At 47.1% G+C, this 72089-nt stretch overlaps 1 pseudogene across 1 annotated transcript; it reads right to left on the minus strand.

Moving 5' to 3' along the window:
* Positions 1-9431: 9431 nt before the first annotated feature.
* Positions 9432-42993, minus strand: LOC147738112 (uncharacterized; annotated as a pseudogene). The gene is made up of 2 exons (XR_015307459.1): positions 42953-42993; positions 9432-11281 (listed from the first exon to the last, which is right to left on the minus strand). The product of XR_015307459.1 is annotated as an uncharacterized LOC147738112 (transcript).
* Between the last annotated feature and the right edge of the window lie 29096 nt (positions 42994-72089).

A 72089-nucleotide genomic window follows, 5' to 3' on the forward strand; every position in this document is an offset into this window, starting at 1 on the left:
TCAGATCTTCCCTAACTAGCCAAAAGCCTTCGTGAACCTCTTCACAGTCCTTCTTCTCACACCAGCCACCTGTGACCATGGTTAGGACTTTCTGCAAGTCTAAATCGATCATGTGCTGTTCCCTCCACTCTCTCTCGGAAATCAACCCTCCAATAATCACACACACAATTTCTTCCTCCAGTTCTTCACCTCTAAACCAGTCAACATCATCTGTTGTTTCACACTCCACACCCCTGAGCTTTGACAGACAGTCTGCCAGAACTGTGGAGCCACAACCCACTTCCGTATCCCACGGGAGACAAAGTCAATGCCTTTCTTGGAGAAGACCTCCCTAAGAGGTTTGTAGTCAGTAGGAATTCTGAATCTTTTCCCCCACAAAACCTTTCTCAGCTTGGCACCGCCCAGAAAACTCCCAGCACTTCTTTTTCCACAACAGAATAGTTGCATTCAGCATCCCTCAAGGGCCTAGAGACAAAAAGAATCATTTTATTCTCCATAACATCCTTCTGCAAAAGAACTGCCCCTAACTCCTTTGAGCCGGCATCAATCATGAGATAAGATACCTTTGTGGGGTCAAAACTTCCTAGACAAGGTGTTTCATTCAGATGTTTCTTACTGCACTCAAACTCTTCCTCACAGCCCTTGGACCAAACAAAGGTGCTTTCCTTCTGGAGGAGAGACCTCAAACAAGAGGTTTCCCTGCAAAGTTCAGAACAAATTTGTGATAAAATTCAGCCAGCGCAGAAACTTTACAAACTCTTCTTTGTTTACAGGGGTGCACAAATTACAAAGGGTATTTACCAATGAGTCATTGGATTTGATGCCTGCAGCGGACACAAAATGCCCTAGGTACTTTAATTCTTTGACATCAAATTTGCACTGGTCAGCCCTAAGGGTGAGGTCAGCATCACGTAACTTCTTCAATACTGACCTCAGCCTCCCATCATGCTCCTCAAGATCCACCCCAAAGATGAGCACATCAGCTTGGTACACCTTGACACCCTGAAGGTTTCCAAGAATGCCCTCTATCGCCCTCCGCAAAAATAAAGCTGCAGTCCAAAAGGCATTCTTAGAAATCTAAAGGTACCAAAGGATGTTACACAAGAGGTACAGTACTGGGAAAAGGAGTGAATGTTCTGGTTGTTCTGAAGAGGAATGAAGGCATCCACGACATGTTCGACGCCATCACCACCCCGGCAACAGCCCACACCCCCGCTCCCATGACCACCGCCCGTATCAACTGCCTGCGCGCCTAGACAACATCAATGACAATTACACCATCAAGATCATGAACACCGTCCAGTCCGGATCCCCGGAAGGCCCCTGCTCACACCACATCTACAACAAATCCAGCAGCACCATCGCAATCCACCTCTGGAAAACCATCAACATCTCCTTCGAGACAGCGACCTTTCCGGAGAGCTGGAAGCACGCAGAGATCAACGCCTTGCTAAAGAAACCCAAGGCGGACCACAAGGACCTCAAAAACCTCCGGCCCATCTTCCTGCTCCCGTTCCTGGAGAAGGTCATTGGAAAGGCTGTCAACATACAACTGACCAGCTTCCTTGAAGAGAACAACATCCTGGACCTATCCCAGTCAGGGTTCTGCAGCAACCACAACACCGAAACTGCCCTCATCGCCGCCACCGACGACATCAGGAACATGCTCGACAACTGAGAAACCGCGGCCCTCATCCCCCTGGACCTGTCAGCCGCTTTCAACACAGTCTGCCACCGCACACTAAGAGCACACCTCCACAATGCCAGAATCCAAGAGAAGGGGTTGGACTGGACCACCTCCTTCCTCTCCGGGAGAACCCAGAGCGTCAGCCTCCCCCTTCCGCTCCGAAGCCACCAAGATCATCTGCAGCGTACCCCAAGGCACATCTCCCAGCCCAACGTTGTTCAACGTCTACATGGCATCACTCGCCCACGCCGCCTAACAGCATGACCTAAACATCATCTCCTATGCCGACGACAACCAGCTGATCCTCTCGCTCACCAAGGACCCCCACACCGCCAAAACCAACCTCCACAAAGGCCATCGCCGACTAGATGAGGAACAGCCAACTGATGCTGAACTCGGACAAGACGGGAGTCCTCATCCTCGGCTCTACCCCCTCAGCCTGGAACAACTCCTAGTGGCCGACGACAGTAGGAGCACCCCCTACACCCACCAACCACGCACGAAACCTAGGGGTCATCCTCTACTCCACACTCTCCGTGAGAAAGCAGGTGAACGCCGTCTCCTCCTCCTGCTTCAACGCTCTGCGCATGCTTCGCAAGATCTTAAAGTGGTTCCCCACCGAAACTAGAAGGACGGTCACCCAGGCCCTCGTCAGCAGCAGACTGGACTACGGCAATGCACTCTACGCAGGAGCTCCAGCCAAACTCCTGAAATGACTCCAATGCATCCAGAACGCCTCAGCATGCCTGATCCTTGACATCTCCCGCCGCAGCCACATCACACCCCACCTGAAAGACCTGCACTGGCTCCCCATCAACAAGAGGATACCCTTTAAGCTCCTCACCCACGCACACAAGACACTCCACGACACCGGACCAGCGTACCTCAACAGGCGACTCAGCCTCTACAATCCCGCCCGCCAGTTCTGTTCCGCAGACCACGCTCTCGCCACCGTCCCCTGTATTCGAAGAATGACCGCCGGTGGGAGATCATTCCCCCACTTCGTCGCCAAGATGTGGAACACCCTCCCCATCTGCCTATGGCAGACCGACGACCTTCTAAACTTCAGGAGACTCCTCAAGACCTGGCTCTTCGAACAGTAGCAGCATTCCCCACCCTAGCGCCGTGAGACCATCACGGGTATGTAGTGCGCTTTACAAATGCTATGATTGATTGATTGATTGAGTGATTGAAGCCCGGCCTGGTGATAGGCAGAGGTCAAGTCCAAGGATGAAAAATGCCTTGCCCCCTCAAGAGAATCCAGCATTTTAGTTATGTTGGGTAAAGGGTAATGATCAACAATAACTGCTTTGTTGAGCTCCCTCGAGCCGACACAGAGCCTGACCTCCCCATTGGCGTGCGGGCCATAACAACAGGAGAGACCCACTCCGTTGCTTCAACTTCTTGAATGATGCACTTGGCTAAGAGATTGTCTAATTCAACTTTCATGCTCTCCCTTACTAACAGAGGTGCATTCCTAGCCTTAGCTGTTTTTGGAACAGCATTAGATTTGACCTTTTTCCGATGTACATAGTTTTTGAGACACACCCAGCTCACCAGCAAAGACCTCAGCGAATTCCTTGATCCAGTCTCGATTAGCATTACTAACAACCCTAACTGGTGGTAATTCTTTTACGCAGACAGATCTCATTGTGATCATGGCAGATATGTAGATCATGCTGATGGAATCAACTTATGAGCGAATCCCCTTTCATCATGACATAGATTTTACCAGGCTCGACTCTCCCTTTGAAGTCAATTGTGCCCCAGAAGTAACCCAGCAACTCAATAGTCACCCCACCTTAACCTATTGGTCTAATGTCTGGCTTCAACAGGGTGACTTTGCCCAGCAAATTATGCTCATAAAATGTTTTTGGGACTAGAGTTATCTTGGCCCCAGAGTCGAAGAGCATGCTCATTGGAGCATCATTGATCAAAACTAGCTCCTGAGGGCCATCACTAGCATTCCCTGTGACTAGGAGAATATTGATCCCTTCCTGTTCTTCTTCATAAAGTTCAACTTCCATGACTTTTTTATGCTGGTTGCCGGTTCTGCAGCTTTTTGAGACGTGACCTTTTCTCTCACAAGTTTTTCACAGGGCCTTCCAGCCTGGGCGGTCTTTAAAGTTGGCCATATGGCCAGGGTTGCCACACCTGAAGCACTTCACCTGAAAATTCTTTGTGTTAAAGGGCTTTGAAGTGGTGCTCAATTTGGGTTCAACGAATCTATCCACCAGCACCTTGACATCAATGTTCTCCTTTTTTTTTCACCTGAACTGTCTTTGCATATAATATCAACACACGCTCTTGAATGCTAGTGACTTTTGGCTATGGTCAGCACTTCTTGAAGCGATGGCTTTTCTTTTTGCCACAGGGCCTCTCTCGTTTTGTCGAGGGCGCATCCCAACATGAACTGATCACTTAATCGCTCCTCTTAGCTGCACCAAAATTGCACGTGGAAGCCAATTTGTGCAAGGTAGTCATGTACTGTTTGACCGACTCATCCTGCCTTTGCATCCTTCTCCCAAAAAGAAAACGTTCAAGGACAGTACTCACTTTGGGGAGGTAGTACAAGTCCAACTTTTTGATGCAGATCTCATATTCATTAAGAGTGGCAAAGTCACTATCAGAGAGTTCAGGAAGGTGTTCGAAGAATTCTTGTCCCTCAGAGCCCAAACAATTCATTAACAATGAGGCATCCCTCTCTGCGCTTAAGGAAATGCCATAGACACGAGCATTATGTGTAAAAACCTTCTTTCACTTCAGCCACGAGAGAGAAGGAACTGCTGGAGATGTCAACAAGAAGGGGGGGCAGTGACATTATGTATGATGTACTTACTATGTTTAGACCTAGTTACTACTTAAGGGTGAACTTCAGTGATCTGCTTACAGTGCGCAATATCCACAAGCCATATAAACTGTGCGCATCAGCGAAACTGCGTGACACTTCAGCAATTAAAATTTAGGCCAATGCGCACAATCACAGAAACTCTATTTGCTGTGCGCATCAGCGGAACCATCACCCGATTACTGATGGCACATATTTATATAGAGAGGAGTCACTTTAGTCTGGTGCTCAATTACAAGTGTAAATGTGAGTCTGGTGGTGCCTGATAACTGAAAGGCACACATTTGTTTACATACAATTTCATATATGTCTGATTTATTATTCCTATTACAGCGCCTTCTACCTTGAGAAGGCCCATCCTAGACCAGTGTGAGGACAAAACCCACGCCGACAAATGAGCGACCTGAAGTGTAATACTGAGAAAAAGTAACCTGGAGGATTGCTGCAAATTAAAGTAAATGAAAAAAAATTAATAAAGAACTACATAACAACAGCTGTGTGACCTGGAAGCCAATTGATTCTCAATATAGTCCTAGTTTGTGATTACCTTACAGTGCTCACATTATCATCCACGCTAGAAGAGATGGGAGCCTGGGTTGTCTGGTCACAGAAGCTCATTTACATACAAAGGGGGTGACAGCCTGTTCAGAACGCACAGCACAACTTGTTTACGTAAAGTGCTAGTACACAGAACAGGTTAAAGTCTTGTGTCTCTTTTTTTCATTTTCTTTATTATATCCTACACCTTGCTCTGTTCTTCTCTTTCTCTCATTTCAATTCATCATAAATTACTCAAATTCACTATTGCTTTATCAGCACGGCACAAGTCAGAGGGTAGCCACTGTTTGAAGGGGTCCCCCTACTATTATCTATAAATGGGACTCAGTTCCACCTAGCTCCTTAGCCTGCAACTGGTAATTGTTACTTTGTGCCCCAGCACTGCAGACACAGGCCTCTGAGTGTTTGTTTGTGTGAGTGGCACAAGAGAGGAACAGAGATCTTGACAAAATTAGTCCTTCTATTGCTTAATACATTATAAATGTGAAACACTTTGGGGTTTAGGGGCTGGATAAAGAATAACGTCAGGAAACGAGCGCAAATTAAAAGCACATTTTATTTATTTGCTGAAAACTGTTTAAAATGTAATTTCCAAGTTCCACTTATCTGTTTAAAAATATTTACACTTTCAGTCATTTCTGAGTTTAGTTACAAACTAATAGTGGGCAAAACACATGATGTATAAAAACTAAAACCAAAAACCTATTTTTACATTATTTTATGTTTCTTGTTTCTTATTTTTAAAACAGGCCTTTCACGTGAAAATTATTATAAGGGCCTGACATCACTTCTTGTGATGCCACTACATGTGACGTCACTGTGATTTGCATATGATAATGGGCTCCTTCACTGTTTTCCTTACTTGTGCCCTGTTTATTGGCAGGACATGGGTCTATAGGTATTAAAAATAAACATATAAATTCACAGGTGTTCAGACCATTTCTCTGGTGATGTCACACATTGACATGTATTCGGCTGCTTCTTCTATTTTTAGGTGAGTACAAATAACGTGCCGTTCCCCCTCCTTCCATTTCTCTCTTTTTCTCCCCCTTTCTTTGTCTCTCTCGCTCTCTGGATCTCTCTCCCTCTCTATCTCCCACACACTCCTGTTAGCGTTAGCTTCATGAATGTCACTGCCACTTCTGGCATTCATACGACAAATCCTTCAGAACATTTGAGGACAAGGGACAATCAAGTGTGGAAGACGAGTTGCTGGGAGTGCAACTGATTGTCCTGGCACATATATGCTTTTGATGTGGGATTTCGCTATTTCACCACATTCTTCAAACAGAGTCTACTGCTTACAATGGCTCAATTCTGGTAAAAAGTAGAGTTTGGCAAGTCACACAATGAATAGGGAGAGCCAAGTCAGAGAGGAGCCACGGGTCGCACTTAGTAATAAGGGGCGAGGCACGAGCTGACCCATCAACTGAAACAGTTTGTATAAGATGCAGCAAACGTTACCTAAAAACAAGGTATATGCTCTTTTATATCTAAAAATTAGGTTATTTCTTGAACACCTGTGCTTATTTCATTACATATACTGCAGTGGCATTTGTTAATAGTAATACATGCATTTTACCAATGAAGCTTCCATCTCCAGAGCCCTGACAACATGTCCACTCTGGGTGTGTTGGGTTTATAGGTTCTATCACTAATCTGACAAGTTAGCTGGAAAGACCGTTGTTAGTCCCAGTGTTGTTCAGTGTTGCTTTTACAGGTAGTGTGGTCAGGTGCGATTGAATGTTTTTCTTTGTATCTCTTCTTCACCAAATAAAAATCAACTATGTTTCTTTTCTTTTAATCCACACTGTGCTTGTCTCCCACTGTGCATCCTGGTACATAATGTCACTTTGCTATGTGTACGGAAGTGAACAATCACTGGAAACAAACACTTTTATAACTCTGCAAATACTGTTATCTGTTTTTCTTCTTTACTGCTATTTGGGTCTTCTATCACCTGGTATTTCAATGTCCTACATAATTTGAATTTTATCTTTTTCCGTAATTCATTCCTCTCACAATAAATGCACTGTTCAGCTCTTGTCTATGTCCTCAGATGGGTCAATATTATTTTTGATGTTCTTAACTTCTTTCCGGAATCTCTGCATCTCTAGAATTATTTCCATGTGAGTTAAATGAAGGAGTGTATTCACTGAGGGCTGTGTGGGATCGAACATTGACAAAAGCCCTTCTCACTTTCAGTGCCCTTCTATGTTTTCCCCCTGTGTGTTCGCTGATGATTTTGTAGCTCAAATCGTCGACTAAAGCTCTTCCCACATGCATTGCACTTGAGTGGCTTTGTAAATGTAAATTTATCTGAGCTTGTAAAGCGCACTGCTACCCGTAGGTTTCCTGGCGCTGTATAAAGCGCTGGGGAACCCGTCCTGGCTTTCCCTGTGGGATGTATTGTATTGTATTGTAACTAAATTTGTAATGCGCACAGCTACCCACATGAGGTCTCCCGGAGCCAGCAAAAAGGTAGTAGTGGTAGGGTCAGGCAATCATCACTGAGGGAAAAGCAACGTTTTAAGCTTTTTACGAAATTTCGTAAGGGAAGGCTCGAGTTTTAGCGGGGCAGGAAGAGAATTCCAAAGTTTAGGGGCAAGACAGGAGAAAGAACGACCGCCCATTCTTGCCAGTTTGTAACGTGGATGGTCCCTGCTGGAAGTCCCTAAGGTGGAGCCAGGCATCCCCGGCGTTGATGGGGCTGTTGTGGAGATTAGGCAAGCTAATGCCCAGAGTTGCCGAGTGGGACCCCTGATTAGAGTAGGCACCGAAGCGAGAATTATCGAGTCCGCTGACCCTAGTCCACGACCCCCGAGTGTGTTTGTTGATGTTTTCGTAGGGTTGATAACTGACTAAAGCTCTTCAAACATTCACAGCAATAATATAGTTTTCCCCTGTGTGTATTCGCTGATGTGTTTGTAGGTCTGATAATTGACTAAAGCTCTTCCCACATTCATTGCACTTGAATGGTTTTTCTCCTGTGTGAGTTCGCTGATGATACCTTAATACTGAAGAGAAGCGAAAACTACTGTCACAAGCACCGCAATGATAGGGTTTTTCGCCTCTGTGTGTTTGGTGATGTGTTTGGAGGTTTGATAATCGACTAAAGCTCTTCCCACATTCATTGCACTTGAGTGGCTTTCCCCCTGTGTGTGTTTGTTGATGTTTTCGTAGGATTGATAACTGACTAAAGCTCTTCAAACATTCACAGCATTCATATAGTTTTTCCCCTGTGTGTGTTCGCTGATGTCTTTGTAGTTCTGATAATTGACTAATGCTCTTCCCATAATCATTGCTCTTAAATGGTTTTTCTACTGTGTGTGTTCGCTGATGATACCTTAATGCTGAAGAGCTGCAAAAACTACTCTCACATTCACTACAATGATAGGGTTTTTCCTCCGTGTGTGTTCGCTGCTGACTTTTCAGGTCTGATAACTGACTAAAGCACTTTGCACATTCACTGCACTTGAATAGTTTTTCACCTGTGCGTGTTCGCTGGTGTCTTTGAAGGTGTGATAACCGACTAAAGCACTTTGCACATTCACTGCACTTGAATGGTTTTCCCCCAGTGTGTGTTCGATTATGACGTTGAAGGTTTGATAACTGACTAAAGAACTTTGCACATTTACTGCACTTGAATTGTTTTTCCCCTGTGTGTGTTTGTTGATGTCTTTGAAGGTGTGATAACCGACTAAAGCACTTTGCACATTCAGTGCACTTGAATGGTTTTTCCCCTGTGTGTGTTCCCTGATGTTTTTGGAGGTTTGATAAGTGACTAAAGCACTTTGCACATTCACTGCACTTGAATGGTTTTTCCCCTGTGTGTGTTCGCTGATGTCTTTCAAGGTGTGATAACCGACTAAAGCACTTTACACACTCTTTGCACTTGAATGGTTTTCCCCTGTGTGTGTTTGCTGATGATACCTTAATGCTGAAGAGTTGCGAAAACTACTGTCACATTCACTACATTGATAAGGTTTTTCCCCCGTGTGTGTTCGCTGATGATTTTTTAGGTCTGATAGCTGGCTAAAGCTCTTCCCACATTCACTGCACTTGAATGGTTTTTCCCCCGTGTGTGTTAGATGATGACTTTTTAGGTCTGATAACTGAATAAAGCTCTTTACACATTCATTGCACTTGAATGGCTTTTCCCCTGTGTGTGTTCGCTGATGTCTTTGAAGGTGTGATAACCGACTAAAGCACTTTGCACTTTCACTGCACTTGAATGTTTTTTCTCTTGTGTGAGTTCGCTGATAAACCCTTAATGCTGAAGAGTCACGAAAACTACTGTCACATTCACAATGATAAGGTTTTTCCCTGTGTGTGTTTTTAGGACTGATAACTGACTAAATCTCTTCCTACATTCATTTCACTTGAATGGTTTTTCCCCTGTGTGTAGTCGCTGATGTTTTTGGAGGTTTGATAATTGACTAAAGCACTTTGCACATTCACTGCACTTGAATGGTTTTTCCCCTGTGTGTGTTCGCTGATGTATTTGAAGGTGTGATAACCGACTAAAGCACTTTGCACATTCAGTGCACTTGAATGGTTTTTCCCCTGTGTGTGTTACCTGATGTTTTCGGAGATTTGATAAGTGACTAAAGCACTTTGCACATTCACTGCACTTGAATGGTTTTTCCCCCGTGTGTGTTCGCTGATGTCTTTGAAGGTGTGATAACCGACTAAAGCACTTTGCACATTCACTGCACTTGAATGGTTTTTCCCCTGTGTGTGTTCGCTGATGTCTTTGAAGGTGTGATAACAGACTAAAGAACTTTTCACATTCAGTGCACTTGAATGGTTTTTCTCCTGTGTGTGTTCCTTGATGTTTTTGGAGGCTTGATAAGTGACTAAAGCACTTTGCACATTCACTGCACTTGAATGGTTTTTCCCCTGTGTGTGTTCGCTGATGTCTTTCAAGGTCTGATAACTGACTAAAGCTCTTTACACATTCACTGCACTTGAATGGTTTTTCCCCTGTGTGTGTTCGCTGATGTATTTGAAGGTGCGATAACCGACTAAAGCACTTTGCACATTCACTGCACTTGAATGGTTTTTCTCCTGTGTGAGTTCGCTGATGAACCCTTAATGCTGAAGAGTCACGAAAACTACAGTCACATTCACCACAATGATAAGGTTTTTCCCCCGTGTGTATTAGCTGATGACGTTTTAGGACTGATAACTGACTAAATCTCTTCCCACATTCAATGCACTTGAATGGCTTTTCCCCTGTGTGTGTTCGCTGGTGTATTTGTAGTTCCCATAACCTAATAAAGCTCTTGACACATTCACTGCACTTGAATGTCTTTTCCCCTGAGTATGTGTGCTGATGAAGCTTGAGTAGTGATGTCAAACTAAAGCTCTTGCTGTATGTGTATGATTCTTCTTTCTTAGTTAGTGTCTGTGGGTCGGGTATATATTTGTCTACATCCCATGACTGCATTTCCTGATGGGCCGACATGGCTGATAAAGCACTTGTGTTTTTCTCACACACTTTATATGTGTGCAGTATTTTGCACGTTTGATTTCTGTTTTAACAATAAAATGCGCTAGCCACCAAATAATTGCCACACTCCTAATATGTAGAAGGTGTCCTTGTAGGCGATTGTGCCTTTAGATTGGATTATGGCTATGCACGATTGCGGGTAAAGTTGTATCTTCCTTTTGGCCGGTGCAAATTGGAACAGTCTGTTGTATTGTAGATACAAGAACTCCTCTTTCCTTTACCCGTCAGTTGTCCAGCTCCGCTCTCTTGTGCTCTTCTCTGGTTACTGTGGTTTGGCCAGAAAGAGTTTACAATTCTCCTAGAGCACGGAGTGATGGTTTGTCATCATTTTATAAAACAGAGCACTGTGGTAATCACATCATACCAATCCCATGATCAAAGCTAGTATTAGGTACTTGTTTATACAGGAGGTGGTTTGTTATTGTTGTTGCCTTAATTTTCCTAAGGTCATTTATTCGTCTTTTGGCATGGAGGTGCACAGCTCAGCATCTTACAATCACTGAACTGCCCTTGATGCTTCATCCGGGATCTGTCAGTTTGTGTGCAGGTTCCTCTGTCGCCGACTGCACTGACGCTGTCCTCAGTACTGTAACTCATTATTTCTGCTACTATTGAAGATTTACAGCATTCGCTTCATTATTGATGGTCAATTCATACATTCAAGGCTTGTTTTCTGTTGGATGTAAAGATATTTAAAATTACTAAATTGAAACAAAATGGAATGAGAATTCACAATGTTTAACTGGTTGTAAAAGACATTTCTGGGGAGATTTACCAAATCTCCACGCAATGCAGCGCAGGCCTCCCCCTGCGAGGCTGCGCTGCGTGACAGGGAGGGAGCAGGAGAGCCCCATATTTTCAAAGATATGGCTCTCTCCTTCCCTTTCCCTTGCGCCAGCACTGATTACAGCAGCCCTGCGCCATGCACATACCTTAGCACCAGAGCGCTAGGGTGTTTGTGTGTGTGTGAGTCCAGCATAGGTTTTGTACAGGAAGGACACCCTTCCTGTACAAAATACTATGACTAGACATGAGGGAAACCTTTTCCAACATTGTATGATTGTTACACAGTGCAGGGGAACAAAGGGAAGGCTTGGGTCCTGTCACTGACCGGCCTGGACCACTGCAATGAAGTAAACAGAAACAAATGGCCAGAAAGGTTCGATTACTCGTACTACCCCCCCAAGTCAGTAAATTACTAGGTTGGACAACAATTTGATTAAATTGATTTTTGTATTATGAAAAACTGTTTTCAAAGAAATTCATCATATGTCATCAAAAAAACACATTCATTGACAATTACATACATTGAAAATAATACATAAATATGGAAAAGATATATATACAACCAATTACTGTACAAAATCGCAAGACAACTCTACAATGCCTCAAATTGCTTGATTGTGAGGCACCAGTCATTTATATAAACATAAAGACAAGCGGACATTCAATTTATTGTAACAGCCTTCTTGTCTAAACCAGCCTGAGATTTATAGTTTTTGCAAGGGGGTCTAGTTCAGGGGGAATGAGCAGGATGAATTATGCAGTTGTAGTACATTCTTTTGCCCCTGATTGGCCCCTTCCTTTATTCTATCTCAGGCGGAAAGTAGTACGAGTAATCAAACCTTTCTGGCCATTTGTTTCTGTTTACTTTGTTACACAGTGCAGCACACAAGCAAAGTCAGAAAAGGAAGGAGAAATGAAAGCATTTCTCCTTCCAAGCGCCTAGTTTAAAAGGGCGCAGTTCTCTCACGCTAAACCTAATCTACTATATTTGGTAAATTGAGTTTAGCGTGAGAAACAATGGGTGGTTGCACGGGAACGCCCATGCCCCACCATTGGCAGGCCCCAAGGTGCAAAATAACGCGAAGCAGTGCAATGCAATGCTTCACATTACTTTTACGCTATTTGCTGGGAAGAAAATTAGGAAAAAAAGATTTTGCACTCTTTTGTGCCACTTTTGTGACGCAAACACGACGCAAAATCTTAGTAAATCGCCCCCTTCTTCTTTACTGCCTTTGAAACTTAGTAGGGAATATTTCATCATACACAAATATTTAACTAAAAGTTCTGATGATCAGGTGACATCTTATTAATGTCTGAAAACTAGGTGATTTAACAGTGTTCACTGAGTAACTTAGCAAAGTAAGGGTGCTCGGAGCTCCCAAGTGCTTAAGGTTTTGCTTAAGATAGATGCATACGGTCAAGATTTCATTCAAACAACAATAGAGTTTAGAAAAAGAGATGGACCAGGCGGGGCTGCAAAATTTCCAGTAACTCTTTACGAAGTATACAACGAAAGTAACTCCATTCACACACTTCTCATTTCTTTCCTATTCACTTAAGACCATCGCAAATACCAACTCCTGTCTTTACCTTGCTGTTCATAGGTCACCTTTGACACTTTCAACAGCTCCATTGGTTCAAGCATTTTTGGTTTCGTCTAACCTGGAAGATTGGAACATTATTGTGGTTTGTCAGGGTTTCCTATCGCCATAACATCGGTCCATCTCCCTGAAACTAGTGCAGCTTACAGCACCCGGTTCTGGCCCGAAAGACAACTTTAAAAAGCTAGTCATTAGTTTTTTCTAAAGTTCTGTAAGATGCAGCTCCTTCGGGGGGTTTTGTGTAAAACAGAGCGAGGGGTTTACTGTAAGGCCTGCACTTTACATTGTAAGCGCAGATAAGGCAAACAAACATTGATTCATATTATTTAATATTCAACGTTATCAGTCATTTAGAGAATCCATCATAACCACTTCAGATGTGTGCATATTACTCTTTTTCCCCCTTTTCCACCATTGCATGGCATCTGGCATGATGTTGTCCGTTTGGGGTTCATGATGCCACTTTGTGACCGGATGGGCATTTGGCAGAGCGGGAAGAGGTGTCAGTTATCCACAGGTGATGCGACATTTCTACCTTTCCATATTTCTCATATTCAAATTGACTAATTTCTTGTCCTGCGACCCCCCTACTGCCCTCTGACTGTGCACTCACTCTGTGGGGTTCATAAGAAGTCAGATAACGGCCTGATAGTCACAAGGCCATGGATCTCACTTCTTCTACAACACTTATTGCCGACTTAGGGCCTAGTTTAGAGTTTTTCCAACAGATTATTGCCTCAAAACTAGGAGTTGGTGAAGAATTCCACTCTGCCGCCATAGCTCGTGATGCAGAACTGAGTTTTTTTTTCAAGTGGTTCGCCAATGGTAAGGTGGCGAGCGCTTGTGAGTAAATATAACGCGCTAGACCTCCTGCTGGTTATAGTTCTCATTGCGGGATGTCACGGCAGGTCGCGACCACTCGAGGGTAGAACTCTGCCATTCTCGTTGATGAAGCTGCCACTCGATTAGAATGTCAATTAGAGATAGAGGCAGCAGCGCCCTCTGGCACAAAGGGAAGTGCTGTTCGTGCTGATTTTACAGTGCGGGACAAACTCCTGGTAGTAAAAATCAGTGAGAGCAGCGGAGCTTAACAAACTCTGCCACTAGCAGAAGTCAGCGGAGTACGGCAGAGTTTTCCTGGTGCTTCGTGGAGTTCTGCGGAGTAAAACTCTGCGAACTACACAAAGGCTAATCAAAACGTGACACATATCCTGTCTGCCTTATTATAATTGCCACAGGATGTAATGCATTTTTAATGGGGCGGGCAAGATTCCTGTCACATTTGTGATGGAATAAAGCATCTGCTGAAATCTAAATCAGGCATTTGGTGTACATGGTGTCCAGTGTGGCTAGCTGGGCTTGAAGGATTTTGTGGATTGTGGGTCTCTCACTGCTTTGAGGTCACAGCCAGGCAGAACTTCTGTCAGCCGTGCCTTGTGCAGATCTTCCTTTCTAGGCAGTACTTCTGTCAGGTGTGCCCTGTGCAGATCTTCCTTCCAGGCGGGACTTCTGCCAGCGGTGCCTTGTGCGGATCTTCCTTCCAAGCGGGACTTCTGTCAGCTGCGCCTTGTGTGGATCTTCCTTCCAAGCCCGACTTCTGTCAGTTGCGCCTTGTGCAGATCTTCCTTCCAGGCAGGACTTCTGTCAGCTGTGCCTTGTGCAGCTCTTCCTTTAAGGCGGGACTTCTGCCAGCGGTGCCTTGTGCGGATCTTCCTTCCAGGCAGTGCTTCTGTCAGCTGTGCCTTGTGCAGATCTTCCTTCCAGCCAAGGGCTTCTTTCCTCAATGATTAGTTCAAAGGTCGGGAGAGGTAAAACTGGTCTAGATCATCTTCTTTATTGGAGTTCAACTGGTCAAGCCACAGAGCTCGAGCTCTGAGATGAAGGAGAGTCTGGATTTTCTGAGCTCTGTAGAAGATTAAGACAGTTCTTCCGCATTTAACACATACTACAAGACTCCAGGAGTCCACGCTACAAGTGCTGCTGCAAGGTTTAATTAACCCACTGTATCTGAACATCCCCTGGCAAATGCCAACTAGAGAATAAACATCCTGCCTGCACCAGCAGAGTGCAGAAAGCTTTTCAAGCTCCTCGAGGTACATGGACTTTCTCTATCTGTCGTAACTGAAGATGTTAATTCTTGGTAACATCTATCGCCTTTGGACAAGGTCCTCCATTTTACTATCAGAATGTAACTCATCCTGCGCAGACACAAACCCTCAAGTCTGTATTGCATGAAGCTGGGTGGTTCTCACGCAAAAGAGGGCCCTCCACAAATTGCTGACATTTTCTTACACCCCCTGGACAGCTGTGGCAACACACAGACTAACTACACCTCCTCAGGGATCACCAGTCCATCTGCCAGGATCAAGACTCAGATCTTTCAACCTTCTCTGTTACCGTCTTTGGAACGGCCCATCTCTGAGATTCGTGGAAGCTCCACACTCAGTGAGCTCAGAGTTGTCTTGCAAAACCATCTCATGAGAGTGCAAGAAAAGAACATTAAGTGACACGCACTGCACAGAAGTGTAAATGTATCTACCATTATTGTTCCATATATCATTGTCCTAATGCTGATGTTTTGACATGAATTTTTTGCCGTCTATCACAGTAGCTTCTTCGTTTAAAATCGTACCCAATAGTTTGTTTTCCATCATACCTACTTACCTATGTACTGTTTCTGACCTTACAACATCTCTGGCAGACATGTTGTGCTGTCTGTTGCCACATAAATAGGAAGTAGATTGTTACTGCAGGAAGTGTCCTTGCAGTCAGATGCACTTGATCGGGATAAAAGGTACCATGTTTCTTAGAAAAGCTGCAACTATTGGAATAATAGCATACCAAAAGCCACGCATACAGTGCAATAACACAGACCAGGTACTAGAAAAATGTGATGCAAACAATGCAATAACACAGGCCAGGCACAAGGAGAATCTGATGCAAACAATACAATAACACAGGCCAGGCACAAGGAGAATCTGATGCAAACAATGTAATAACACAGGCCAGGCACTAGGGGAGCAAGCTATCTTATCACCAGCAAGGGACACCACAAGCTCCCAGGGTCCATGTAGGAAACGCCGCTAGCGCCATCAGCCCATCCAGGCGCTCAACCTCAGTGTGAGAACTGCCTGCAGCAGCATCCCTTGCTTTCACCGCAGGCGCAGCGGTGAGGGGAGGTGCTTGTTGTCACCACGCTTATAGTGCTGCCTCTCCCCCCGGGACACGCGCGGGAGAAGCCCGGGCCAAGGGCTGTCCCGTCCTTGGCCTCATTGCCAGGAAGAGGCAGGGCAGGGCTACCCCCCTTTCCACTGGCATTAGGCATCTTGCCTACTCAGATTCGCTGGACATTCAAGAACTGTCGTGGACTACTCGAGGTACCGTTACCGCGGTTATCTCCCAGCATTGCCCAAACTACTCTCTTTGATTTTAAATAATTACGCTCTCTCTCCTGAGGGGTTTGTGGGGCCGGTATAAGGGTGGCCTGAGGGTTCTCATTGTCCACTGGCCCAGAGGCCTGTTCATTACTGATTGTGTAGACAGCTTGCTTTAGACTTAACTTGCACTATAGAGGTAGCATGGGGAAAAGGAAAACTATGGAGGGCAGTGGGGGAGGGGCGGGGAGGGATAGTAAAGGGAAAAAGGCTGGGAAGATACAGAAACATGGAGGGAGTAATTGTGTACTGGATAGGATAGACACCTGTATTAGCAAGTGCGAGGACATATTAGTGACAGATACAACCACCTAGGTAGCAAATACTAAATCCCCACAACGCTCTACCCAACCAGCTAGTTTAAACAACCCTACTACGACCCGCCAATTAGCTATTCGAGCTATGTTTCATAACCCACTAAAACATGCGTTGGCATAGCCAATGGGTCTCGCTTTTGGGACCTTATGTGTTTAGCCATAGATTTTGGCTATGTTGTAGAGCATTGTGGCTGCTGTGAATTTTGTTGAAAACTTATAATAAAAAGTGTTAAGCATTTTTGTTACGTTTATACAAACAAAGACAACATTATATACAACTGAAAAACCTGATAAAAAAAGATTTTAACATAACTTTTTTTGTAATTGCACTGCTGGCAACTTTTTCCTGCCTGTTCTCATTCTTGTTGGTTATAAAAAAAAAATTATGAGAAAGCGGGACATAAATAACGGGGGAGTGTAGGTTGGAAAACAGTAATTTAATTAGAACATGAGCAGTGGACGGACACCAGGGGAGAATCAACAGATGCCAGATTCCAAGGGAGACTGATGTGATGATTAGGTGGTGCGCTGATACAAAATGGTGGTGGTGAATGATGATTAGTGCTCAGGTGGTGACAATATATGGTGTGGATTGGAGGTACATTGTGGATTGTGGAGTTGAAACATGGTTTTTGGTGAGTAATTATGCAGTGTGTTTTGGAAATGTGGAGTTGAAATGTGTGGCCTGGAACTGTGGTGTTGAGTGAAATTATGCTTAGTAAAATTGTGTCATGGTGTGAAGTGCATTTATGTTGGTTGGTGGTATGTGGTATAGAGTGCATTTATGTGGAGTGTATTTATGATGCATTGAGTACAGTGCAATTAAACGGTGTGTAATTATCTGGCACTGAGTGGTATTATATGGAGTGTATTTATGTTGCATTGAGTAGAGTGTTATTATGTCGTGTAATTATGTGGCACTGAGTGGTATTATATGGAGTGTATTTATGTTGCATTGAGTAGAGTGTTATTATGTGGCGTGTAATTATGTGGCACTGAGTGGTAATATGTGGAGTGTATTTATGTTGCATTGAGTAGAGTGCAATTAAGTGGCTTGCAATTATGTGGTACTGAGTGGTATGTGGAGTGTATTTATGTTACATTGAGTAGTGTAATTATGGGCGTGCAATTATGTGGCACTGAGTGGTATTATGGGGAGTGTACGTTGTATTCAGTGGAGTGTAATTTTGTGGCATTAATTGGAGTGTATGTTGCATTGAGTGTAGTGTAATTATGTGGCATATAATTATGTGGCACTGAGTGGTATTGTTTGGAGTGCATGTTGCATTCAGTTGTGTAATTATGTGGTGTGTAATTATGTGGCACTGAGTGGTATTATTTGAAGCCCATGTTGCATTGAGTGCAATTTAATTTTGTAGCATATAAGTATGTGGCACTGTGTGGTATTATGTGGAGTGTATTAATGTTGCATTGAGAAGAGTATAAGTATGAGGCGTGTAATTATGGCACTGAGTGGTATTATGTGGAGTGTATTTATGTTGCATAGAGTAGAGTGTAATTATGTGGCGTGTAATTATGTGGCACTGAGTGGTATTATGGAGAGTGTATGTTTTATTCAGTAGAGTGTAATTATGTGGCGTGTCATTATGTGGCACCGAGTGGTATTATTTGGAGTGTATGTTGCATTGAGTGCAGTGTAGTTTTGTAGAAAATACTTATGTGGCACTGAGTGGTATTGTGTGAAGTGTATGTTGCATTCAGTAATGTGTAATTATGTGGCGTGTAATTATGTGGCACTGAGTGGTATTTGGAGTGTATGTTGCATTGAGTGCAGTGTAATTATGTATCAAATAATTATGTGGCACTGTGTGGTATTATGTGGAGTGTATGTATGTTGCATTGAGTGGAGTGTAAGTATGTGGTGTGTAATTATATGGCACTGAGTGGAATTATGTGGCGTGTATGTTGTATTCAGTAGAGTAAATATGTGGCGTGTAATTATGTGGCATTGAGTGGTAATATTTGGAGTGTATGTTGCATTAAGTGCAGTGTATCTATGTAGCATATAATTATGTGGCACTGAGTGGTATTGTATGGAGTGTATGTTGCATTCAGTAGAGTGTAATTATGTGGCACTGAGTGGTATTATTTGGAGTGTGTGTTGCATTGAGTACAGTGTAATTATGTAGCAAATCGTTATGCGGCACTGAGTTGTATTGTGTGGGGTCTATGTTGCATTTAGTAGAGTGTAATTATGTGGTGTGTAATTATGTGGCACTGAGTGGTATTGTGTGGAGTGTATGTTGAATTCAGTAGAGTGTGATTATGTGGTGTGTAATTATGTGGCACTGAGTGGTATTTGGAGTGTATGTTGCATTGAGTGCAGTGTAATTTTGTAGCATATAATTATGTGGCACTGAGTGGTATTGTGTGGAGTGTATGTTCTATTCAGTAGAGTGTAATTATGTGGCGTGTAATTATGTGGCATGTAATCATGTGGCACTAAGTGCTATTATTTGGAGTGTATGTTGCATTTAGTGCAGTGTAATTATGTAGAATATAATTATGTGGTAATTATCGTGATACCCCAAAGCGGACTCCATTTATCCATGCACCCGGGATCTGGGGACAACACCCTTAATTCTGCTCGAGTTTAGCATAGTGCAGAACACAAGTCACCTTAAAAAATAACACTACATCACGATGCAGTAACAATAGACTTCTGTTCCCTGAACCCTGACACCCCTCCGATCACTCATGGACTTTCCTTTACCTTTGCCCGTGTATAGTGCTCAGCTGCCTTTAGGGTAGGTTTGCGCTCTACAGATACCACATATGTACATAAATATTGTACCAAAGCCAATCAGGGAGGTTCAGTGCTAAATATGTCAGCAATTAATGCATTTCACTTGCACGAGCATTGTGCGCAGCCTCTCGTCGGGTGGATGGGGTGACCAATTCTCATTCATTTACTGAACTGACTGTGTTCTTACAGAATACAAACTCTGGTGTGTGACTCCTTCTGCGGCACAGTGACTGAATCAAATCATTTGACTCGATTTACAGTGAATTCAAACCAAATGCGTCTAATTACTAAACGTGTGAACTAGAGAGAGAGGGGGCTTAGTTCGAATAAAGGACAAGAGATGGGAAGAGATAATAGAACATTATAAGGAACACAGAAGAGCAGGTTTAAGGAACAGGGTGGAAGAAAGGGTGAAACTGGGGTAAGAATGATCGCCCCTTAAGCATCAGTTTCAGGAACAAACTCAGAACTTTTAAAAGCTGCAGCGTCCCGCGAGTGGTGCACGCGTTTGTGTGAAATCTGACACAAAACAGATGGCATACTGCCTCCGCTGCTCGTAACCGCAAGCCGTAGGCCTTTTCACATGCTTCCAGAGCAATTCCATGAGGTCGTTTTCCTAGAGCAGCGCATGCACACATGGTTTCAAAGGTCATGGTTGACAGGGTACCAGTGGATAGTTTAAAAACCAACAGCGTCAGTCCCAAAACCGGGAGTGATCCAGTAAGATATCTCCTACATTTATTCCCCTTTGCACATCACTGTTTGATACTTTAATTTAAGTAGGGAACAACATGAGATATCCCTGAACATAATGGTGCGTATTACTCGGATGATCAAACGAGCTGTGAAGGTGTGCTTGAAGCAACTTTTTCTATCACACTCTACTGACTTTGAAAATAGTGAATAAGAAACACCTTAAGTCAAACTCTAGAAAGAAAACAAAGGATGTGACTGGCACCAGAATTTTAGATAAAAAGAGAATGGAATGAAGCACATTGGCTGCACCAGGGCCTGATCTCATGCCATGCTCTTGGCTTATGGGCAACATCAGAGGAAGAAGCTCCGAAATACTTGATGGCCTAATGATGCCCGGACAATCACTTCCAAGTTTGTCAATCCAGCAAGCAGAACAGGAGGAAAGGGCAAGCAAAAATCCCCCTCCACCAGCCAAAGGGATAATCCCCATGTAGGTAAGGGCAAATTAGTAAACAAATTATTGGCCACCAGAGGATGAACCCCCACTCACTGTCCTGCCCCATTTCCATTCACAGAAGGCTGTGGATAGCCTCTTCCACATCAGCACTTCAGGCACTATCCTGTTGTGTTTGTTTTCTTCCGAGACTCTGGCTCAGGTTGCCCTTTTAGTGAATTACATTTCAAAAGGTTCAGCTATTTATTTAGTACGCTATAAAAAACCACTAATAAAGTAAAAATCGTTATCAACCAAATACTCCCTTACAATGTATCCCTACACTTCAAATATACAATTTTAATGGATTTAAAGTACAGAAAAGTGAAAGTTGTAGATGTTTGAAGGGGGCACTTTCCATTTTAGGTCTCACTTACCAGACATTGCTGTTGCGAGTCTATTGCAAGTGCGCTGTGTGAAATCAGACACAAAAGAGATGGCACACTGCGCGCCACTGCAAGCCGTAGGCCTTTTCTCCCGCACAAGCATGTGAAAAGTCCACAGCAATTCCAAAAGGTCGTTTTCCTAGAGCAGCACATGCGCTGCTCTAGGCTTGACCTAAAAAGGGGGCCCAAACATAGGTGGTGAGGGAAACCTAGATGCTGGAAGCGATAGCCAATCCTCAAATAAGTCATCTGGGAGTGACATAAAGAAGACAGGGTCGGAAATCCCGTACACTAATAGGTTTCTACCACTGGTGGAGTTGCTGGAGGAGGACACCGAAACGGGGGCTAGGTGTCACCCCCCTCATCAAACACAGCATCCCGAGACATGAAACCGAGAGCCAGATTGTAGATCTACCAATGTTCCCCAAGAAATACTTAGCCACATTAATACTCTCTGACTAGAAGTCAAGGATATGAGAACCATTATTGAGGGTCTTACTTCCCTGGTAAATCAGATACTGAATAAGGACCCTGCCTGTCCTTCTCGCCCCGTACCCACTGACTCTACATCTCATCAGGTGGTTTATCCAGAGCGGGAGATACCCACTGTAGGTAAAGCTCCCAAGTTGGCATCTTTTTGCAAGCTAGCCCCCTCAACCATATAGTGGTTCCAGCACCCTCCAGGACCGAGCGCCCAATAGCCCCTAGTCATGCCCAATACATGCAAATTGCAGTAGTATACCCCCAAAGTTGGCACACCCACTGGTCACTGGACCCACCGAACAACCCCCATCACAGCGCTTTACACAAAACCATAACGCACGACTGCCCGCGCAGTCTAATATCCATTTTCCTCCCAAAATTTACATGATTAACGTACCCAAATATGACCCAAGCAAGGGCCATGAAAATAATGATTCCCTGACCAACAAGGTCATACACTGGATAGGCCATGTTAGCGGCTGTCGCTCTGTAATTTGCGAAGACATCTCAAGGGCTTCTAGGTTTACCTCCCGAACCTAATCACTAGATTGTATCGAGCTTACACTGAATGAGATTGAAAATCTTCTTTCCCTGCAATATCGTACTTTCCCCCAGAAAGTTCCTTGATCCCATTCAGACGGTTCTTACAGAACAAGTACGTGCCACTAAACACTAGAAAATACACTTTCTAGGTTAAGAGGTTTTTCCTCTCTTGAGGCTAATGATTGACTGCTTTGTAATACCCAGAACAAACTAGATGGCCTTTTTGCTCCCCATATGATTAAGAAATCCCCTCTCTTACCCTTAGCTGGTACTCAACTCCCTTGTCTTCATCCAGGACGTGAGGCTACTGCCTCTCGGGAAGCACCCTCCTTACCTGTAGGAGTATCGGGCCCAAATGATGTACTTATTGATGTTACAAGCGGACTGCGGCTACGTTCACCTGCTGCCCATGGGACATCCATGTTATCCTGGAATGTAGCAGGATTGAAGATGAAGACCGTCTTCCCTGATTGGTTCACTTTTATTGATCAGTTTGATGTCTGTTGTTTTCAAGAAACCTGGGCAATAGACCCCCTATACTGCTTAGGTTGCTTAAGTTACTATACCCCTGCAACATGTGGGAGTAAGGGTCGACCCTCAAGTGAATTGGTAATCTGGGTGCGCCAAGTTGGCGGTTTTAATGTTGGGTTCTTGAAACACAGAGTAATGATATCGGTGCGATCAGGTTGAAGTGGGGCCAACAAGGGGCTGTGGACGTTTCTAACGTTTATGCCAGGGGCTCAAAGGGGAAGAAGTCTAAAGTTATAGCGGCTTTAGAAAACTTATTAGATCTACCGTGGTTCAAACATTCTGACTGCGGTGGATTTTAATGTGACTTTTGAGCCCCTCACCCTTGAACATTATTGTAGGAAGGTGTCATCTGACTGCATGGTTTCCCCCACTTTTTTTCTGGTGTTTTGCTGGTTTTCGACTTAGTTTGGCTGGGATCCTGCTATTCAGGACCCCAGCCTATCTGCCTTCTCCCTAAAATTGATTCCATGTACAATAGGTACACTCCAGTTTGGTTACTGTGGTACCCTTGTGAGTCCCTAGTACATAGTAGACTAGGTAGTAAGGGAATAGGTACCCCAGAGGCATACCAGGGGCTGCAGCATGTATTATGCCACCCCTGGGAAGCCTTCCAAAATGACATGCACCCCTTACTGAGATATAGGTTACCTATATCTACCTTAAATCACTACACATAGAGACCTATCAGTCACCCCTATGTCAGGCCTTATCAATCTTGAAGGCAGGGTGCTTGGTTTCATGTGAGAGGGTGCCCATGTATGAGCAGAGCCCCTCTGCAGCTTTCGGAACCATTCTCTAGGGCTGTTCTGTGATGCAGCCTGACCATATACTCTGCATTATATCCTCGCGGTAAATGCTAACTTTGGGATGGTTGTACGGAAACATGTTGTGTTTGGTGTCAAACACTTTGGAATCCTACCCCCCTCCAGTCCTGGTGGCGGGGGTAGAATTCCACCCTTCTTGAGGGAGAGACATTTACACACCGGTCTACCCGGTAACCAGTTTAGAGAGCTCTGGCATCACAAAATGGATGCTGCAGCCACAGACACAAGTCTGGCCTCTTGCTGCTGACCGAAACTCCGGCAGGGGAGGCCTGGACAATAGGTTTCCTGTCACAGGGAGGCGTAACCACCTCCCAGACAGGTTTTAGTGTATTGGGGCTGGGTGGTTACACTCCAGGAGTGCTTTGAAGTCTGCACTGGGGACACATTTGGTGTCCATGTGCATAGTCCAGCTCAAACCAGTTGCAGGGGCTACCAGCCCCTGCTCTGGCACGAAACTGGACAAAGGAAATGGGTGTAGCCATCCCTCTTTCCAAACCCTCCCATAGGTGGGTCCCCAGAGTTAGTCCAACCCCTTTCTTAGGTATAAGTAAGGAACCCCTTGCAACAGGACTTTAGATATCCCTGGAGGAAACTCTGCAACTGAATCCTGGAACTTTGATGCTCTACTCAAGACTAGAGGACTAAAGAAATCTCCCTTGGGGTCAAGGAGTAACTCCCCTGCTTGGCAGGCACCAACGAAGCATTTGCCGGTCTGCATTTCCAAAGCTCCCGATGGACTCTGAAGTATCTGCAGCCCAGGAAGAGGATTTCCAGACTTCTCAGAGGTTGACCCGAGTCCCCAGCAAAGCTGAGACCCACAGTCCTAGTGAGTGACGTGGAACTAGAACTCCTGGACACCCTGCACATTTGCAAGTGCATTGACTTCTTGACACCTCTTGCTTTAGATGTGCCCTGACTCCCCACCAAGTGGTGAGTCCCTCGGACCTTGCTGGCCCACACCGAAGCATCTTTCTCCTTTCTGCATGGGTTGCTGTTGCCAAGGCTTGATGGGTCTAACCCGGGCACCGATACTGCAGCACTCTGCATACTTCGTGGGTCAGCTCGAATCTAGCTCCTGGTTGTCGTCGACGCCTCCTGGTCCTCGTGGCTGAAGAGTCAATCTTCACCTCCTTCACCTGAAATCACCGACATTGGTGGGCATCTGCCTATCGTACCCCTGGTCACTGGCAAGTGACCCAGACTCTGTCCCCTCTTCTTTCAGGTTCTTCTCATCTTCAATCCAGGCTTGGATCAATGCGGACACTTTCCACCTCGACAGCAGTAGCAATTTGCAGCAGATCGCCGTTGGATACAGCGACGATTCCCAACACCAAAAGACACCTATGCACCCGGCTTCCCTGGGTGAGGTAACTCGAGTACTACATTGCTCCTGTGGGTGTTGGCTCTAGAACCCCTTAAGTCTAAAGGGGTTTGCTCAAAGTCCTCCTCTAAGTGTCCATTTTCTTTAATTTTCCAACCGCGACATTCCCAATTGAAGTTTAACGGTGATCCGCGGCTGTGTTCAGACACTGAAAGCGTGTCCCCTGTGGGTCCCCTGAGTCACTACCTTGGGTGGTTCCTGGTGGCCCCAGCACTTCTACAGGCTCTAGTCCTTGTGTCTATCAAAGTCGTGGTTCTTATACGACTTTATTGATACATGGTTTGGTACGCCCCTAGGGCTCAACATATATTGTGTTAATTTACTGTGTGCTATTAAGTTTTCTGTATGTACTTTTGCCTCTAGCCTCATAAAGAGACTAGAGAGATGTGTTTAGAATAAATACATATATTTTATATATATTCCTTGAGTGGTCCTCCTTTCATTTGGTCATTCACGAGATTATAGACTGGTAAAATAAGCTGCTTCACATTCCTCCAATACATAGCCTGAAGGCTGCTCCATAGTTACCTCAAGGATAGCTTTCAATAAAGGTTGCATGTAACCTATCATCAATAAGGGTTGTTTGGACTGGTGCAAGGTGCCCACTAGAGTAGTGGACAGCATATGCCAGGCCAACTTCTCACATATTAATTCAAGTCTTGCTAAAGCAGGCACGGCAAAGTGCACAGCATTGGCGCCCTTCTTCTTTGTATTTGCAGCAGCGTGCCATGAGCCCTTCCACTTTAATAACGCCTGTCGCTTATTTGAAATGCAGCCCACACAGCACTCATGGGACGCCGCTTGTTTGTATTTGCAGCGCCATGCAGGATTTCACTTTGGGAGCGGCTGCCGCCCCACACAGCATGCGTGTCCTGCAAGTGCTGTGTGTGGCGGGGGCTGTTCTTGCAGTGGGGGCGTGCAGGGCCCGCTGCAAATGCAAACAAGCGGGCACCATTGCCCAATTAATGGATAACTTATCCTATGGCTTCATCAGGACCTTAAGTATTGCTACTGCTTTCCGTCAGTACCTCTGGCGGTCCCAAAAGCCGTCTGGGGCTTTTGGAACCGCCAGAGGTACCGACGGAGAGAGCGGTACCTCCTATGTCCTGATCAGTGGCCAGGTGAGGCGAGGTCTGATCCTCTCAAAAGACGGGAAATCGTCATTTACAGAGGAACTGTTATCCTTATTTACAGGTAAAGAGGTTGTATCAGTTCCAACTCTTTACACACATTATATATTGTGTATTTATAACACTCACTTGCAGTAGCAATACTTAAGGTCCTGACGAAGGCATAGGACACGTTATCCATTAATTGCTGAAACATGTTGACCCTGCACATCTAGACAGTTACTCGTTTAAGACTGTTGTTTTGCACTGTTTTTATGTCTTGATCTCTGAGAGGCACGAATAAATAATTTTGCTTCCCATTGGTAATTTTAATTCACATCACATGCACACTACTGCACTGCTTTCACGATTCCCACATAATTGAGTACTCGCATCCAGAGGTCCATATACAGCGTGTTTTATCGAAATAGGTCAAAACATCTACGAGCTCCCCTTTCCTGAAGCATGGGTTGCAGTCCTTAGTGCCACTAGTGTGACATTAGGAGGAGACCCAGATGATGAAGCATGTCACCACTCGTGATTTATGGGAATCCGTCCTTTTAATAGAATTTTCCTTCACTGAGTTGTAGAAACCAGATTAGTCCTGTTGCTAGTTTCTTGCGTTTATCTTGCTTATCAGACCCATGGATATTTGTGTTGTTTAGACAACAACCCTAGGCCAGACAATGGAAGAGGCAGGGTCTCTGAAAGGGGGCGAACAATAGAGCACGGGGTCTGCATATGATTTTAAACCAGCCGAGACTGATTATTAATAACAATAACAAAAACACCCACCCTGCAAACAGCCTCCTCTAACAGGCACCTTCCATTCATTTGATAATTAAAACAATACTGAATAGGATTTCTTTTCAATTGGACTTGGGAGTGCAGTGTATTTGTCTCTTGGCTTGGGGAGTCAAGTTAAATAAATCACTATACTAATTCAACACTAATCATCAATAGTTAAATAAATAATGTAATTCATTCAACGGCTTGTGTTTTGCTTCAGATGAGTAATCAACGGATTGTGCGTTTCCGATACCCCAAAACAAAGTATATTTATCACATAAAAGTTATAACCTCTTATATTAGGGCACAGAATACAAGTTCCCGAATAAAAAAGGCAGGATTTCATTTTGTTTGGAAGCTACGTTATGAAATCTACAGGTCTGTTTTATTTAGCTGTCAGATGCATTCTCCCAGTACTTCATTATCCGTGGACATGACCATACTGTATAGAAGAACATAGCCCATGCCAAAGCATGTTTTTGCCACATGTTTGTCTTTCCTAGGTCAGTCATGTGTATAATTTTGAGTGTGCCATTAATGCAGTGAAATCATAACATGTTTGAGGGCAGTGTTCCACTTGTATCTGTGAATTACAACTATAGTCCCTTCCTCACTTCCCCCTCACCATCAAAATAATTTTTGGCATGTCATCTTGTAGTGTTCTTTAGTGTCTTGTGACCGATCCGCTTGACATACGCAGATCCCGCATGTCTGTGAGGGTGCTTGTGAACCAGGTGTCCCTCAATGCTTGTGGTTTTTCCTGCCTGTGACTGGAAGCATTTAACCTGTTCAATCCTGGGATTTGCAGTCCAAACTCTGTAGTTTTTCCCTTCCATTCCCCTGACTATCAGTTTTTCCCTCTAAATGTCTCCTTTGCTCTGTGCTAAGACCAGCATGTTAAGCAGTGCACCCCCTGTGACCATTTTGTGATAACAAGTAAGTGAAACCAGCCCCCCTTCCCCCATGAGACAGCAGTAATCTGCCGTAAGATGTTTAAACTGTGTTTAATAGGGACTGTGCACTTTGTTTTTTGGCCAGGAGAGGGAGTAAAGTTTTATACAAATAGTGATGTTAGAGGACAAGTTTGTTAGGGCCTTACCTGTAGAAGTACAAAGTGTGGATTGAGCCTGTCTGTCTCCTAAGAGATTTCTGAATAGAGGAGCAGCTTCTAACTCCCTGGCCAGCAAACCTTGCCTGAGGTATCTGGGACCTAATATAGTCTGATAATGTTTGGTACATGTGTACACTGATTGGTGGTTGTATCTGATGTTTCTATTGGATTAGGGTTAGTGTCTTCATTGGTTGGGTATTTGAGGGTTCTGATTGGTTTCTGGGTCTGTGATTCATCATCAACATCATCAAAGCTTTATTTCGATATACAAAATATCATAAAAGCACATACAAAGTATAAAAACCACAATTCATGGGTATTACATTTTACAAAGTAAGTTACAATAGAAACATTCATATTACAATAAATAGTTTAAAAGGCATATTAAACATTAGCAGCTTTGTGAATATAAAAAATGTAGCTAAAACTAAGGTCATCTCGTAGCCTTTGATCTGATTATCCAAGCCCAGCTCAGAAATTTGGCAACCCCACACACTAAGCTTCTGCTAGTGTCAGCCTTCAATATTCTAAGTGCTGAGGAATGGTCCCTAGTTCTGAGCAATAAACACACGGATTTTAGCCATTTCTGTCTGGGTTTTACATAGGCTGGGCATACAAAAAAGACGTGAGCGATACTTTCAGTGACACCTTCACAAATTGGGCAGTCAGGTGAAGTTTGGTACGGGGGCTTCCACTTACAGGTATAATCATGGAGGGGGAGGTTTCCCAACCTGAACTGAATGAATAGGGATCTGTCTCTTGGTTTCTTGATAAAATCCAAGTAAGGGTCCAAGCGAGGCTTAGGTTTGTGCTGTTTAAATGCTTCAGTCAACCTTCCTTGGTTTGGGTCCCTTAGGTCTTGCTCATCAACCCAATTCCAGTAAACTCGCTTAGTTTCGGCCTTAGATAAAGCAACTCCGAGCTCCCAATCAATTGGCAAGCCAGTTTCATGCAGAAGCTTCTTTATATTGAGGATCCAGTTAATTTTATGGGAACCATTAAGATTCATGACCTCTTTCAAACCATCTAGGTACTTTGAGGGCTCTGGGGTCCGCCATAACCTAGCCCAGTATAAAAGAGGCCGTAACCTGGCTAGGTCCTGTATGGAGCGGCGACCCAGATCACTCAATAATGGTTTAACACCTTGGCTGCTAATGGTTTTCCCCTCCTGTGCTGAGTGGCTTTGAAAGCCATTGTTCATGACGAGCTCAGCTCGTCATCAGCACAGCTCCACTGTGCCTCATGACGAGCTGAGCTCGTCATGAGCATGGAAGGGGTTAATGGGGGTGCCCCTTGGAAGGGATACCAGCTCCCTAAGGAACTTATTCTCAGAGGTGGTCAGGCCGTTGATGCAATCGAAACCCCACAACTCTGCACCATAAAGGGCGCTGCCCACGGCTTTTGCAGCATAAATATCCAGGGCAGGAGCAATGGGCTTGGAGATGGACATACGATGTTGTCGCCCTAATGCACCTACCATCCTTTTATGATTTAAAACCATTTTATCAATGTGAGGCTGCCACTTTAAGATTTGTGAAATTCTAATTCCCAGGTAGTCAAATTCTTTTACACGCTCCAGGGATTCTCCATCAAGGGAGAGGGTGGATCTGGAAGACTTACTTGGGTTAAAGTAAAGGAGCTTAGTTTTCGAGGTGTTTAGGACAAGGCCCCTAAGCTTACAAAACAAACAGAAGCGATTCAACAACTTTTGCAGACCCACAGGGGTTTTTGAGACCAACAACGTGTGGTCTGCAAAGAGTAGGGTGGGCACTTTATCACCCGCCAGAACCGGAGCATCTGCGTCTATTTCAAGCAAAAAAGAGACCACACCATTCACAAATAATGAAAAAAGTGTTGGGGCTAACACGCAGCCCTGGCGTACCCCTCGTGTTCACAGGAATTCTATCAGTTTTTTGCCCTTGGGATCCCCATCTAATACGGGCATAAGTGCCATCGTGCATGCGGGCCAAAAGATTTAAGATTGGTAGGGAGATCCCCATCTCCTCCAAGATTAACCACAGGCGGTCTCGGGGGACCAGGTCAAAGGCGGTCTTTAAGTCAATAATGCCAAATAAAGACCGCCTTTGCCAATTGTAACTACCTTCCAGTGAAGGAGTAACATCTTAAATGCTTGATCCACCGTACCTGTGCATGCCCAGAAGCCTGCCTGAAAAGGAGAGATGATGTTATTCTCCTCTACCCACAAGAGGATCCTCTCCAGGAGAACCCTGCCAACCAATTTCTGCCCAGCGTCTATAAGACTAATTGGGCGATAGTTGGCAGGATCCTTCCTAGGGCCCTTCTTGTAGATAGGGATCACCTCAGCCGCCTTCCATGAATTAGGAACAGGTGAACCTGCTAGCAGTGCATTTATCAAAGTAGTAAAATAAGTTGCCCAACCGTCAGGATTGGCTTTAAAAAGGTCACCTGGCACACCGTCCTGTCCTGGGGCATTAGCAGATACTATTTTAGCTATTGCCGTAAGGACCTCTTTTTTGGCAACTCTAGTGGGTATGAGCCGCCGGGAACCAACATCCAGAGCACCGCTCAAATGCCCTGGGTCTCCGGGCAGCTCATTCCCACCATAGAGTTTAGCAAAATGTTCAAACCATTCACTATCTGTAATATGATTTGGAATTTGGTTCGAGTCGCAGCCAGTCGATTTTCTGACTAATGCCCAGAATAAATTACCATCTTAGTTTGGCTTGCATCTCTGAGGTTTACCCAATGGGATTCTTCCCAAGCCCTTCTGGCGGCTATTATAGCCTGTCTATAGTACAGTCTGGCCAACCGGACAGATACTGGATTAGAAGATTTGATGGCAATAATTAGATTGTTTTTCCTCCTTCTACAGTTACTATCAAACCAATTCTGGGCTGGTTTGATAGTTGCCAGACTCTTTTTGGCTGGGACCGTAAACAACTTACCAATCTGATCCATAGTGGCAGTATAGATGACTTCTACATCTGTAGGACAAGCCGCCTCATTGCATACTACAGATAGCCTTAGTGACTGCTCATCAGCCCTCCTGTCTACCATTATGTAGTCAATCCTACTCTCACCCGATACTCTGTTGTAGGTGTTTGCTCCCTGAGCATCGGAGGTAGTACGGCCGTTGGTAGCTCTTAAACCTGTTTCGATCATTAAACCATTTACTTGAATGACTACAGGAGACCATCTCCTGACAGGCTTGAGGGTAAGAGACGGGACGCCCCATTGTGCATCATCCTCATGCACTCCAAGAATATCATCTACTGCCAAAGGTTCAAACGAGCAGTTAAAGTCCCCAGCGACCAGAACTAAGGAGTCAGGAACACACAACCTCAGCAAGTCAGTTAAAATATCGATGGTAGACGACTTGGTCCCCTCTTGGGTACCCCTTGCATATACATTAAAGAATTCCCAAGCGGGGGCACCATTCATACCCTCAATAGAGATTCTCATAATATCCAGACAGGAGGAGGTGTGGTGAATAATCTTAAGGTTAAGGTCAACCCTTACCCATACCATAAGCCCACCAGAAGGACGACCGCGCCCAACCGAGGTAGCAGGTACACAGAAACAAGAAAATCCCTGTTTATACAGCGGTTCCAAACTCCATGTCTCCTGAAATATACAAATGTCATACTCATCAATAAAGCTATGATAACAAAAGCTTGTTTCGCAGACCTGCCACATTCCACGAAACAATTTTAAGATTGCTAATGTGTATCTTACTGAGGACCAGGACACTTGCAGTTTCACCTAAGGCCTGGTTGGCGTCAATATTAATAGTACTCCCAGTGTCCAGTACTATATCAGTGGACTTTGAGCCCACTGACTGTTGTGATACAGGTGAGTCTAAGGAGCATCCACCTGGGGGGGAAGGGGAAATACTTATTTCTCTTACGATATCATCGGGTCAATCAACTGCCTCCAGACAGTCTTAACGGTTATGATGAAAAAAACTATCAATGTTCAAGGGGGGCATAGGCAATTCTCCCTGAGCTGGGCCCCTCCCGCTCCGGGGAACCATAGTCCATCCATCGAGCTGAGGAGCAAAATAGCCAGGGGGATAGAAGTAAGTTAATGGGAGGGAATGGACAGTCGTGCCTGTGCTGGGGTATCTCCAGTTGCAGATATAATCGACAATTCAAGGGTTATTAAAGTTAATCAGAATACAATCACCCCTTATGTTTTTAGCCAAGTGTCCCACTAATGGTGTCCTTCGGATCATAAGTATTTTACCCACTAAGTGCAGGGGCAAGGGTCTATTCGTATTTAGCCAGTGTATGACCCTGTTCCATAGTTTTGTGGGGCTTTCCCCCTCATTTTTGCCCAGTTCTGGGACACCTGCCAGGACCACCACAAATGGACAAACCTCCGGGGGTAGATTTAAGATTTTTTTACCCGCATTAAGTTGGATAGTCGTTGCCCCCCCCACCAGACATGTCTTGTTCTGAGATCTTCTTACGTTGACATGAATTGTTTACATTGGGACCTGCTATTACTTTATCAATAGGAATAGCTAAAGAAACAGGTAAAACCGACTGGACTGTATTTGAGCCCACTTATTCTTTGATGGTCGCTGGAACGGCAACCTTTTCCTTGCGGGTTTTAGACAATTTAGTAACTGAGGGCGAAATAACTCTTAGAGTGGGTTCAACAAGGCCCTTAACATCACGTTCAACCCTCTTTAAATGGACCTCAATCTTGCTCAACCTTTCTTCTAATGGGGCTAAGAGGAGCTTAATAGTGTCATAGATAGCATTAGGCTCAGCCTCCAGCACCCCCTGCCATACTTCTTGGCTTGGCAACCCATCTAAAACCTGGGTCACCCTGCTAGGCAAGGTTGAGTCTGTCAATCCATGGGGAGAATTAACAACTGGTTGCTCCGCAATAGGTAAGTTAGCTTTCCTGGCTTTACGACCTTTATTTTTTCTCCCGCCAATGTTATTTACTGATTGATGGGTGTTTTTTGGAATTGCCCCCGGGTCTTTCCCACACTGTTGCCTAGTATTATACACCTTTGCTACACTGGGCATAGTAGGAAACATTTGGGGGGATAACAACAATGAATCTGATGCTGTGGACTGACTACTAAGGGTACTCTGTGACAGATTACAAACGGGAAGCTGTAGGATTGGAAGTTCTAAGATGGGGGAAGCACTTAAGCCACTATTGGCATCCAAGTTATCAGGAGTCCGAGCGTTCGCAATTAGTCCCATAGAAGATCTTCTTGCGATAGCCAGTTCATGTGAGACACGTCGCTCCATTATGGTAATCCCCTCATCAACAACACTGTTCATCTTTGTTATGAATTGGTCCATAGCTCCAGTAAAAATTGCAGCACCTGCTCTCCCCTTTGCCTCTTTAGGCGGCATAACAAATCTCCCAGTTAGATACAAATAATTATTTAGGCAATGTACTCACGCAGATGTGCTGAGTAGAAGATGGAAGGGGGGTGGCCCGACCCAGCCTCTCCGGTCTTGAACGGGCTTAAACGGGCCCGCCCTTGGCCCGGGGTTCGCCTGGGTGCTCCCGCGCGCAACTTGCGGGGCGAGAAGCGTTCCTGTCTTTTAACACGCCTCCGGGCGCTCTAATGGCGTCACTCTCGCGCCACAACCGCTGGGGCACCTGGGAGATGGAGTCCCTGCGGCGGCGATGGGGCTGGTGGGGCGCGAGGAGCGAAGAGCGGCGAGCCGTTCCCCTCACGGCAGGTGGTGATGGCCCAGATGTGCAAAGATTAGCCGTTCCCCTCACGGCAGTCAGGCAAGTCCTTGGTGTCCTTGGTGTCACTGTCAATAGATAAGCGCTCCCTGTGATTCAATCAATGTAGGGTTGGGGCTAGGGTTAGGATTTCTATTGGAAGTAGGGACTAGAGCTTCCTGTGTTATTGGTTGTTGGGACTAGGGTGGGACTAGGGCTAGGGTTAGGCCTTTAATTGGAAGTAGCGATTAGAGCTTCTGGTGTGATTGGTTCCTGGACTAGGTGTGGGACTAAGAGTAGGGTTAGGCTTTCTATTGAAAATAGGAACTAGGGTTTCCTGTGCCATTTTGTTGCTTGGACTAGGGTTGAGACTACTGGTAGGGCTAGGGCCTCTATTGGACGTAGAGATCAGGGTTTTCTAAACTGATTGGGTGCTTGGACTAGGGTCATGATTGGCTGGAAGGTCCTGGTCTCCAATTGGTTCTAGAGTTTAGGGTTAGTGATGTTATTGGATAGTGTTTGGGCTAGGGTTCCCAATGGCTGAAGGGGTCACCTGACTACTAGGGCCATAAACAGCCAAGGCTTAGGGCATCTCCGCTTGGGAGTCGGAGCTAAGGATGAAGAGGACATGGGTGAGTGCCTGTTTAAACCTGTTAGAGACTGGCCGGGACCAGTGCCAGGAATGCTGGCCATTCATTAATACCCACCCTACGTATTTGTCACTCTGTATATATACATTTATTTTCACTATAGATATGTGCCTATCTTTGTGTATTGCTTTGTATAAACATGTACAATACTTATGTTATAAAACAACAAAAAAGACAAAAATCATCTTTGGTCTGCATGTACTTGCTTCCATTGTGCATCTATGTACCTCCATGTACTTGGATCTATGTGTCTGTTACTTTTCTCCTTAAAAAGCATATCCAATGCACTACCCTATTTCTCATCCTGCACCTCTATCAACATCTTTAATCTGCACATACTTACCTCCTTTATGCATCTATATACTTTCAATTTACTTATGTGTCTATATATTTATCACTTTCTTCTAATTTAGCATATCCAATGCACTACCCTATTTCTCAGCCTATACTTCTCTCAATATATCTTCTAGCCCAACTTTCTGACTCATCTCAAACTTCTTTCTAGTACTCTTTCCAATTCACTACCCTATGTCTCACCCTATACATCTATCAGTATATCCTCTACACCCACTCTCTTTTATCCTAAACCCCATACCACTACTATGTTTCACAAAATAATCCTCTCTCCTACTCTATCACACCTTGTATCAACAGACACCTCTTTTACTATACCGATACCCCAAAAGAAACCTTTCTAAACTCTTCCCTCTGACTCGTCCCCTCCAAAAACGCTTTTTACTCATCCAAAAGCTTCCTCCTACTGCTATGACCTAAAAAAAGAAATCCTTCACTCTTCTATCCCTCCACTATCCTTTTCAATCAAAATAACAGACTAACATGTTCACTTCTCTTATTCCATATTCCACCATATTAATTCACCACTACTTATGGGTTCCAGAGTAGCGTGCTACTGGCCATCAAAGCGTTTCATCACCTCATCAGGCTTACAAGCGCTATATAGGCAAACCTTTTTTCCTTTTTTACCTCTCCCCAACCCTTCTCAATCCAAATAACTGACTAACATATCCACCACTCAAATTACTTCATATTTCACTATACTAATTTTCAACACTAATCCTTTATGGGTTCCTGAGTAGCCTGCTACTCGCCAGAAAAGTGCTTTAACACCCCATCAGGGGTAACAGGCACTATATGTATGCAACCCTTTCATTCCCTTCTATCCCTCCGCTATCCTTCGCACTCCAAATAACTGACTAATATCCACCACTCAATTTACTTTCATGTTTCACCATACTAATTCACCACTAATCCTTTATGGGTTTCCGGAATAGCATGCTATCCACCAAAAAAAGCGCTTCAACACCCCCATCAGGAGTTAGAAGCGCTATATAAATACAAACCTTATTTCCTCTTCTATCCTTCTGCTATCCTTCCGAATCCAAATAACTGACTAACATATCCACCACTTAAAAGTTACTTCAACACTAATCCTCAATAGGTCGTCAGGGGTAGTAAGCGCTATACAAATGCAATTAGAATACAATATAATACAATATTGTGATTTTATTCAGATGCTGATTTGCAATGGGGGATCTTAAAGTTAGAACTGCCACCATTTAAAAAATGACGTGGCAATCCAAAATGCCACTTATCTAGAGAAGGGACCACGGGTGGCGAATGTCAGATCCACATCCGATAGGCATGGAGCAAATACTTTCAACAATGGCAATTGTGCTAGTCGCATAGACTACTTATTAATCAATCTGCGACTGTGGCATCCCTTAAGGGATATGGTAGTAAGAGAGCGGCCAGAGAGTGACCACAACCCCCTGTGTGCAACTCTTGATTTGTTACCACAACAGGAACACACGCGATCAGAGAGTAATTTGCTCACAAGGATGTGGTTCCATCAAACGACATGAGACGCCTAAAATGGGCAAATATACTCAAGCACCCCGAAGCTTTAGCTTCAATATCCCTAGACGTTGAAGGGGCGATTTCAGAGTTGGAAGTATGCATGCTAAACTCAGCTGCTCTTGACCCGGTGATCGGTACCCATGTTAGCTTTTTTGCCAAGCTAGGCACTTATTTCATTAGATGCCATAAGGCCAAGGGAGTCTATCCTAGGAAAGGCCCACAGTGGTTCAATATGGAATGTGTAAAGAGGTGCGTAGACAACTAGGAGCTGCAATAAAAGAGTGAAATCCCAGTGCTGTACGGCAACTAAGGTATAATTACCGAAGAGCACAAGTTAAGGCAAAAAAATCCTGGGATGAGGATAGATGGCAGGAACTCAAATTAGCGTGCGTTAACAAAAATCCCAAACAGTTTTGGAACATAGCTAAGTGGGACAGGGGTGGTCTGCCAACCCAGCCGCAAAACCACATTTCACAGGAACATTGGGTCACTCACTTTAAGCACGTAGCTCAGGGGAAGGGACGGAAGAGAAGCCCTCGTGCCGGTACAACACAGGCACAGTTTTTGAAGATGCTGAAGTTAATCTGGCCCTGGGGGAAGTAACAGGAGGTAAAGCACCGGGCCCAGATGGCATTCTGCCGGACATATTTCTGTATGAAAAATCTAAATGGTGCCACTGCAACGCGATGGTGGCTAACGCAATTGCGCAGGATGCCCCAGTTACTGATTCGTGGAAAGGGGCGGAGATTATCCCCGTTTTTAAAAAGGGGGATAAATCCCTGCCAGGCAACTACGGGCTTATCAGCCTGATAGACTCATTCCAAAAGATAATTCTGCATCTAGTTTTGAACAAACTGCAGGATTGGGTGGGAGAGACAGATAGCTTATCTCCTCTACAGGCAGGCTTCATGGTGTGTACTAGTACCATTGATCAGGTATTTCCTTTTATTATGCTCTACTGGAAGACGTGGTCTTAAACAAGGGTAGCCTTTATGCTGCCTTTGTGGATCTTAAATCGGCTGCATGCTGAGGTGCAACGGAGGGCAAGAACAAGAAGGTTGGGCTTGGATGTGTCCCAGAGTAATTACTAGTGGCAGAGATGAACTCAAATGTTCCACCCATCATTTTCCGTATTCATAAATATGCCAGGTGTGCCCAGATGTGGGTCCCGTGCTCGCTGCAATGCTGGAATGAAGCCGCACCCTACAGTCAGGACCCAGATGTGGGTTCAGTGCTCGCTGCACCTCTGGAATCAAGCCGCACCCTACAGTCAAGGCCCAGATAGGCTCAAACCGGTCTTGGGTTGCTTCTGTTCCGGTTCAGAAAGGATCTGAATTGGCTCTTCAGGCTGGACTGCTTCTATTGGAAGGAGTCTAAAGCTGATTTGCATATGGTGCTTCCTGTTTGAGGTGGCATTGTGGGCCAACAACCGATTGATCTCCCTCTAAGGCTTGGCCTGGTGAGGACCTGGATGTGAGTCAGGGGCTTGTGAAGACCAGGACATGAGCAGGGGCCTGGCCTGCCTTCTCCCTAAAATTGATTCCATGTACTATGGATATACTCCAGTTTGGTTACTGGGATACCCTTTTGAGTCCCTAGTACATGGTACACTAGGTACTAAGGGCATAGGTACCCCATGGGCCTACCAGGGGCAGCAGCATGTATTATGCCACCCCTGAGAAGCCTTCCAAAATGACATGCACCCCTTACTGAGATATAGGTTACCTATATCTACTTTGAATCACTACACATAGAGACCTATCAGTCACCCCTATGGCAGGCCTTATCAATCTTGAAGGCAGGGTGCTTGGTTTCATGAGCAGAGCCCCTCTGCAGCTTTCGGAAACATTCTCTGGGGCTGTTCTGTGATGCAGCCTGACCATATACTCTGCATTATATCCTCGCGGTAAATGCTAACTTTGGGATGGCTGCACGGAAACATGTTGTGTTTGGTGTCAAACACTTTGGAATCTTACTCCCCGCCAGTCCTGGCGGCGGGGGTAGAATTCCACCCTTCTCGAGGGAGAGACATTTACACACCGGTCTACCCGGTAACCAGTTTAAAGAGCTCTGGCATCACAAAATGGATGCTGCAGCCACAGACACAAGTCTGACCTCCTTCTGCTGGCCGAAACTCCGGCAGGGGAGGCCTGGACAATAGGTTTCCTGTCACATGGAGGCATAACCACCTCCCAGACAGGCCTTGGTGGATTAGGGCTGGGTGGTTACACTCCAGGAGTGATTTAAAGTCTGCACTGGGGGCACATTTGGTGTCCCTGTGCATAGTCCAGCTCAAACCAGTTGCAGGGGCTACCAGCCCCTGCTCTGGCACGAAACTGGACAAAGGAAATGGGTGTAGCCATCCCTCTTTCCAAACCATCCCATAGGTGGGTCCCCAGAGTTAGTCCAACCCCTTTCTTAGGTATAAGTAAGGAACCCCTGGCAACAGGACTTTAGATATCCCTGGAGGAAACTCTGCAACTGAATCCTGGAACTTTGACGCTCTACTCAAGACTAGAGGACTAAAGAAATCTCCTTTGGGGTCAAGGAGTAACTCCTCTGCTTGGCAGGCACCAACGAAGCATTTGCCGGTCTGCATCTCCCAAGCTCCAGACGGAACTGCGGGTTGTCCAGTTCGAGACCAGAACGGGGGTCCCACACTCTCTCAATTCAGGTGATGGGGTTTTTTACTGTAATGTATTTTATATGCTGGTATGCATTCATTATTTTAGCAGAATGGTAGAAATCTATCATCCTTTTACATTTCTAGTGCTTCTAGTTATGTATATCCTCTACTGTCTATTGATTGTCTCAGCACATCTATTTTACACTAGAATAACGACTGTTCATAAAATACATATTGAAAACATCCCAACCGTTTATTCTGTGTATCTATCTGAGAGGATCAGAGTTGTCATGTTTGATAGTTGCCAGAAACTCTTCCCTCCTTGGTAAGAGGAGTTCCCATTGGCACTGTGAGCTAGCTGGTATACACGCCAACATACCAGATAAAGGTGTCCAGAATCAGTCCGACACCAATCCTATAGTCTATGTTGTCTAAACGCACAGAACCCATCTGACAAACCAGGACAGGGCTCTATGACTACACCTCTGGACAGACCTCACCTCCTCTGCACCCCTGGACAGGCCTCCCCTCCTCTGCACCACTGGACAGGCCTCACCTCCGCTGCACCCCTGGACAGGCCTCACCTCCTCTGCACCCCTGGACAGACCTCACCTCCTCTGCACCCCTGGACAGGCCTCCCCTCCTCTGCACCACTGGACAGGCATCACCTCCTCTGCACCCCTGGACAGACCTCACCTCCTCTGCATCCCTGGACAGGCCTCCCCTCCTCTATACCCCTGGACAGGCTTCACCTCCTCTGCACCCCTGGACAGGCCTCACCTCCTCTGCACCCCTGGACAGGCCTCACCTCTGCACCCCTCTGGACAGGCCTCACCTCCTCTGCACCCCTGGAAAGGCCTCCCCTCCTCTGCACCACTGGACAGGCGTCACCTCCTCTCCTCCCCCTGGACAAGCCTCGCCTCCTCTGCACCCCTGGACCGGCCTCCGCTCCTCTGCACCCCTGGACAGGCCTCACCTCCTCTGCACCCCTGGACAGGCCTCACCTCCTCTGCACCCCTGGACAGACCTCAGCTCCTCTGCAACCCTGGACAAGCCTCACCTCCTCGGCACCCCTCTACAGGCCTCAGATCCTCTCCTCCCCCTGGACAAGCCTCACCTCCTCTGCACCTCTAGACAGGCCTCACCTCCTCTGCACCCCTGGACAGGCGTCACCTCCTCTGCACCCCTGGACAGGCCTCACCTCCTCTGGACAGTTCTCTCCTCCTCTGCACCCCTGGACAGGCCTTACCTCTTCTGCACCCCTGGACAGACCTCATCTCCTCTGCACCCCTGGACAGGCCTCACCTCCTCTGCACCCCTGGACAGGCCTCACCTTCTCTCCTCCCCTGGACAAGCCTCGCCTCCTCTGCACCCCTGGACAGGCCTCTCATCCTCTGCACCCCAGGACTGGCCTTGCCTCCTCTGCACTCCTCTGGACAGGCCTCTCCTCCTCTGCACCCCTTGGACAGACCTCACCTCCTCTGCACCTCCTGGAGAGGCCTCACGTCCTCTGCACCCCTGGAGAGGCCTCGCCTCCTCTGCACCCCTGGACAGGCCTCTCCTCCTCTGCACCCCAGGACTGGCCTTGCCTCCTCTGCACTCCTCTGGACAGGCCTCTCCTTCTCTGCACCCCCTGGACAGGCCTTACCTCCTCTGCACCCCTGGACAGGATTCTCCTCCTCAGCACCCCTGGACAGGCCTCTCCTCCTCTGTACCCCTGGACAGGCCTCGCCTCCTCTGCACCCCTGGACAGGCCTCACCTCCTCTACACCCCTGGACAGGCCTCACGTCCTCTGCACCCCTGGACAGCCCTCACCTCCTCTGCACCCCTGGAATGGCCTCGCCTCCTCTGCACTCCCCTGGACAGGCCTCTCCTCCTCTGCACCCCTGGAATGGCCTCGCCTCCTCTGCTCCCCTGGATAGGTCTTAGCTCCTCTGCACTCACTGGACAGGCCTCACCTCCTCTGCACCCCTGGACAGGCCTCACCTCCTCCTAACGCCTCTGGAAAAGACTCACCTCCTCTGCCCCCTTGACAGGTCTCACCTCCTTTGCACCCCTGGACAGGCCTCTCCTCCTCTGCACCCCTGCACAGGCCTAACCTCCTCTGCACCCCTGGACAGGCCTCACCTCCTCTGTACCCCTGGACAGGCCCCTCCTCCTCAGCACCCCTGGACAGGCCTCTCCTCCTCTGTACCCCTGGACAGGCCTCTCCTCCTCAGCACCCCTGGACAGGCCTCTCCTCCTCTGCACCCCCCTGGACAGGCCTCTCCTCCTTTACACCCTGGGACAGGCCTCTCCTCCTCTGCACCCCTGGGCAGGCCTCACCTCCTCTGAACCCCCCTGGACAGGCCTCTCCTCCTCTGCACTCCTGGACAGGCCTCACCTCCTTTGCACCCTGGGACAGGCCTCCCCTCCTCTGCCCTCCCCTGGACAGGCCTCTCGGTGAAGGATTCTCATTAAGGACAAAGGAGCCCAGAGTTCATTCCACCCCATACAGCGCCTCTGACTCCGCCCTGAGCCTCGGGGCGCTATGCACAGGCCCCGAAGAGAGAAACTGCTCCCCTGGACAGGCCTTTCCTCCTCTGCACCCCTAGACAGGCCTCGCCTCCTCTGCACCCCTGGACAGGACTCTCCTCCTCAGCACCCCTGGACAGGCCTCTCCTCCTGTGCACCCCTGGACAGGCCTCACCTCCGCTGCACCCCTGGACAGGCCTTGCCTCCTCTGCACTCCTCTGGACAGGCCTCTCCTCCTCTGCACCCATGGACAGGTCTCACCTACTCCTCACACCTCTGGACAGGCCTAACTTCCTCTACACCCCTGGACAGGCCTCCCCTTATTTGCACCCCTGGACAGGCCTCACCACCTCTGCACCCTTGGACAGGCCTCTCCTCCTCTGTACCCCTGGACAGGCCTCTCCTCCTCTGCACCCCTGGACAGGCCTCACCTCCTTTGCACCCATGGACAGGCCTCTCCTCCTCTTCACCCCTGGACAGGCCTCACCTCCTCTGCACCTCTGGACAGGTCTCTCCTCCTCTGCACCCATGGACAGGCCTCTCCTCCTCTGCTCCCCTGGACAGGTCTCTCCTCCTCCGCACCCCTGGACAGGCCTCACCTCCTCTGTACCCCTGGACAGGCCTCACCTCCTCTGCACCCCTGGACAGGCCTCTCCTCCTCTGTACCCCTGGACAGGTCTCTCCTCCTCCGCACCCCTGGACAGGCCTCTCCTCCCCTGCAACCCCTGGACAGGCTTCACCTCCTGTGCCTCCCCTGGACAGGCCTCACCTCCTCTGCCCCTTCCCTGGACAGGCCTCTCCTCCTCTGCACCCCCTGGACAGGCCTCCCCACCTATGCACCCCTGGACAGGCCTCACCTCCTCTGCACCCCTGGGCAGGCCTCACCTCCTCTGCACCCCTGGACAGGCCTCGCCTCCTCTGCACGCCTGGACAGACCTCACCTCCTCTGCCCCTTCCCTGGACAGGCCTCCCCTCATCTGCACCCCTGGACAGGCCTCACCTCCTCTGCACCCCTGGACAGGCCTCGCCTCCTCTGCACGCCTGGACAGACCTCACCTCCTCTGCCCCTTCCCTGGACAGGCCTCGCCTCCTCTGCACCCCTGGACAGGCCTTACCTCCTCTGCACCCCTGGACAGGCCTCTCCTCCTCTGCACCCCTGGACAGGCCTCACCTCTTCTGCACGCCTGGACAGACCTCACCTCCTCTGCCCCTTCCCTGGACAGGCCTCACCTCCTCTGCACCCCTGGACAGGCCTCTCCTCCTCTGCTCCCCTGGACAGGCCTTTCCTCCTCTGCACTCCTGGACAGGACTCACCTCCTCTCCACCCCTGGAAAGGCCTCTCCTCCTCTGCACCCCTGGACAGGCCTCTCCTCCTTTGCACCCCTGGACAGGCCTCACCTCCTCTGCACCCCTGGACAGGCCTCTCCTCCTCTGCTCCCCTGGACAGGCCTTTCCTCCTCTGCACTCCTGGACAGGACTCACCTCCTCTCCACCCCTGGAAAGGCCTCTCCTCCTCTGCATCCCTGGACAGGCCTCACCTCCTCTGCATCCCTGGACAGGCCTCTCCTCCTCTGCACCCCTGGACAGGCCTCACCTCCTCTGCACTCCCCTGGACAGGCCTCACCTCCTCTGCACCCCTGGAAGGGGTGGGGGGGGGGGGGGGGGGGGGGGGGAAATCTGATCCACGGATTCATACATTGCAACCAAGTGAGTGAGTGAGTTGGCAGCTCTCCTACCTGAGCAGAAACCTGTCCAGGCTCTCTCCTCCTCCTGGGGGCAGATCTGGGGTCTGAGGGGGGTCTGTGAGGGTCTGAAGATGAAGGTGACTGCACAGACAGACAGGGCTCCTTCCTCCTCTGCAGCAGGCTGGACACACAAGGAGAGGCCGGAAGTGATATCGCCACCGCTGCTGGTGCTGTCTCTGCCGCCGCTGACCCGGAAGAGGAAACCCTTCTCCCTTTCATTCAATTTGCAGCTCAGTGTTTCATCAGCAGGCGAGGAGCGCCCTCTTGTGGCCACTGACAGAACCACCGCTTCCAGCAGGGAAACAAGCTTTGGTGACCGTAAAGACCTGGGTTTTTAAATGTCACAGAGGTGTGGACACACACAGTCCATGACAGGGTCTTGTATGGGAAACAAGCATTGGCGCCTGCAAAGGAACAGACATGACCTTCATGAGTGAATCTAAATGACGACTTGTATTTCATTTAATGTGTGCAATGTAGACACAGCTGCTGCAATGAGACTGAGCAGCGTTTCTAATGTTCCTGTTCCTGGGGGTGATTTTTTATATTGGACAGGGCCGTGAACCCTCAAACGATAGCTGCCAAGGTTTCAGATTGCTGTGTGTGACATTTTCATAATTTCAGTGAAATTATGAGTGACATTTCAATGACTATGAGTGACACTGACTTGCGGCGGGCAAAATCAAGTAATGAAGATTAGGGAAACAGATAAATATCAGAAATTACCCACATTTGAGGAACAAGAAACTCTAACAAGGTTTACTGAATAGATTAATTCAGTCTAAAAACAAAGCTACATTGGCACAACTTAGCTGAATAGCTTAGACAATTGTGACAAATGAGGCCTCTGTCTTTACAACAATGGAATAAGACTCCTACAATGTATTCGCATGTCTTGTAAAATAAAAAAAGCTCTGTCACATACGCTCGTTACATGATGAAAGAGAGCACACGACGGGAACGTCGTACCACACATAAATCAAGGACATTTTTACTTTTTAAGGAACGCTACAAATTGAAGATATTTTCCATTCTTATTGAACGATGCCCCTCCAGGAAGCAAAAACATAGCCGGGACTGCACAGAAGAGGGTTTCGCTGCGAATAAGCAGCACAACCTTTTACTATTTAGTACAAACAACTCAGGTCACAAACTGGCACTGAAAGTATTAGGAACGGTAGCACTGGCAGCGCGCTAGCGCTATTAATAAAATGTAAAGTTCACTTTGAATAAAACTGATACCTCTCGAGGAGCAGCAATTGTACGGGCCGGACCTCGCCGCAATGACTACCTCCGACAATCAACTCTCTCCCGCTGCTTTGCACCACATCAGGTTTTGCATTTCTCTGCTGCTTTCTTGTCCACCTCCCCCTTCAGGGGCTCACTCATAAAACAAGGAAAGAAGCAGGTTGTAGTCACAGTAAAGTCATGAGACAGAACCATCAGGTGTGACCCACAGAGGGGTCTCTCACTCAGTGAATGGGGTCTGAGGATTGGAGGGGTATTTCACCCACACAGGGGTCTCTCACTCAGTGGATGGGGTCTGAGGATGGAGGGGGTATTTCACCCACACTGGGGTCTTTCACTCAGTGGATTGGGTCAGATGGAGGGGGTATTTCCCGACACAGGGGTCTCTCACTCAGTGCATAGGGTCTGAGGACGGAGGGGGTATTTCACCCACTTAGGAGTCTCTCTCTCAGTGGATGGGGTCTGAGGATGGGGGTATTTCACCCACACAGGGGTCTCTCACTCAGTGGATGGGGTCTGAGGACAGAGGGGGTATTTCACCTACACAGTGGTCTCTCATTCAGTGGATGGGGTCTGAGGACGGAGGGGGTATTTTACCCACAGGGGTCTCTCACTCAGTGGATGGGGTCTGATAGAGAGGGTATTTAACCCACACAGGGTCTCTCACTCAGTGGACGGGGTCTGAGGACTGAGGGGGTATATCACCCACACAGGGGTCTCTCACTCAGTGGATGGGGTCTGAGGATGGAGGGGGTATTTCACCCACACAGGGGTCCCTCACTCAGTGGACGGTGTCTGAGGATGGAGGGGGTATTTCACCCACACAGGGGTCTCTGACTCAGTAGATGGGGTCTGAGGATGGAGGGGGTATTTCACCCGCACAGGGGTCTCTCACTCAGTGGGTGGGGTCTGATGGAGGGGGTATTTCACCCGCACGGAGGTCCCTTACTCAGTGGATGGGGGTCTGAGGATGGAGGGGGTATTTCACCCACACAGGGGTCTCTCACTCAGTGGATGGGGTCTGATGGAGGGGGTACTTCACCCACACGAGGGTCTCTCACTCAGTGGATGGGGTCTCAGGACAGAGGGGGTATTTCATCCGCACAGGGATCTCTCACTCAGGGGATGGGGTCTGAGGACGGAGGGGGTATTTCACCCACACAGGGTTCTCTTACTCAGTGGATGGGGTCTGATGGAGGGGGTATTTCACCCACACAGGGGTCTCTCACTCAGTGGATGGGGTCTGGGGACAGAGGGGGTATATCACCCACACAGGGGTCTCTCACTCAGTGGATGGGGTCTGATGGAGAGGGTATTTCACCCACAAAGGGTGTCTCACTCAGTGGACGGGGTTGAGGATTGGAGGGGTATTTTACCCACACAGGGGTCTCTCACTCAGTGGATGGGGTCTGGGGACAGAGGGGGTATATCACCCACACAGGGGTCTCTCACTCAGTGGATGGGGTCTGATAGAGAGGGTATTTAACCCACACAGGGTCTCTCACTCAGTGGACGGGGTCTGAGGACTGAGGGGGTATATCACCCACACAGGGGTCTCTCACTCAGTGGATGGGGTCTGAGGATGGAGGGGGTATTTCACCCACACAGGGGTCCCTCACTCAGTGGACGGTGTCTGAGGATGGAGGGGGTATTTCACCCACACAGGGGTCTCTGACTCAGTAGATGGGGTCTGAGGATGGAGGGGGTATTTCACCCGCACAGGGGTCTCTCACTCAGTGGGTGGGGTCTGATGGAGGGGGTATTTCACCCACACGGAGGTCCCTTACTCAGTGGATGGGGGTCTGAGGATGGAGGGGGTATTTCACCCACACAGGGGTCTCTCACTCAGTGGATGGGGTCTGATGGAGGGGGTACTTCACCCACACGAGGGTCTCTCACTCAGTGGATGGGGTCTCAGGACAGAGGGGGTATTTCATCCGCACAGGGATCTCTCACTCAGGGGATGGGGTCTGAGGACGGAGGGGGTATTTCACCCACACAGGGGTCTCTCACTCTCACTCAGTGAATGGGGTATGATGGACAAAGGGGGTATTTCGCCCACACAGGGGTCTCTCACAAAGTGGATGGGGTCTGATGGAGGGGGTATTTCACCCACACAGGGGTCTCTCACTCAGTGGACGGTGTCTGAGGACGGAGGGGGTATTTTACCCACACAGGGGTCTCTGACTCAGTAGATGGGGTCTGAGGATGGAGGGGGTATTTCACCCACACAGGGGTCTCTCACTCAGTGGATGGGGTCTGAGGACGGAGGGGGTTTATCACCCACACAGGGGTCTCTGACTCAGTGGATGGGTCTGATGATGGAGGGGGTATTTCACCCACACAGGGGTCTCTCACTCAGTGGATGGGGTCTGAGGACGGAGGGGGTATATCACCCACACAGGGGTCCCTCACTCAGTGGATGGGGTCTGAGGATGGAGGGGGTATTTCACCCACACAGGGGTCTCTCACTCAGTGGATGGGGTCTGATGGAGGGGATATTTCACCCACACGGGGGTCTCTCACTCAGTGGATGGGGTCTGATGGAGGGGGTATTTCACCCACACAGGGTTCTCTCACTCAGTGGATGGGGTCTGAGGATGAAGGGGGTATTTCACCCAAACAGGGGTCTCTCACTCAGTGGATGGGGTGTGAGGACAGAGGGGTTATTTCACCCACACAGGGACGGTGGCGAGGGCGAGGGCAAGGTCAGCGGAGCGCAGCTGGCAGTTCGGGGTGTAGAAGCTGAGTCGTCTGTAGAGGTACGCTGGTCCGGTGTTGTGGAGTGCCTTGTATGCGTGGATGAGGAGCTTGAAGGTGATCCTCTTGTTGACGGGGAGCCAGTACAGGTCTCTCAGGTGGGATGTGATGTGGCTGTGGCGGGGGATGTCGAGGCTGAGGCGTGCAGAGGCATTCTGTATGCGTTGTAGTTGTTTCTGGAGTTTGGCTGAGGTTCCTGCATAGAGGACGTTGGCGTAGTCCTGCCTGCTGGTGACGAGGGCCTGGGTGACTGTCCTTCTGGTTCCGGTGGGGATCCATCTGTAGAACTTGCCGAGCATGCGGAGGGTGTTGAAGCAGGAGGAGGATACGGTGTTGACTTGCTGGGTCATTGACAGCGATGAGTCCAGGATGGACCCCAGATTGCTCGCGTGGTCAATGGGAGTCGATGAAGCTCCCAGTGTGGCCGTCCATCAGGCGTCGTCCCGGGCGGACAGGGTGCAGCCGTCTTGTCCAAGTTCAGTTTCAGGCGGCTGTTCTTCATTCATTCGGTGACGGCCTTCATTCCTTCGTGGAGGTTGGTTTTAGCGGTGGTGGGGGCCTTCGTGAGGGAGATGATCAGCTGGGTGTTGTCAGCATATGAGATGATGTTGAGGTCATGCGATCGGGCTATGTGGGTGAGAGGGTCCATGTAGATGTTGAAGAGTGTCGGGCTGAGGGAGGATCCTTGGGGTACGCCGCAGATTATATTGGTGGCTTTAGATCGGAACGGAGGGAGGCGGACACTCTGAGTTCTGCCAGTGAGGGAGGAGATTGTCCAGTCCAGGGCTTTGTTGCGGATCCCTGTGTTGTGGAGGCGTGTGCATAGGGTGTGGTGGCAGACAGTGTTGAAGTCGGCCAAAAGGTCCAGGAGGATGAGGGCCGCGGTTTCTCCGTTGTCCAGCAGGTTCCTGATGTCATTGGTGGCGGCGATGAAGGCAGTTTAGTTGCTGTGGTTGCTGCGGAATCCGGATTGGGATGGGTCCAGGATGTTGTTCTCCTCGAGGATATCAGGATTGGCTGTAGCTCAAGAATAAACAAATAGCCACTAACCTTTTACAAACGCCAATCGGAGACGACGTGTGATGAAAGTCCCCTAATCCCCCGAAACACGACCCCCAACAAAGGCAAAATAAATACCTCTGCGTGGATTCGTGCCCCCAGGGAAGAAGGGAAAAGGGAAAAAATAATAAAGTAGCTGTGGTCTTGGTGTATCACTTGTAGTCCTGGCCAATCATCAGCGAAGACGCCAAAGTTGTGCACACTACAGGAGGAAGACAAATAATGGGTATAAGTAATGTGAAGGAAAACCACTGGACTTCTATATTTTCTATTCTCCTCTCCCTACTCACCCATAGCTCACAGACCGTCTCTTGAATAATGCTCTCTGTTCTATATATATATTCAGGAACAGAAGACTTCCACTTAATCCAACTTCAGAAATATACTCTTCGAATTCTTCAAAACATGAACAGTCATTAATCAGCATAATAGACTAACAGCATTTCTTTCTTCATCAATGGTATTTTTTCATACCACACTAAACAGTTTTTGGTGTTGCTGAAGCCTTTCTCACTTGCACAAAAATCTTCTTTCCAGATAATGTTTTAGTTAACTTAAACAAACAAAGTCTGCCACGGTACTAATTGCCTTGCAGTTCTGAATCTGTTTTATTTCCACTAAGAAAAGCGTTACAACAGAAGGCGTCTTTGCCTCAGACGCCCCTCTGATAACACTTTCACTATTTTCTCACTTGCCCTTTTAAAACGCTTCTTCTGCGTTCAAAGCACAGTGGCTGCTCGAGACCTTTGTCAGTTGCAAAACTATTTCAAAAATGATTGCTTCCTCATGAAGCTTCTTTCCGACTCGAATACCTGGCAATAAACCAGTTCTACGCAGTCCTCCAGGAAACACAGTTCAACAGGTCAAAAATCACTAGGACATGGCTTTTCTTCTTTTCTTCAAGCTGAACTCCGGCGGGGAGCACCATCCGCCATTCCAAAACCTCGAGGTAAAATTGACAAGCACTCTCCTGTTCTCTGGGCGGCCCTTAAGTGTGCACCGCCTTCACTCTTCGCCAAGTCAAGCCTAGGGATGCTGGGACATGTAGTTTTGTGCACTTTTTCCCCAATATTGCGTTTTTGCACAGAATAACGGTGATGATGTTTCTTACAACGCCAGGAAATCGCTACAGAGGAAGAGGGTCAGTTGCCTGTTGACAATCTTCACAATGACTTTTGCTGGGAACGGGAGTAGGGAGATGGGCCGGAAGTATTTGAGGTCCTTAGGGTTCGCCTTGGATTTCTTGAGTAGGGCGTTCATCTCAGCGTGCTTCCAGCTCTCCGTTAAGGTGGCGGTCTCGAAGGTGTTGTTGATGATCTGGCAGAGATGCGGTGCAATGGTGAAGCTTGCTTTGTTGAAGATGTGGTGCGGGCAGGGGTCTGATGGTAAGCACGAGTGGATGGTGTTCATGATTTTGATGGTGTTGTTGTCGTTGACATGGGTACAGGAGAGCAGTTGGTTGGTGTGGCTGGGGGGCGGTGAGTCAGAGGTGTCGGTGGCTGTTGGGGGGGCCTGGTTGTTGAAGCTGTTGTGGATGTCTGCGATCTTACAGTGGAAGAAGGTGGCTAGGGAGTCGCATAGGTCTTGCGATGGCACGATGTTGTCAGGATGTTATTGGAGTTGAAGCTGGGGTTGGAGAGTTCCTTCATGATGTTGAAGAGCTCTTTGCTGTTGTGTGCGTTGTTGTAAAGCGGTCCTTGAAAGAAGTCCTTTTGCCAGTTCGAATGAGTTGGTGGTGTCTGCGGATGGCACTCTTTTGGGCTGAATTGCTGTCCGGTGTCTGTTCGAGGTGCCACTTCATCTCGACCCTTCAACATGTCTGCTTGGATGCCTGGAGGTCGGCAGTGAACCAGATGGCTTTTCTGTTGGTGCATCTGTTTGAGGGTTTCTTGATAAGGGCGAGAGTGTTGGCACAGTCGTCGATCCATTGCCTGAGGTTGCGGGTAGCAGTATTGGTGTCGGTTTAAACAACAGAAAAGCATCAAGGGTACAAGGCAATATGACCACACCTATTTACAAGTTGGTCTCTTATGTACAATGAGTATGGGTGCCAAGAACCTGAAGCCACATACCCCTAGGCTTCCCAGGGCATTCACCCCAAATTTCACAACAAAACACAATGGTTCAGCACTCCACAGTGAATAATAATGAGCCAATAAATTTTGAAGAATCCGTTCAATAGGGCTTAAAAAATTATTTTAATCTTATTTCTTCATGCAAAGCGTAGCCAACGCGTTTCGTCCAGAGGACTTCTTCAGGGCTACAAAATTAAATATACAGAAATATACATATTACAAACCACTATTTACAGATAAAAAACAGATATTTTAATATTTCAATACACCATAACTTCAAAATACATTATTACTTAGTACAAGTTAAAAAATGAGACTTTGGCTTTGTCAGCGGACTAGAGTCACCTACTAGATGGATTTCCTTACATGTTCATATTCGTTTTACAAAACACATCAGAGCACAGTGATATTTCAAAATTTAACAGAAGGAGAGAAAGAGAGCCTATTTACATATTTCTTTGACTTTACATTTCCAATGGGTAGAAGCTGATCATACATATGTATGTTATGTTTACTTATCAAGAAGATGCTATGTTGATCCTAGAATTTTCTACGTTATTCTGATTTCAGATTTTTAAAACATTGCTTACCAAAGGTAGTGAATAGACGTCAACTGTTGATTTTAACGACCAATAGGTGCATTCACGGATGTAATGGGTCAGAGACGCAAAAGTGTGCAGGGATGGCCACCTAGTGTATAGAGAGGAATGTTCTCCTTACTCATACTGATATTTTATGGACATTATGATTGTCCCAGTATTCAACATTAAGGTTTCTACATACCTTGTCAATATGTTATTTGTACGTCCTTCGATTATTTGCTTCAATATGTTTAGCAACAACGGGTTCCTTGGATTGTTCAAGGTTTCTCAACTAGTCATTGTGGCGCCTGTAATCCCCCTTTGTAAAAGGATAAATAATTGAAGTCGTGTATAGACGTTGTTTGCATTATACGTCCTACACATATTTATGTTAAAAGCATAGAGAAGGACTGAGCCACCAAACGTGTGTTGTTACCCATCACGTAATGATAAGGATCAGGAAATACCAGATGTAGGGTGCACTGCTCCTTCGAGCATCCACGGACAGTCCCAAGAGCCCAAGAAACCCGCGATCAAACAAGGGTCCCACCAGCAGCCACAGAGCATATTACGTGCTCCACAGCCGCCGGCAGACCCGCATCAAAACACGGGCAACCAAGCTCCAGGAGATCCCCCGGGTGCACCAATTCGCACCGCCCTCAACTAGTATTTCACCGGTCATGTTTTCAATTCCAGAATGGCCACGACTTACAAAACGATCATAAAATATAAGAAGCCCATGCTCAAACAAACACTTATAAAAGTGGTCCAAATCAGTGGGAACACTCAGTGTTAACAGAGTTGTTTTCCAAGACATATCGCTTTGCTGTGAAGCAAGCTCCGTTCGTGGTGACATCGGTTCTAATTTGTAACCCCGAGCCTGCACATAAATGCAGGTTAAAGACAATTCTAGATAAAAAATAGCGTACCAAAGAAAGTAGCTATTTAAACAGGACCGTTGGATTCCAAAGCAATAGGGACACCCAACAATGAAGCAAAGTGCTCCCAAGATTGGTTCTATTTCGTAATATATAATGCTCATAGCAAAGTTAAAGGCTAGTCTACTATAAGTGGAGCCTGTTTTAAGTCAAAATACATCCCCACCCTTAAGGTCCTCACTTACTTAAAAATAGTGTCATCATCCTTCACACGTCACCGCTTTCAGGAAAAGTCGATACACACTCATCTCAGAATCGCGGGTTTAAATATCCCGCAATTTGCATTCAGCTGTTATTGATCAACTTCCAAGTGGTAAAGAGACCACTCGATTAGAGTCGCCATCTTGAAGTCGACATATATACATGTAGTACGATTAAGGCACACAAAATAGATGTCTTTTAAAGAGGTTAAAGGGAACGGTTCATCAAGACTAAGTACCTTTCTAAGTTAGGAATCAAGGCATGTCCGTTGTATACAAAGGGAAATGATCGTGTAACTAAGTCCGATTTATAGACGCCATTTTGGAACGGTCAATCATTCTCTGTATTAGGAAAAATAAGGAATAAGGAAAAATTCTTCAAAATGTATTGGCTCATTATTATTCACTGTGGAGTGCTGAACCATTGTGTTTTGTTTAGTATGGTGTTGGTGGTGTCAGTTGGTGGGTTTCGGGCAAGGGTGGCGATTAGCTAGTCTTTGGTGACTTTTGCTCCAGCTGCAGCATGGGGTCAGTTGTGTGTGGTGGTGCATGGTGGGTTTCTTGAAGGTGAAGTGGATGCAGCCGTGGTCGGTTCAGTGGAGTTTGGTGGTGTGGTTGAAGGTGACATAGTTGCTGGCGGAGAAGATGCTGTTGAGCATGTGTCCGGCGCAGTGGGTGGAAGTCGTGACTAGCTGTTTGAGTCCGAGGTTGTCGAGGTTGTCGAGCAGGGTGGTAGAGCTGCTGTTGAGGTGGAAGTTCAGGTCTTCGAGGCGGATGTAGTCCGTGGATGCAAGGGCGTGCGTGCTGACGAAGTCGGGGATGGAGTCACTGCACTGTGGCCGGGTGGGTCTGTAGACGAGGGTTCCTCTGATGGTGGTATTAGGGTCGATGTGGATCTGGAAGTGCTGGTGTTCGGCGGCGCTGAGAGTGTCGTAGGTGCTGTTCAAGACTCTGAGGGTGTTCCTGTGGATGATGGTGATTCCTCCTCCTTCTCTGTTGGTACGGTCCCTGCGGGTGATCTTGTAGCCGTCCGGGATGGCTATGGCGATGTCGGGTGAAGGGGAGGGGTTCATCCAGGTCTCCGTCAGGAAGGTATTGTCCGGAGAGAATGAGTCGGGTAGGTCCCAGAGTTCAATGGTGTGCTTGCGGGTAAAGCGGGTGTTGAGTAGTATGCATCTGAGGTGGTGGCGTATTGAAGGCTGGTGAAGCTGCAGCTCTGGCAGGAGAAGGATCCTTGGGTGCGCTTTGGGGTGGCCAGGAAGCAGGTGTATAATCGGCCGGTGTTGAGTGCCTGTAGGGTGCTGGTGTTGTAGTGGCGTTCGGGGTGGCCAGGTGGTCTGGCTCTGGGTGCGTCCAGGCGCGGACGAGCGCAGGCAGGTTTGCATTTGGCGTGCTTTCGGTACGGCCGCCATTAGAAGGAGAGGTGGGAGGGAGTAGCAGGGGACGCATCGGCGGGAAGGGGAGAGGAAGGCTGAAATGCTGGAGAGCTACAGAGCGAAAAATGGGGACAGAAGCAAAGAATACAAAGAAAAGGAATACAACAGTGGGCACAAAATAATACAGCAGCAGAATACAAAAAAGTAATACAACAGTGGGTAACAGATACCGCAAAAAGTAACACAACAGCAGACAAATAACAGGGAAAAAGGAACAGAGCGAACACACAGATACTTACGGCTCACCACTGGGCAAACAGGGATGAGGCGCAGGAGGGAGACTGTGGGTGGAGGAGGATCTTGAACTCGCAGCAGCAGTGAGATCAGGGACATGGGCACAGACAGGTGGAGCTGTGCGGCGTGGGGAGTGACCTGCCTGGATCAGGGTCAAGGGTCGCTCCTTTATCTCACTCTTGATTCATGGCTCTTTAATCCACCCACAGACACTCTCGGCTCATTTATCTCACTCTTGATTCTACCTCATGGCTCTTTAATCCACCGCAAGACACTCTCGGCTCCTTTATATCACTCTTGATTCCACCTCGTGGCTCTTTATCCACCCCCAGACACTCTTTAATACACCCCCAGACAAACTAGGCACCTTTATCTCACTCTTGATTCCACCTCTTGGCTCTTTAGTCCACCCTTGACACTCTCTGCATCTTTATCTCACTCCTGTAGGTCCCTGCATTCTTGCTTTGGCACTTTTTTCATCTTTCTCTTCCTCTTTCTTCCCGCTCGTGTGTTTTTCACTCCCTCGTTATGGGTCAAAGTCTGATGAGGGAAAATAAGTGCCGGCCTCCAAAACGAGAGTGCAGATGGGCCCCACCTGGGACCACTGGCTCAAATTAAGCTTTAATCAACATCTTACCCCTTGGTTGATAAATGAAAGAATTTAGGGCAATCGGGCGGGGTCAGGGGAAGAACAAAAACAGGCAGGAAGGAGAAGAATGAAAGGATAGAAAACACAAAAAAGAGAATGCCAAAGGAAGAGAATACGCGCAAGTCACTCCATGACCGCATCTCCTCGACCCATCACTGTGGACTTCTGATACAGCGAATATCTGCGTCTTAGCTGTTGCTTCTTGCTCAAATGCTATGGTGGTCTGGTGAGCTTACAGGAGGGGGGTAATCTGGCCTGGCTCATGGTGGTCTCATGATCCTACAGGTGGGAGGTAATCTGGCCTGGCTCATGGTGGTCTCATGATCCTACGGGAGGGGGGTAATCTGGTCTGGCTCATGGTGGTCTCAGAATCCTATGGGTGGGGGTAATCTGGTCTGGCTCAGGGTGTTCTCATGATCCTACGGGTAGGGGGTAATCTGGTCTGGCTCATGGTGGTCTCATGATCCTATGGGTGGGGGGTAATCTGGTCTGGCTCATGGTGGTCTCATGATCCTATGGGTGGGGGGTAATCTGGTCTGGCTCATGGTGGTCTCATGATCCTATGGGTAGGGGGTAATCTGGTCTGGCTCATGGTGGTCTCATGATCCTACGGGTGGCCTGGCTCATGGTGGTCTCATGATCCTACAGGTGGTCTGCTCATGGTGGTCTCATGATCCTACGGGTGGTCTGGCTCATGGTGGTCTCAAGATCCTACAGGTGGTCTGGCTCATGGTGGTCTCATGCTCCTACGGGTGGTTTGGCTCTTTCTTCCAAACATCTTGTGTCGGTGTAAATGTGGCCAAAGAATATGATCTCTTCTTTTTCTAGTTCATGCTTGACTGTATTCAGTCGATCCAACGCCGTCCTGCTGCAGGTCTCTCCTCCTCCGTCAGGAAGCACATAGACTCTGGGCCTCATTTATGAGGTTTTGGGTTGGGCAGCACCACAAGGAATCCCGCTGCACTGCTCTACACCAGAACAAAAGGGCAGGAATGTGCTGTATCTATGTGATACCGCGCATTCCTGTCCTTGTCCCCAGCGCAGGCGCACAATGGGCTGCCATGCACCAACGCAGGCAGCCTTTCACCATGGTGCAATGCAAGGGTGCCTGCATTTTGTGAAGGAAGGGAGACCTTCCAGCACAAAGTAAATCACAAGAGGCGATTTCCTTTTTCTATGTGTGCTGCAGAATGCAGCACAAAAAGAAAAAGGAAAGCACGAGGAGAAATTCTCCTTGTTGCACCTCCCTAACGCCACCCCTTGGTTGGCATTAGAGTCTGATGTATTCCCAGGTTCACAATTTCTTGTAAATCTGGGAATGTGTCAGGTTTCATGAGTGTTGTGTTGGAACACCCTCAGCAACACCCATGGAATGCCTGTTTCATGCAGTGTTCTGCGTGAAAGGAGCACGTATTTATAAGGCCATGAAAAAAGCCACGTACAGTGGCTTTACGTCGCCTTATAAATATGCAGTGACACATTGCGCCACTGGAACATCAAAAAAGTGAAGTTCGGGCGGCGCAAAATGCCAGTCTCTGGGTTCTACGTGCACCAGCATGTGACCTGGCTAGGTGCCAATCATCTGGTCAGCTCTCAGCCTGAGTTGGCATCATCTTGCCGACCACAAGCGGCATCTCCTTTTGGATCTGGTGCAGAACATGTTAGCCCTGTGGGACCCCCCAGGTTGACAAATTTGCAACTTGTGATAACGCCCATTGTCCACAATTGTACGGCCTCAAGTTTACACTATGGGAAATGTTGGGGGACACATTTCGGTTGAGGTGGAGTTGATGGAGCAAGGATTCGCACGTAAAGCGACTTGCTCTCATTCATGAACCTTGTTTAATGTATAATCATATTAATCCAACTGTTCGTCATTTATTTAGCATTTTCCCCAACACGTGGGTGTCCCCAAGAGGCTTGCCTGTGTGTCTTTTCATACTAACAAAGCTTGCACTAGAAGAAATGGCCGCTTCGCTGAAATTCAGTCTGCGCATGCGTCGGTCATACCCATGTGATGTGACGCACTCGCATTCTGGAGGGAATCTGTTGCTCATGCGCACTGTTGCAAACATGGCCGCTTGTCTCTTACCACGCTCTACGCTTGCAACTGCTGCTTTAGCCTATCTGTCTTTTCGCACTAAACTTTAAAGCTGTAGAAGGTATAAAGTAAGGGGTGTGTTGAATTTTATCATGGTATACAGTGTGATCATTTTATGTGTGATTCTAATTTGTTCTCGCTTACTTTTCATGTATCACGTCTCTGGGGCTGGGAAAATCGGGAGCGGAGCCATACTTGAGGCTCTGCTGGGCACCGTCATGTGACCAGGGAGAAACTCTACTGCGCAGGAGCTGAAACAAGCCAGCTGGCTCCTGAAGCCCAATGCGCCTGAGAACCCAGCACAAGACGATGAAATTCACCTTGGAACCCAGAGACTTTGTTGCTATGCCTTGTACACTCGTATTTTCTATTGTATTCCTATGGATGGGAACGTGAACCCAAGGGGCGGATAAGAAAAATTCAAATTTATGATGGGAACGTTGAAATTCTAGGAGGTGACAATGTCCGAGCCACCTCTCCTGACCAATCATAATGTGAGAAACTGTCACTTGCAACATTGGTGGGTGGTCTAAGGGTCCTCAAACTGTATAATTACCCTAGTATAGCTTAGGAAAATTGTCCGACTTGTCCGAGTAGCAGACCTGTCACTGACCCTACGAACTCTATAGGTGCTCAATCTAAGAGTGCTGCGGAGCACTCTGTCCTTACTTTCCACAAACTCCTAGGGGTGGAAATAGTCCTAAGTGCTGGCGAAGCACTTTGCTGGGGAAATTCGAAAACCCAATCGGGGTTACTGGCGGATTACTTGCAGAAAGGGGTAACGCAGGCGTTGCTTCCGAAAGCTGTGGGTGCTGGTCGTACCTTGGTGAGCCCAGTCCTGAACCAAATCCTGAGGGGTATCCTGTCCTGAGTTCCGTGAGCTGTACCTGCTCACATTCTGGTATTCCATTCCCTGAGGGTCCTTGTCCCTGTCTTCCCAACTGACCCGTGGCCAGGGTTAGTCTTCATTCTGAATTAGGTAAATATTAAGCTGTGGGTTTGCGTTTTTTCCAATCTCTCTCTCTCTCTCCCTACTTTCTTAATAAAGCACTCTTGCCTGTGATATTGCTCTATCACTTTGAAATGGCAAGTATATGCGATTGTTTCTTAGTTTTGTTCCACTTCTCTCCCCACCTATAGGATATCATTGATTTATCATACGTAATAGTGTGTTCCCAATTTTTCCCTTCCCTTTAGTATGGTTGCAGTGAACTTAGCAGGATAGTATAATAGCCTAGATAAAATAAATGTTTTAGGTCCCGTTCATACCCCATGTCCTAGTATAAACTTGCAGTGACTAGTTGGTTCTTAAATATTCTTACCCATAGTGTTCACGTATACTCAAATGGTCCTTGCCCTAATACATAGCTACCTTTTGGTTGTGATTTTAATGCTTGATTAGCAACTGCACAGACGAACTCGCCCCACTGAGGACCCCGCCCAGCAGACCCGGCAGTAAGAGAGCCCCATGGTTCACCGACGAACTCATGAGCTCCAAGAAGAACTGCCGAGCCCTCGAGAAAGCCTGGAGAAGGGAACCCACGCCGGACAACAGGACCACCCTCAAGCTCGCCACCCGAAAACACCACCAACTGATCCGCATCGCCAAGAAAACGGCTTTCAAAAACCGACTAGACAACAACGCACACAACTGCAAGGAACTCTTCAACATCGTGAAAGAGCTCTCCAACCCCAACGCCGGAAACAACGACATCACCCCTTCGCAAGACCTCTGCAACTCCCTCGCTTCCTACTTCCACAACAAGATCGCGGACATACACGACAGCTTCAGCACTCAACCGACGCACGCCATGACCGCAGGACCTCCACCCACCACCACCCTCCGCGCCTGGACCCCGGTCAACACCGAAGACACCGTCCACACGATGAACTCCGTCCACTCCGGATCTCCAACCGACCCCTGCCCTCACCAGGTCTTCAACAAAGCCGACGTTGTCATCGCACCCCACCTGCGGGACATCATCAACACCTCATTCGACACCGCCACCTTCCCCGAGAGCTGGAAGCACGCCGAACTCAGCGCTCTACTGAAGAAACCTACAGCAGACCCCACCGAACTCAAGAATTACCGCCCCATCTCGCTCCTCCCGTTTCCAGCCAAAGTCATCGAGAAGACCGTCAACAAACAGCTGGCCGCCTTTCTCGAGACGAATGGATCCCTCGACCCATCGCAGTCCGGTTTCCGTGCCAACCACAGCACCGAGACCGCCCTCATCGCCGCCACCGACGACATCCGAGCCCTGATGGACAACGGGGAAACAGCGGCCCTCATCCTCCTAGACCTCTCCGCGGCTTTCGACACGGTCTGCCACCGCACCCTAGTGCAGCGCCTCAGCAACGTCGGAATCCAGGAGAAGGCGCTGGAATGGATCATCTCCTTTCTCGACGGAAGAACACAAAGAGTCCGCCTACCACCGTACAAGTCAGAGGCCACCAAAGTCATCTGCGGCGTCCCTCAAGGATCCTCACTGAGCCCGACTCTCTTCAACGTCTACATGAGCCCCCTCGCGGCCATCGCACGCCAACACAACCTCAACATAATCTCCTACGCCGACGACACCCAGCTGATCCTCTCCCTGACCAACGACCCCGCCACCGCCAGAGCCAACCTGCACGAAGGGATGAGAGAGGTAGCCGAGTGGATGACGACGAGCCGCCTGAAGCTGAACACAGATAAGACGGAGGTCCTCATCCTGGGCTCCTCGCCCTCCGCCTGGGACGACTCCTGGTGGCCCCCCGCCCTGGGCACCGCACCCAAACCGACGGACCACGCACGCAACCTGGGTTTCATCTTGGACTCCTCCCTCTCCATGACCAGGCAAGTCAATGACGTCTCCTCGTCATGCTTCAACATCCTGCGCATGCTGCGGAAGATCTTCTGGTGGATCCCCACAGAGACCAGGAAGACCGTCACCCAGGCCCTCGTCACCAGCCGACTGGACTACGGCAACGCACTCTACGCCGGAACCACCGCCAAGACCCAGAAGAGGCTCCAGCGCATCCAGAACGCCTCAGCCAGACTCATCCTCGACATCCCACGACACAGCCACATCTCCGGACACCTAAGAGACCTGCACTGGCTCCCGGTCAACAAGAGAATCACCTTCCGCCTCCTTACCCACGCACACAAAGCTCTCCACGACCAAGGCCCGAGCTACCTCAACAACCGAATCAACTTCTACGCTCCCAAACGCCACCTCCGATCCGCCAGCCACGCCCTCGCCGCCGTCCCACGCATCCGCAGAGCCACTACAGGAGGAAGGTCCTTCTCCTACCTGGCCGCCAAGACCTGGAACTCCCTCCCGGCCGACCTGCGCCTGAGAAGCTCAAGACCTGGCTGTTCGAGCAGTAGCGGCACCCCCCCCCCCCAAAGCGCCTCGAGACCCTACGGGTAGGTAGCGCGCTCTATAAATGTCTTTGATTGATTGATTGATTGATTGATTGATGTGTTATTTTGTATTTTGCTAATTTTGACATATTCACTTTGAAATTCTTATATAAACTCTTAAACTTATCAGGTGTCTGTGGTCATTTTGCGGATTACAGTGTGGACAATGTACTTTGGGTTATAAAGTGTATTTCTTCTAGGACCCCTGTCACCTATTCCCTGCTAGCTCCTGATCCGTCTGGAGTAATGTGCCTGTGGTAAGTCAGGTACATGATCAGCAGTGGTGAGAAGTCACCCCCCGGATTACTCATAGTAGCATGTATAAACTCACCCGGTTCACGCCAAACGTGAGTCATTGGTTTGTATGTGCACGCCAGGGCCCAGTGCGTGTGAGAATCAGGAAACCCAGTGACCCGGGTGAACTGCGCGCTCTATCAGTAATTTTCTGGTAGCAGAGGTAATGGTTAGGACTAGTTAAATTAGGTAGACAGGATAGTTGAAAAACAAACTGTGAAATTAAAATGTGCTGCTAAAAATTTCTATGCTGCTAATTTTTCTATTGCGTTTTTTCAAAAATTTTGTGATGTTTTAAGGATTTATATGACTGTGTATATGATTTTATATTGCTGCTATAAGTATTATATGTAATATTAACAGAGAACTGTTTGTACGTGTTCAGTGTAGTCCGAATCCCCGGGGAAGTATATAGCTAACGGTGAGTAGAATCAGGTTAGCTGGAAAAGTCACTTGTTTAGAGTCATTAGTGTAGGGTTAAGATATACCTGGAAGCACTAATTAGGATCTTTTCGTATCTGTATAATTGATAGCCACGCAGTCCTTTGTATAAAACTTCCCTTGTGATATCACCTAGAAAGGGTCACACGTGGGAGGAGTAATAGGGTCTCCGAGGCTTGTCTGGTAAGTAAGATAGTTCGCTGGTGAAATCCTGGCTCAGTACATATCCCCGACTAAGGTGGATGAGTCAGAAGAATAACGGGTTCTATATTACTAGTGTGAAGGGTCAGGCAAAGAAGTCTATCCAGAGTGAATGAAAAGTAGACAGAAGTGGTTTACTTGCAGTGAGAGAAAAATTTTCTACCTATTTAGAACACTCAAACATAGTGGCAGACGTTGTGTGTTAGTAACTAAGTTTTGCACCCGCACTTTAGGAAAAGTTAAAAGTTTCCGTTACCTTGTGAAGGAGGGAGTCGGGCGGAAGGCTGCTCTGATGTCACTCCGAGCCGCGCTGGTATTGGTCAGGACAGCGGGTGTGTAGAGAAGCCGAATTTGTAAGGGAGGGGTGAGTGCCGCGAAAGGCCGCGCACCCATTGGATAAGGATTTTTGTACCCACCGTGTTGATTGGTTGCTACAAAAATAAGAGTCGCGCTAGCATTGGGAGTACCAGAGTAAACAAAATTAATCAGGCCGAGCTAGAAGCAAGCCTGGAAAGGCATATGTGGTATCCTGAGTTCTTACCTAATCCACAGAACTCAGGCTTCTATAAGGAACAGATTATACGAGGTAGACCGCACATGATGTATGGAATAAAGAGAAAAATGTCATTTGCCGACAAGGTAAAGAATTTCTTTAAGACCGATAAGCCCATTAGAACAAGAGAGGGTGTGATCATTCCTCCACCGAATACTCCTGCTTCCTTCATGATGTTTGAAAAGGGATATCATACCTGCGTCTGGCTAGAAAATTGGGCAAAGTATACTGCAGATGACGGAGTTCTAGCATTTCCTATTGATGGTACCTTTAATGGTAGGATCCTGTTTAACTTAAGGACCTGCATGAATGAATTGCATCCCAGACCCAGATTGACCCAGTACGAAGCCTTAGAGGAATGGGAGATTGAGGCTTTGGAGAGGGATAGACCCCGGATGGACAAGGGAGTGAGTAAATGGTATCCGAGGGTCCATAGAGAAACCAAAGAGCAGAAAATGAAACAGTGGAGACAAAGCATGATGACAGAGGGATTGTTTCCAATGATGGGGGTATTAGAACAAGGAAAAGGAAAAGGCACAGAAAAGACCCATCACTTAATGCCCGTAGGGGACTCAGAAGATGAGCACCTAGAAGATTTATTGATGAAAAATCCCCCTCCCTATGCAGCCGAGTCTGAGCCTTTGAATTCACCAAACCCGTTTGCCAAATATCCCAGATGTCGGAGGGATAGCGAGACAGATGGAACAGGTACAGACAGCAAAACCAGTGAAGGGGATGGGTTTTGCAGACCTAAATCCACAGTCCCGAATTACCAGCCATTTGGAGAAGGCCCCCCTCGATTGGTAACCCCAACTGCCCCAAGTATTTACCCTCCCTTGGTACCTCAAGTACTGCATGACAATCCCACAGGGAAGGGTTTGAGAGAACAAGAAAAAGAAGCCCTGGCTAGGCAGCGAGATGATTTAGTCCGGACCATAGCCCAGTTACATCCCCATCCAGATTCCCTGACTATCCCAGTAACCATTGGACCCGCTATTCCTCTTTATAGGGATAACCCGGCTAGTCCTCGCCCTCCTGTTATTTCCCCCATGATGCCTACTCCCAGTATTCCACCCCCGAGAAAGGAAGTATTCGTAGATGACGACCAAGAGAGTGAATGTGAGTCGGTGGTTCTGATGGATTTGCCCATTAGGGAACCTAGGACTAGCATGTCGGGGGCAAGAAGTCTGAATAGGCCAAAAGAGGTGTTGATTGAAGGTGCATCTGGGGTTGGGAGTGCCACCGTAGTATCACCAGAAGAATTAGACAGATGGGCCAAAGAGTTGGAAAAAGAAACCACTCCCCAGTCCAGACCATTAGAGATCTATAAACTAAGGATAGAAATAGAAGAAATGATGGCTGGAAACGTCGGAGTAGAGCGCCTAAACTCATACAGTGAAGAAGAGTTACTGTTTATCAGCAAAAATCTTACCCGAAATGCTAGATCGCTCCATGAAAGGATAATGGACACAGCCTCAGAAATGGGAATCGATGTCAGTCGCTCCAAAATCCTTCAGAAACCCTACAGAGTAGATTTTTCAGATAAAGACTTAGAGAGCTTGAATGTGGTAGGAAAACATATCCAGATAAAGGAATTATTGAAGCTCTTGCAGAAATGGGGGGAGGTGGGGAAATGGAGAACCCGGTGGGCAAAGAAAAGGGAAGACAGCAGGGCTAAGTCTCAGGCTTCAGAATTTGTGCTACAAGAAGTAACTCCAACAGAAAAATTGTGTCCTATGAGAGAGGTCCCGGGAGGAAAATATGTCCATGTCCCTTGGTCCCGACAGGATATTGTGTCATTTACAAATGACTTCCCGAAATTACGGGAGAAACCTGTTGATTGGTACAGGCAGGTAGAACGCTTTATAAAAGTTCAGAAATGTCTTTTGAAAGACCTGGATGGGTTTTTCGACATTGTGGTCCCTGTAGATCTGTGGACCGACTGCAAAATTGAAATTGATTGGCCTAGTGAGGAATATGCGAGAGACGAGAAAACAGGAGCTCCCGCACCTGAAGTAATGAGGAAATATGAGCAAGTCATACAATACCTCAAGAAAAAGGTACCTGCAAAGGAAACAGATTGGACCAGAATAGATAGAACCACCCAAGAACGTGATGAAACTGTCCATTCCTTTTATGAAAGGTTACTACAAGTGTTCAAAACTTACAGTGGTATCGATAATGTGGACATGAAAGACATGACCCATTTCAGTTACAGATTCGTGCTAGGATTAAGGCCGGAAATATCTCAATGGATTCGAGATAATAAAATAAGTTGGCAGGGAAAGCCCATAGATGATGTCCTGAAATACGCAAAATACTGCGAAGATGAAATCGAAAATAAAAAGAAAGCCCTCAAGGAAAAAGTGATGTGGGCACAAGTAAAGTTGGCTGAACAACAAGAAAAACAGTTAAGTAAATTGAATTCCAGTAATAATGCTCAGAATGGCACTGCTGGGGGAGGAGGGAAGCCCCGGGCAAAATTAAGTCGGGAAGAGGCTATGAAGAAGTTCCCCTGCCACGGGTGCGGACAGTTAGGGCATTGGAGAGACGAGTGTCCACACCTGCAGGCCGGTAATGCCCCTATAAATGGTTTAAATCCACAGGTGCAGAAAGAGGGGACGAAAAGGAACCAGCAACAGGTAAAGCTACCTCCAGTACCACGCGCTCCTAGACAGAATTATAAGAACCAGGGCCAGCAGAATGAAAGGGCGGAAATATGGGAGGGAGAGAATGGAAGCAATGCAGCAATTCCACAGTACCTGTTAAATGACACTTTCCTCTGTGATGAACAAGATTGACGGGGCCTGAGAGGGGAGGACAAGGAGTGCGTGCTTGGCGCCTCCTTACCGGTAGACCAGACTGGACCATACATTGAAGGGAAGGTTGAGGGAAAAGACATCACCTTTCTGTTGGACACTGGTGCTACCCGGTCCACTGTGAGAACAGTGGATGTTCCTAACCTACCCCTCTCGGGAGAAGCTATCCAAGTAGTGGGTGTCTCAAATCAGATAATAAGTACTCCAGTAACTGAGCCTATGGAAATCTCCATAGGAAACTTTAAAGAAATGCACAGGTTTGTGGTCTGTGACTCCAGTCCTGTGAACCTGTTAGGACGCGATTTGTTGTGCAAAATGAACTGCACCATCTTTTGCTCACCAAAGGGCGTCGAAGTTCAGACCCCAGATGAAGATGGTTTGTACAAACTAATGTTAGTAAGACCTGATGCTGACATTAAAACGTTGTCAATTGAAGACTTACCTGAAGAGCTTCAGTTAAGAGTAGTACCAGAAGTGTGGGATTTCTCAGGAAAAGATGTAGGCTTAATGGCAAATGTGGACCCAGTTAAGATAGCAATTAAGGCAAATGCAGTATATCCCAAAACAAGACAGTACAAAATGAGCGCAGAAGTAAAAGCAGGAGTCGCAACTGAAATTACTCGATTGCTCGAAGCAGAAATCATAGAAGAAGTAATGAGCAGTCCCTGCAATTCACCTATCATTGGGATTAAAAAGCCTAGTGGGAAATAACGAGTAGTGCAGGATCTGCGCAAGGTAAACCAAATTGTTGTACCTTGCTGTCCCATTGTGCCCAACCCTGCAGTGATCTTGTATCAGATTCCTTGGAATGCAGAATGGTTCACTGTCATTGACCTGTGCCATGCATTCTTTTCCATCCCATTGCATCCAGAAAGCAAGTTCCTTTTTAGTTTTGAATTTGACAGCCATATCTATGTCTGGAATAGTGTCCCCCAGGGGTACACTGAAAGTCCTTCGATTTTCAACCAGATATTGAAGAAATGTCTTGAAACCCTAATATTGCCTGGAGAGTCCGTTTTGGTGCAGTACATAGATGACCTTCTAGTGGCATCTAAAACTCAAAATGACTGTGTCACCGACACCATCGCCTTGCTGAATCACCTAGGAAAGGGAGGACATAAAGTATCCCCTGACAAATTGCAGTTCTGTAAAAACTCAGTGAAATATCTGGGGCACCAGATAGAAAAAGGGATCCGGAGGGTCACCACAGAGAGGATCAAGATAATTAAAGCAATGGACCTACCCCGAACTCAGAAAGAGGTGAGGATGTTTCTAGGAGTTGTGGGGTACTGCAGACAGTGGATTGTGGGCTTCGCAAATCTAGCCAAACCTTTGATAAAAATGACCAAGAAAGGAGTGGAAGACCCAGTCGGTTGGGACAGCGAAAGCATGTCCGCATGGGTAACATTGCGAAATTGTCTATGCACCGCACCTGCATTAGGTATGCCAGACTATTCCAAGCGTTTCGAACTATTCTGTGACACCAGAGAAAATTGTGCACTCTCGGTCCTGACCCAGGAGCATGGGCTGGTCAGGCGTCCCGTAGCGTATTTCTCAGCCACTTTAGATCCGGTGGCTGCTGGACTGCCCGGATGCCTGAAAGCAGTAGCTGCTACTTGCGTCAGCCTGGAACAGAGTGAAAATATTGTAATGGGACATCCTGTCACCGTATATGTTCCACATTCTGTTGTGATTCTACTGACAAGAACCAAAACCCAGTATCTCACACCTAGTCGGCTGACTAAGTATGAGAGAATTTTGATTGGCGCTGAGAATGTAACCATTTCTCGGTGCAATGTCCTAAACCCAGCCACACTGTTACCTGTTCCCCTCGATGTAGACGACGAAGGTGAAATAGAACATAATTGCATTGATCTAACAGAGTTCAGCACAAAGCCCCGTCCTGATATCAGAGAAGTCGCATTGCTTGATGGGGATCATACAATGTTCGTGGACGGCTCATGTTTGAGACATGAGAGTGGGGGTCTGTGTGCTGCCTATGCTGTTGTCACATTGACAAACACCATAGAAGCCTCTTACCTATGCGAAGTGAAATCAGCCCAAGTAGCTGAGCTCATCGCCCTGACAAGAGCCTGTAGGAGGGGAAAGAACAAAAGAATAACTGTTTACACCGACAGTCAGTACTGTTACGGGGTTGATCATGACTTCGGCCAACTGTGGTTACAAAGAGAATTCATGACTTCCTCAGGTACCCCTATCAGAAACGGAAAGGTGGTACAAGAATTATTGGAAGCTATTCAATTGCCCAAAGAATTGGCTGTGGTCAAGTGTGCGGCTCACAGATCAGGAAATGATGATGTGACAGCCGGGAATAGGTATGCTGACCAAATTGCCCAATTTTGTGCCCGACACCAAATGTCCCTCCAAATTGGGTTGTGGGGTGGACACAGCTGCCAACTGATGTTGTTTGATAATGTGTCAACGTGGGATGAATTGAAAGACTTACAACAGTCAACAGGCAGGGAAGAAAAGGCTAGGTGGAGTGAAAATGAATGCAGGATGAGGAATGACGGTGTGGTGGTAGACAAAAGTGGAATGCCCATGCTGCCCGACAGTCTGATAGATCCTATGGTCCGAATGATACATGAACCAACACATATGGGAAGGGATGCTATGTGTCGTGTGTTTGACAGGGTGTTTTATAATTCAAAGTTCAGGAACCTAGTGTGTCAGCAATTCAATGCAGGAAAGAGGACTGTAGTAGAACAGAGTACCATCGGCAAGGCAGTAGGTCCCTTTGTTAGAATGCAGGCAGACTTCATAACAATGCCCAAATGTAAGGGGTATAGATACATCCTGGTCATAGTTTGTCTGTTTTCCCGGTGGGTGGAGGCTTACCCAGCGAAGAAAAATGATGCCCTAACTACAGCAAAGCTATTGCTCAGGGAGTTGATACCTAGGTTTGGGATCCCTGAGACGATTGAAACGGACCAAGGTGGGCATTTTGCCAACGACGTCCTAGAAGAGCTCTGTAAAGCCTTTAAAATGAAGCAAAGACTGCACTGTGCCTACCATCCCGAGGCATCTGGGGTGGTTGAGCAGATAAATGGCACGATAAAGTCCAGACTGGCGAAGATGTGTGATTCCACCAAAATGAACTGGACAGACGCTTTGCTCCTTGTGCTGATGAGTCTGAGAAGTATTCCAAATCGAAAAACAGGCCTGAGCCCCCATGAGGTGCTAATGGGGAGAGTGATGCGACAAGCATGGGTACCTGGACACAAACTGCTAAGCATTACTGATGATTTGGTGCTAGAATACTGCAAGCAGCTGGGTGACCAAGTGCGTTCTATCTCCCACCAGATTGGAGAGACAGAAGACGACTGGCCCAAGACTCCAGCACATAAGCTACGACCAGGCGATTGGGTGGTGTTGAAGAAACACACCCGGAAGAGTTGCCTTGGACCAAAGTGGGGAAAACCGAGAAAAGTGATTCTTGTCACCACTACTGCTGTAAAGTGCGCTGGTGTGCCGAAGTGGATCCATGCCAGCCACACAAAGCGGGTAACCGGAGAAGACGCGACTGAAGCTGAAGGCAGCACCGCCGAGGAGACTCCCGAGGAGAGTCCGGATCTCGCTGACATCGAACTGCCGAGCACAAGTCGAGACGTTGAGTGGTACCCCGCCGACGACCAGGTTCATGATCCAATACGAACCAGGAAATATTCCTACCTAGACAGTGAGTGGGATAGTCCAGGTGAGACAGAACTAGAAGGAGAAGGTCAGGTCAACAAGACACACATCGCACCTGATCAGGAAATAGGCCAAGTAGGGATAGATCAAGACATCGACACTCCACCTGAAACTCCGGAGAGTGGAAAGGGACAGATAGTGATAAGGGCTGAAGTTCATGCGGAAGACAGTGAAGAGAACGAAGTGCATGAACCAGAGCAGATAGAAATAGATGAACGTGTTCAGGAATCAGAATCCAGTTCACCTAACAGCAAAGAAAACTTACAAAGCGAACCTGAACAGGACCAGTTAGAGGACCAGGCAGAAGAAATAGATGAAAGACCTGGAACTAGTCAGACAGGGAGGGAAATAGACTCTGTCAAGCACCAGAAGAAAAATAAGAGAGTGCACGAGGAAGGTCAAGTGTCCTCAACAACTAAAAGTCACAGAAACAAAAGTACACCCAGGTACGTCAAAAGGCTAAGACTCCGAATAAAAACAGTCGAAGAGAAACTGAAAGACCGTGAAAGGGCTGAAAGTGAACGGAAACCAGCCCGAGGCAAGTTTCTGAGAAAAAGCGACCGAGTGAAGAAACAGAATAAACTGTATCGGAGCCCCGAATGGACATACCTGGTGCTGGAAGAAATTGATGAGCCAAATCACAGTGGAAAAAGTGACGAGGAGTCCGTCACTGATCGGAGTTCGGACGAGAACCCTCCTTGAGGCAAAACAGAGCGAAGCTTTGGTGTAAAGAAAAGAAAAGGAGTTGCAAAAGCCACCTGTAAGCTAAAATGTCTGATTCAAGCGTAGCTGGGAGATCCAGATTTGGGTGTTGTAAAACTTGCTGTAAGATATGCTTGTGTAGTATAGCAATGCTAATAGTAATATGGATAGGATTAACCGTCTTTTTACCTTTTATGATAAGTAAAAATCCTAACCTGTCCCCTACTGATCCCCAAAATATTAGACACAGACGTTGCATGGACTGCAGAAACACCACGAAGCTTAGACAATCCAGTTAAGCAAAGACACACACGACAGAATTTAGAAGCATCAGATGAGGGTGAACTGCACTTTCACAAGATGAGAAACCGGACGCATTTAAATGTTTTTGCTAACTTGTTAGTACATTATGTAGAAGCTATGGAAATAAAAGACTGTTATGTCTGCATGAAGCTACCCACATCTGTAGCTGAAGGTGTGACATATCACCACTTACCCCTAACCTACGGAATTTCCTGTAGTATATTAGCTAGCTTGTTTTATAGAAGCACTTTACAGTACTACTATTCAAATGCTGACGTAGTCTTTTCTGAGCTTCCTATTAGAGGACACCTGAACCTTGTACATATTAAAAGTGAAGTAACTCGTTATATGGGAGAATACTTCCTGACTATAGGTAACATAGATTTAGATGAAGCAAGACAAGCTAATCTGACCTGTTCTTTGCAAGAGCAGGAAAAGATGTTCATAAAGATGGCAGATAGAAGAAGAGAAAAGTTTCAGAAGAAAGCAAGTGAAGAAAAAGATAGAGTCCCTAGGTGGGCTGAGCACATGGATAACACCTCACAAGGCGAAGCTAATCCTGCTTTGTTGTTGGATTTTGAACGAAAGGGAAAACTTTGTATCCATAGGGAAAAGACAGAGTATTATAACAATGTATTCATTGGTTCCAGCGAGTGTGAACATAATTATAAGGTAATTGGAGGTTGGGGTTTCAAAAATGGGTCAGAACCTGTGTTTCCCGGAATATATTATATATGTGGGAACAAGGCTTATTTCAAATTGCCGGATCACTGGTATGGAAGCTGCTACTTTGGCATTGTTTTCCCGAAGATATACCATGTGAATAATGCTGCTGGAAGCAATGATGAAAAACTAATGGCTTAGTGCGTAGTAAACGTGAAAGCGTAGGTGAAATTATAGGTGATATCTTTAGTGCACTGATACCTGGAATGGGGGTAGTTCTGAACACTCATAGAATCTGCAAATTGTCTACAGTAGTGGATCGGTTATCTACTGACACTGCTGCTGGATTCCTGCTGGTCAATACTGAAATGGTTGCGATCAGATCAATGGTTTAGCAAAATCGCCTTGCTCTTGACACCTTATTGGCAAAAGAGGGCGGAGTCTGTAGAATGCTGAAGGCGCAACATTGTTGCACCTACATTCCTGACAAAAGTATTGAATTAAAACAATATGTGAAGAACATTACTAATTTGGAAAAAGAGCTCAAACCATTAGAGGTTGACAGTGCCTGGACGAGACTGACTGGAGGTCTCTCCTCTATAGGTAGTTGGTTTACTAACCTAGGTAGAAACATCCTGTGGAAAATACTGATGCCAATATTTGGAATAGGTGTGATTGTGTTGATAATTTTCATCTGCTGTAAATGTCAAAAGTGCAAAAGAAAAACTGTAAACAAAAGAGGAGTGAAGAGAAACATTGATGAATTAGAATTAGAAGAATTAAGGAATGAAATCTACAAAAAGGTGAAGAATCACCACTCTCATAGAGAAGCTGAAAGAAAAATCAACAATAAGTTCATCGAAATTGAAATGAATGATATGGAAGAATGAGAGTTGGCATCTGTTTCCGTTATATAGTGATGATAGTAAATATCATCAAAGAGGGGATTGATGGAGCAAGGATTCACACGTAAAGCGACTTGCTCTCACTCATGAACCTCGTTTAACGTATAATCATATTAATCCAACTGTTCGTCATTTATTTTAGCATTTTCCCCAACACGCGGGTGTCTCCAAGAGGCTTGCCTGTGTGTCTTTTCATACTAACAAAGCTTGCACTAGAAGAAATGGCTGCTTCGCTGAAATTCAGTCTGCGCATGCGTCGGTCATACCCATGTGACGTGACGCACTCACATTCTGGAGGGAATCTGTGCTCATGCGCATGGCCGCTTGTTTCTCATCACGCTCTACGCTTGCAACTGCTGCTTTAGCCTATCTGTCTTTTCGCACTAAACTTTAATGCTATAGAAGTTATAAAGTAAGGGGTGTGTTTAATTTTAGTATGGTATACAGTGTGATCATTTTATATGTGATTCTAATTTGTTCTCGCTTACTTTTCATGTATCGCATCTCTGGGGCTGGGAAAATCGGGAGTGGAGCCATACTTGAGGCTCTGCTGGGCACCGTTATGTGACCAGGGAGAAACCCTACTGCGCAGAAGCTGAAACAAGCCAGCTGGCTCCTGAAGCCCAATGCGCCTGGGAAGCATCTCCAGGAGACGGGATCTTACCTTGGAGCGAAGCAACACTGTTGCTACCTACTATGAACTGTATTGTCTTGCTGTACTCCTATGCATGGGAACGTGAACCCAAGGGGCGGGTAGGCAGAAATTAGTAATAATGATGTGAACTCTGAATTCTAGGAGGCGACAATGTCCAAGTCACCTCTTCTGACCAATCATAACGTGCGAAACTGTCACTTGCAACATTGGTGGGTGGTCTAAAGGTCCCCAAACTGTATAATTACCCTAGTTTAGCTTAGGAAAATTGTCCGACTTGTCCGAATAGCAGACCTGTCGCTGACCCTACGAACTCTATAGGTGACCCAATCTTGAGTGCTGCGGAGCACTCTGTCCATACTTTCCACAAACTCCTAGGGGTGGAAATAGTCTTAAGTGCTGGCGGAGCACTTTGCTGGGAAATTCGAAAAACCCAATCGGGGTTACTGGCGGATTACTTGCAGAAAGGGGTAACGCAGGCGTTGCTTCCGAAGCTGTGGGTGTTGGTCGTACCTTGGTGAGCCCAGTCCTGAACCTAATCCTGAGGGGTATCCTGTCCTGACTGCCCGTGAGCTGTACCTGCTCGCATTCTGGCATTCCTTTTCTGAGGGTCCTTGTCCCCGTCCTTCCAACTGACCCGTGGCCAGGGTTAGCCTTCATTCTAAATTAGGTAATTATCAATCTGTGGGTTTGCGTCTTCCAATCTTTCTCTCACTTTCTCTCCTTTCTTAAATAAAGCACTTTTGCCTGTGATATTGCCCTATCTCCTTGAAATACAAATTGTATGCTATTGTTTATTAGGATTGTTCCACTTCTCTCCCCTCCTTTAGGAAAGTAACGAACTGTCGTATTTTTATTAGAGTGTCCCCGTTTTTCCCCCCTCTTTCAGCATGGTTGCAGTAAAGGTAGTAAGAATAGCATAAGTAGTTTAGTTCAAGTGTATACTTCAGGTCCCCTGTCCTGTTCATGCATATGTTGAAATTGCATGTTTTTTCTAAATACTCATATCTTTCGATGTCACCTTAGTCTCAATGGTCCTTGCTTTAATTCATAGTTATATTTTGGTTGTGATCCTAATGCTTGACGTACTATTTTGTATCTTGCTTATCCTGATATATATTTTTTGAATCATTAGATAAAACCTTTTAACCCCATCAGGTGTCTGTGGTCATTTTGCGGATTATAGTGTGG

Source organism: Lissotriton vulgaris, chromosome 1_1 (genome assembly GCF_964263255.1).
Source record: "Lissotriton vulgaris chromosome 1_1, aLisVul1.2, whole genome shotgun sequence".
Taxonomy (NCBI): Eukaryota; Metazoa; Chordata; class Amphibia; order Caudata; family Salamandridae; genus Lissotriton; species Lissotriton vulgaris.